General features: G+C 40.8%; 1 long non-coding RNA gene across 2 annotated transcripts; it reads left to right on the top strand.

Annotated features, from left to right (window-relative positions):
* Nucleotides 1-34,902: 34,902 nt before the first annotated feature.
* Nucleotides 34,903-63,570, top strand: LOC310677071. Of its 2 annotated transcripts, XR_014510911.1 has the most exons (5): nucleotides 34,903-35,388; nucleotides 36,541-36,660; nucleotides 59,691-59,860; nucleotides 60,659-60,797; nucleotides 63,378-63,570. It is a non-coding gene; the product is annotated as an uncharacterized lncRNA (long non-coding RNA). The 2 variants fall into 2 exon arrangements; XR_014510910.1 differs by lacking the exon at nucleotides 36,541-36,660.
* The last annotated feature ends 8,519 nt before the right edge of the window (nucleotides 63,571-72,089 follow it).

The following is a 72,089-nucleotide window of genomic DNA, read 5'->3' as shown; positions in this document are numbered from 1 at the left end:
AATGGCTTGGAAAGAAGGCATAGGGTGATGTTCTTTCTTCTCTTGCCAGTCTCTACGGGGCCCTGAAATGTGATGCTTTGGGCAGAACTGGGAGAGCCATGGATCTGCTAGATGCTATGTTAGGGTTACCAGACGTCCCTGTTTCCTGGGGACAGTCCCCAGATTTGTGAATAAGTCCCCAGACAAATTCCATCCCCCGAATGTCCCCGGATTTTATCTAATGTCCCCGGGAAACGCAGCAGTGTCAATCTCAGCAGCCCGGAGCAGCTGGCTCTAGGAGCGGCTCAGAAGTCCCCATATGATGGTGGTGCAGGGGCTCTAAGATGCAGCTTCCGGGCTGCCTTCACCTTCCATGACCCCAGCAACTAAGCTGGGAAGGGAGGCTTCATGCTGCCTATCGGAGCAGCCTCCCAACTCCTAATTGCGTGCAAGCGGGACCAGGGTGGGGATTTCTCAGTTAGCCTCCCTTCCCAGCTGAGGGATCCCCGCCCCCTCCTGCTTGCACACAAGTAGGAGTTGGGATGGGGCTGCTCCAAAAGGCAGTGTGAAGCCTCCCTTTCCCTGCTGAGGGATCCTCGCCCCCTTCTGCTTGCACACAAGTAGGAATGGGATTGGGGCTGCTCCAATGGGAAGGGAGGCATCGTGCTGCCCCTCTCGATCTTCCTTCTCCGCCTTCCATGCCTGATCTACCGCACACCGCTTCCCCACCACCACTGAAGAAGTAACAACTCAGGGGTTGCCCAGGCTCATGGAGAAAGGAGATAGAAGCCTCAGAGGAAGGGGAAATGTGGCGGTTGAGGTCAAGGCAGTGGCTGCCCCTCTGCCACCGCTATCACTGCAGCATCAACGGCTCGAACATGTAGTGTTCAATTAATTAATTAATTAAAGTGTCCCCAGATTCATTGAAAAAAATTCTGGTAACCTTATGGTATGCGGGTCTATTGTCAGCTGAGAGGCCCAGTCTGGGTTCCTCTCTGCTGTTCTATCCCAGCATAGCACAAACTCCAAGAAACCTGCACCTGTTCTGCCTTGACTATCAAAGCTTCAGATGCGGTGATGGCTCTGCTTCTCTGACCATCTCCCAGGCAGGGTTAGCATTGCTGTGTCCCTTCTGGGCTGACTTGTTTAGGACTGGGGAATCTAATCTGAAGTAAGCTAGATGAAAATAGGAACAGGGTAATCTTTGTTCTGAATCAGTTAGTCAAGAACACTTTTGTCTCAGGCCCCACCATTGATTCTTGCTTTGCAGAGAGCTGGCAACAGATTGCACTGGAGGGAGTGTGGCTTTCAACAGAAAAAAGGTTGCCCACCCTAATGTATAGCAGCTGTTAATCAAATCCAACCCATTGATGGAAAATAGGAGCTACAGTACAATTAGCTGCCTGCTTTAAGCTATACTCTGTGCTCTTACAGGCCTGTGATAGTCGGAAAAGAAATATAACTCATTCTCTTAGCTGCTGTCAGTTCCTCAGATCTATCAGGGTCAGAACAACCACCAGCTCTGGGCAGTGGAAGATGAAGATGTGACGCAGAGCCCAGAATCAGATGAGAAAGCAGTTCCTTTATGAGCATAACTGCAGTTCCCAGTGTCAAGTGGGTTAGAGCACATGAAAGTGTTTGGATTTCAGCTCAGAGGGTCAAGCATTTTAATATCAGCTCTGCTATGGAATTTATTGACTCAAGCACATGTTCTTCCTCCTACTCCCTCTTTTTCCAGCATTCAGTTCCTGAAATATGTATGATGATGCATGCAGCCAAATAGCAGGTTGCCATAGGAACTGTCACAATCCCACATCATCCACATCTTTTTAAAAGATGGTCGTTTGCGCTTACATAAAACAGCTTGTTTCCATTGCATTTGCAAATCGTTCTGGAAAGATGATCTCATCGATCACAATTTGACTAAAGTGAGTTTATGCTGATTTGAATAGTCTTATTTTCCGCTAGTTTTTGTACAAATCACACATTACCAACTTGCATCAGCACTTGTGTATTGATTAGCAATGAAGGTTTAGTGTCTAATGCTATTTTCATCTGATACATGAAAAGGTGTTGGGGCTAAAAATGTAACAGTTAGAACTAGAAGGGAATGTTACTAATGAGTTTCTTGGGCATGTAGCTTACAGTGTTTAATGAGCTCCTACTATTAAATAATCGAAGTAACATGCTTATCATACTTTCCAGAAGAACTAGCAGCTTAATTATTTGAGATATCAGTACGTAAGCAGATATGTGAACTATGTATCATACAAGAAAACCTGGAACAAAATGTGTGGAGTTCTCCTGTTCATTGTACAAGTCAGCCAGCCATGTTATTCGACAATATTCTCCAATGCATTTCTTATATCCATGTTTTTCTCAGTCAGAATTCAATCAGTCAATGAGGAAACTCAATCCCCATTGAGCTAATTTGGTGGGTTCCCCCTTTGGTTTTTTCCCCACCTCTTTTTTTTTGTACTTCTGCAACCTTGGGGTTCCTCTAAGCCAGCTGATTCCTCCCTTGTGTGTGGATGGTGCCATTTTGGGCCCATAAGGACTGGAATCTGTCCCTGAATTCTGGAAATAAGAAGGGTTGATTTAAAACATAGAACTGTCATCTTGGAAATAATAGCAGCCATCAAGTAAAATATATGATAGAATCTATTGGCTGTCAGTCCTTTCTAGAGGTTAGCCTATATAAAATCCAGGCAATAGTATGTAATAAGTAAGGTATGGGAATAAAAAGTGACAGACACTGTATCAAGGTGACTGTAGAACAGATAGATCCAGTTGACTCAAGAGGAAAAGCCATGTGCTGCCAAAGATGGCAGAAAAGCAATTTGGGGTACAATTAGCTCCTATCACCAAATATGGCAAGAACATTACAGCTGGTCACAAGTGTATGCACATCATTTGATATATTCAGCAGTTACTCACATGCATCTGGATGTGGAAACATTGTATAGTATAGTCTTGCAATTGATTAACCTGTGATGATTAACCTGTGATGCTTACTCATATCTGAAAATATGCAGCCAATCTAGGCTTAGAGCCTTATATGAAGTAAAAAACAAACCACCCAACAACTTCTTTTGTTAGGGTAAAAAAATAATGTGGTTTAGTTGTTCATAGCCACAAAGGTGGGGAATTATTGTAAAAAAATGGGAGGAGCATACAAATGTGTGGGATTCTGCTATAGTATTACATTGGAAACTGGGTCTCCCTGCCTCTTCCTCACCAAAGCTAGCAAACTACATGGAGAAATAGAGAACACCATTCTTGTTTTAGCAATACTGCGGGACAGATATAGCTTTGTGGTGCTGTGATGTCACCAAGCTTGTTTCTTGATCCCCTATTGGGTCATGGAAATGGTAAGAAGAATCCTAATGATAAAGAGTGCTAGAACTGCTGTCAATAGGAATCATGAGCGGGAAGAGTGAAATGCACACACCCTGAAAATGTTCACCTATGAGAAATTTCAGCCCTGTTTTTTTGGCTCAGCCATTTCAAGTAACATCATTTACAAGGTCAGAAGCATCTGGTTGTTTTAGTGGGCACATTCCCATCCCAGCAAAAGTGAATTTCATTTTCCGTTATTTCTGTCACACCGCTTACTTAATTGAATTGCCAGCCATTTTCACTTCATTATTTTCCCCATTTGACGTATAGATTTAAATTATGGTAACAATTGACACTAATTAGAAGGTAACTTTATAGAGACCAATATAACTTGATGAATTTGCAATTGCAACAGCAGCGAAGGCAGTGGGTAAGTTCATTTGGTGACACAAATGTTATACATTACAGGACTTAATCTGCACATAGGATGTGCTTGGCTATTGTATATCTGGACACACACAAAAGAATATAGTGGTAAACACATCAAGCTTGTATGCTACCACTCATTTAGTTTGAGCGGCATTTGCTGAACCATCTTCAAGCTGACAACATCCTGAAAATGTAATACTGGACTAAATGCAGATATCACTGTTGCCATTCTCTGTGAATTGTGCAATGCACACATGTTGTGAAATAGGGTGTTCAATGCACACCAAGACCAGAAAGAAGAGATGAATGTGGAGGAAGGATGAAATGGGCACAATACTTATTTATGTGTCTCTACAATAGAATACATTGTACATGGAACAATTTTATTGTTTGCCTTCATCACCCACAGGACTGCAGCCTAGACTACAAATAATATAGAAATGGCTTAACCTTTGTTAATAAATGCTGACTGCCTTCCTGAGCCTTCTTCTGTACTAAGTTTATGAAGAAATTAATCAGTACAAAAAGCAGGGAAAATAAAATCATATCACATTTGGATAGTAATAAAATAGATTTTAATACCACAGCTCGAGTCACATTCTTATTGATTTGGTGAATTTTAATAGACACAGTTCTAATGCAGATAAATTAAAAAGGGGTGGCAGAAGAGGAAGGAGAATTGAAAATCTTCCATTGCTAAGGACTTAAATGCCAAGATTTTTCTTGTAAGGAAGCACAGAGTGATAAAAGATATAGAGGGAATAACAAATAAGAGAAGAGTAGATTAGTCATCTGGTCTAACAGAGAGGGAAATAAATCACATTTGTCTCTCCCATCCCATGTGTTTAGCTTCTATATGCATTAGTCACTTCTCTTATGGATCAACTGACAGACTCACAGATTTATTAATTGCCTCTCAGACAGTCAGAGGAGCAATTTGTGTGGCTGCTCAGAGAAAGTAGTATAGGATCCACTTTTAGAGAGTAAGAGGAACCTGTTTAAACAGCCTCCAGGATATCAAAGCGGAGAAAGGGATGATCAGAACACAAAGCCTAAACCAGAATTAAACTGCTCTTGACTACCATACCCACAGAAAGAATTATGTTGGGATCGAGACCACGGTGGGTCAGACTGTCTTTGGTGTGTGTTATTGAAATCCTATTGCTTCAGAAACAGGCGTACTGAACAAACAGAACTAGAACGTTATTTTCTTCTTCATAAGGAAACTATACCACTTCTTCAAAGTTTATGCTATATAGATGTTTCTATAGCAACTATCCTTTTTATTGACTAGGCAAAGATTTATGTAAAGCAAAAAGATATGCATAAATTTTCATTGCATAAATTATTGCTGGATCAGATTTCTAATCCATGTGTCTATATTTTTATTTTTTCAAAAAAAAAAATCAGAAATGAAGTTTGCAGAGTAAATGAAGTAACTTTAACCTATCAGGGGGGAAAGGCAGAAGAATCTAAGGCTCAATATGGCATAGCACTTGCAGTCGATGACAGCTGAAATCTGTATTCCACAATGTTAAGACTATCAAGATTGGGATGCTCACAGCTTTCCTTGCTTCCACCCTCTCCCAGAACAGCCAGCCCAAATGTGCCTACCAAATGCTGTGGCGCTCCAAAGTTTCATTCTAGTCCCATGTAAGCAGGGGGTGATGCATCCCGTTTTGCCACTTGAGTAAAAATGGGACTTGCCCCTTTGCCTTGCTGCTCCTGCCACTCTCACCACCACCTGCTCCTGCAGCACACCCTGCCACACCTGCTGGTGATGGAAAAGAGGCACCATGACTGATGCTGATCTCGCCCAAAATCACGTGAAACATTGTGTGCACCACAAATCTCACACGCCGCCGGTGGCAGTGCTTCTCTGCCACTGGTGGAGGGGGGGCACCAATGGGTGTGCCACCTGGGGAGCTTTTGCTGCCTGAAGCAGCAGCCTCACCTTGCCTAATGCTTGGATGGCTCTGTGTGTATGTTTCACTAAGTCCAACACTTACCTGTGTGTTTCCTTTGAAATTGTTTGCAAAGTTGCTCAAATGCTCATGCCTCACCTATGGCTCACCTTTACGCACCAAGCATGGCCTAGCCAAATTTAGTTTGCATCACTCCTATTTTAGGAGAACTATAATTGGCAGACATTTCTCTCACACCCTTTTTTTTTCTTGCCCAGCATCTATCTTGATGAAGTGTTTTGAACTAAAAAGCTTAACTTAGAAAGCTGTCTCTTTCTCTTTACACTTTAGTTGTCCCTCATGAATATATTATTCAACTATTACTTTGGGATTTTCACCCTTAATTGTCCAAATTGCAATATTTTCCCTAGTACTGTACATGTGGACAAGCCAAGCCTATATTTACTCTTCCTAAAAAAGGCCCCAAAATCCTCACAGAAATTATGATGGAAACAATTGTTCCATTCTAAGCCACAGACTTTTATGAGTTCTGGATGCAAGGAGGTGTTTATTGTGTTGAAGGTGATGTCAAATTGAAGGGCAGGCCATATAATGTGTTCTGCTTGTCTTTGCAGAGAAACTAAACCAGTCAATCTTAAAAAAGAGCTCAGGCACTCTAGTGTTTGCACAAGCCTTGGCAAAACAAAAAGTGATGCTGAGTATTTGATCTCTGATATATTTCTGAAATTATTTGAACTGCACTTTAGACTTCAACATGACATGCTGACAATGAAATATGGCATTGTCATCTTGTCTGTGAATCCAGGAGAAGAAAATGGTGCCTTTGATTCTATATAGCAGCCTTTGCCAACTTGTTCCCCTCCAGATGTTTTGAACTACAACTTTCATCATCCCAGCTAGCATGACCACATGCTGAAGTCTAAAACATTTCAGGGCACCATGTAGGTGAAGGCTGACATACCACAAAGCCAATTCTTGGTTTCTGTCCCTTGCCCATGTTGCACAATTGGTACATCCCTCTTGGGCACAAAGGCACAAATCTGAAGCCTTAGGACTTGAAAGGAAGGGGTAAGTCATGTGCCTCAATGTATCGTCATCAACAACCATGTGTAAGGCACTTCAATAAGAACAGGTATACCTTGTGCCTAGGGCTAGGCAATCTGACATAGTCATAAGGAAGGGAAAGGAAGGAAGTGTATGGAGGCAGGTACAGAATAGGGGATTATTTCTATGACACATACCCTGTCTTAGATATAATAAGGCATAGGTGCTAGGGGGATGAAAAAACAGCAATTCCAGGGGCAACAGGGCAGGGAAGTCACACATGGTTTATAGATGTTTAAAACAACAAGAGCAGTCGGTGCTACTTTCCAGACAAGGGGAATGGCCATAGTACATGGTCACAAACTTCGCATGCAAAAATGTGAAATGCTTTGCAGGAAGCTATGGGACCAACTGAAACAAAGCAGTATGCAGGCACAAACATTAATGAAAGTGGGAACAGGTATATCCAGTGTCTGATGCCTTTATGAGCACTAATAATCATGAATGCCCCCCAAAAAGGGTTTCTGGAGGGACCTTTCATATTTGCCTGCCTGCCTTATGAACACAGGAACATAGGAAGCTGCCCTAATCCAAGTCAGATATTTGGTCTATCTTATTCAGTTCTCCCAGCATAGACTAGCAGAAGCGCTTCAGGGTTCCAGACAGAAGTGCTTTCTGGTCCTACCATGAGATGCCAGGTATTGAACATGGGACATTTTGCATTCAAAGCATGTGCTCCCCTACCGACCTTTTGCTTACAGCATTGCCTTGTTTTGTGTTGTCTCACTGCAACCTTCATTAGCTGCAATGTGGGCCTGTGGTTCAACCAGCTCCTACATTCTGTGTGCCTCTGCATAACTTCATACTTTGTTCTATAGCAGTGTTTCCCAAACTTAAAATAACCGTGTGCCCCTTTTGAGAGTTTAGTCACTGGTATACCCCTTCTCAATCGAAAATAATTTGGTTTTAATAATACTATTTTCTGTGTCTTCAAAAAAAAAAAAAAAACACACCCTATGATAAAATAGAATTTTTAAAAAATCTGCCATGTACCCTTTGAAACCCTTTTGCATACTGCCTGTGGTATGCATGCCACATTTTGGAAAACAGTGTCCTATAGGCTTCAACCTGCCAAGCTAGGACATTGTTTGTTCCTGCTGGCAGTGTATATGTGTCTGGTGGCACGCTTGCCTACAGATCGAGTGGAACTTAAGCACAAGTGCTTCCTTTTGAAGAAGGTGCTACAATGGGCAATCAGATAAATTGCCTTCTCTGAAATATGCACTACTTTTGAAGCAAAGCAGTCCTTAATGATAACATTTTCTTACTGTCACATTTCAACTTCCATGTGCATAAGCAATTAGTTTTTTTAAAAATTATTTCTTAAAAAAAAATATGTTTAGCTGCCTCCAAGGCACTTGAAAGGAATTCGAGTATTTTGAGCTATTTCATTAAGTTTGACATATTTTACTGACTATATTAAAAATTAGTTCCAACCACATTTCCTCCAACGTTTTGAATCATTTTGCTCTTTTGCTAATTGTGTGACACCATCCCCAATTCTCCAGATGGAATTGTGAATTGTAAACTCCAACTTAGTTATTTAAAGTGTATTCACACTCAAATCAAAATGGCATGCGTTGTCAAATCATCACATGTAGCAGACTTTGCCACCACCTGTCTTTCATTGTGAAAGACAGCTTGACATTTTGCATCTAAATTCCTCTCTGTTTTCAATCTGTATATTGCCAACACCAAAGATCTTACATTGTTTCTGCTCCTATAATCTCAGTTAAGACTATAGATTACAACTAATAATATATTATAATACAATAATCTAATCTTTAGAATGTTTATTTGTTTAGCGGTGGCATTGTATATTTGTGTAAAAGCAGTTCTCTGAGTTCAAGTTCCAGTCTTCATAGATGCCATTTAATTCTTTAGCCACTGAATCTGATAGGAACTTAGTGAGCTCAAACCTATCACTATCTTGATGTACCTTTAAAGCATCACCAACTTCAGTCACTTTGCTAGTATGTATCATCTGTGGGGCTACAGTCAGAATCCCTGTCTTAGTGAAGACAAGCAATGTACCAGTGATGACATTCAGACCAGAAACTTCCTTTTATAATGTGTCAGTTCTGCTAGAGATTCCTTCTACTGTTTGTTTTGTCAAGAGACATTAGTTGCTTAAAAGTTCCCACAGTGAGGGAGTTTCAGTCTGTTGTGGCCAAGTCTATTATGGCAAAATTGTTATTATGATTGTTGAAGTTTTGTTATATGGGTGAAGCCGAAGTTGCCTGGCAGCATATGTATCATCTCCATCAAGTCCAGATAAACTGATGAGTTAGCTAAACTTTCATCAGAGGAATATGTAGCAAAATAACTTACTTGTGATAAGGCATCTCTAGTCCTATTTCATGTACACTCGCCATGTAAGGAACCAGGGCTGAACATAAATTAATTGTTGGTCTCTGCCTCCCTTGTTCCAGCTGCTGATTCACAATAGTCCGCCACAGATTTCTGGACTAAATTTGGCAATGGTGTTCCAGATAATTTATCTGAAGTACTGCAGATCTGTGCTCGTGTGGTAACCATATTAAGACTGTTATAAATGGCAAAGTCTTCCTCGTTGGAGAGGAGCTTCTAATATTTCCTTATCAGCTAAACTCTCCCAGTACCTCTGCTTCAAATTAAAATAAATGGCTTTTAAGCCCACGTGAAAGTAAAAGCCCACTTCCTCCTAGGGATGTTAGAGAATTCTGACAAAAAGGAAATGGGAGCAGAAATTGCTGGTGTTTTCTTATTCATCCCAGAAGTCAACCCAGGTAGTACAATCAGTATTTGTTGCTGTTGTTGCTTTCAGTCTGCAAAAGATGCATAATTATGTCCTGCCTCCATTTGCACTGCTTTTCCTTTGCATTAAAATGAATGCGGAAAATGGAGAAGATGCTAAAAATGGAGACGAGGAAGAGCAAACCCCAAGCCAAATGACTATGCCAATAGACTCATTCCATCCCCTCAGGAAATCCCAGGAGGCTTCCTCATTCATTGTGTGGAGTAAGCTCACCCCCAACAAGAGGCTGGGAAAGGTATCCTTCAATACAAAATAGCATAAAACTTTGCACAAACACATCGCATGCATTTCCTTATATGTCTCAATATTTTGTGCCACAGAATAGGCAAAGGTAGTTGAGGCACCAGAGAGGCAGCTATACAACAGATTCCTGAGAAGCCGCTGGATTGAGGAATAGTCCTGATTTGTGGAAGAGACAGCTTTCAAAAAGAGAAAAATATGTTATCCTAATTAGCAATGCACAAACTTAGGTCAGCTCAGTTTTGAATCATTTCTATCTTTGAGAATTCTCAGGAAAAGCTAGCCTTTGAGACTTCTCAATCAGCTCACAAGACCAGCATACTGCCTGGCCTTAGCATTTTCAACTGCCTATCAAAATTTAATCACTAATCATTTATCACAGCTCAGACAGAGATCTGCAAACTTCCCAATCTAGCTTTGCCCTCAGCTTTCAGTATAGTCACTGGCAGCAGTACAGCCCCAGCAGCAATGCTGCTCTGATTTCTCATAGATCATCAACCCACATCACTTGTTCTTGTTTTGTATTTGTTTGCCTTTGTGTCGTCCAGCTGCCTGTCACATGCAATGTCCCTGCTGAAGGAGGGCCTTCAGAAAGGATCTCAAAGGAAGCTGCCGAAGCTTCAGTTTATTTAGGTCAGGGAGCTGTGCCAATATCCATCAGATAAGCAAAGAGATTGCAGAGTTCCCTTGATCCCAGAGCTCAGGATCTTTGCAGAGCTAAGTTCTGTGGGCAACAGCTCAGGGACCCCTCTGTTCCCCAGAGCCTCAAAAATCAGCCTTTGGGGGTGTTTGCACAGCTGCATTACAGCTGTGATTATTAGTGTCCTGAGCTTGAAAATAAGAATAGACTAAAAGCAAAGGAAGTCTGTCTGTTTTATTGACTGTTCAATAATAATAATAATAAATTCAAGTAATTTTTTGTGCATGTATGTACATGGCAAGTAGGCCCATCAGCTTGGATACTGACCATGTGCATGCAGAGCCTATAGAATCCTTTTTATATTCCAAATTTGAGAATAATTTTTTTTGAGGGGAGGGAGATATATGTGTTACCAATTAAGTGCCATGTTAAGCATTCCAAGCTCGATAAACTAATATTCTGAATCAGGCAATGGTGCTGTGGTCTAAACCACTGAGCCTAGGTCTTGCCAATCCGAAGGTCGGCGGTTCAAATCCCTGCGACAGGGTGAGTTCCCGTTGTTCAGTCCCAGCTCCTGCCCACCTAGCAGTTCGAAAGCACATCAAAGTGCAAGTAGATAAATAGCTACTTATCCGGTGGGAAGGTAAACGGCGTTTCCATGTGCTGCTCTGGTTCGCCAGAAGTGGCTTAGTCATGCTGGCCACATGACCCGGAAAAACTGTCTGCGGACAAACGCCAGCTCCCTCAGCCAGTAAAGCGAGATGAGCGCCACAACCCCAGAATCATCCACGACTGGACCTAATGGTCAGGGGTCCCTTTACCTTTACCTTTATGACATCAATAACCTGTATGACTCTGCAACTGATCCCTAAATTATGTAGTCTGGGGGGGGGGGGGAATTCACATTAATTTTTATGCACGTGGAACTGCGAAACTAGTTCTTCCTCAGCATTATCTATTTGGAATTTCAGCAGAAGAGATGAGCCATTTTGAACAGGGGCTCCCTCTCATATCTTATACCCCATCGTGTGAATTTGCTTCAGCACCAAAGAACAGAACTTCCTTCACACCATTTAAGAAAAAACAAATCTGCTGAAAACAATGGAGTGAACACAGATTGTGTAGGATATAGATTGCATAGATTCAAGAAGAGAGGGAAGGGCTTGATGTCTGCACTGGAGAGTCTTCTCTACTATTATAGCACCCCTCTATCATCCATGTGAAAGAGAATCCCAATCTTCCAGGTTTCTAAATCACTCTGATTTCTAAATCAGCCTAGATGAGCATAGGCACCCCACTGCAAACAACACATGGAAAACTTAGGGGATGAGATTATGAGGCCAAGAATCACGTCCATGTTGTCTGTCCTCATGAAGGTAATTGTGCTGGCGGATGAATGCCTCTCAAAGCTACAAACATGAGTCTGACCAAACTGTGGGAGGCAGTGGAAGACAGGAGTGCCTGGCGTGCTCTGGTCCATGGGGTCACGAAGAGTCAGACACGACTAAACGACTAAACAACAAGAACATGAATGCCTGAGCAGAGTTTAGTTCATTGGGTGAAGGAGCAATCCTCATGAAGATCCCCAGATCTGCCAGGGCAACACGAAGAAGTAATTTGTGCAATACTTTCAGGCACTTGTTCAGTCATGACCATTGTCATCTTCATCATCATCAGGATCGTTGTCACCCTATTGCATTTATTAAAATGGCTAGCTATGCTGTACAGCAAGACTTTAAGACGATTCCCTGCCTGCTTGCAGTGCAAAATTCTGAAATGTCGAGTTATGAGTCATGCAATTAATTTTACCATTCTGGTTGGAGGATGAGCTCTAATTTGCGAGTTTGTGTTATGATCTAGACAGTGAAGGCTGCTTTTTTACCGATCTCTTTTAGGTTTTAGTACCACCTTCCCCCACCTAGTGCCCTCCAGATGCTTTAGATGCTAACTCCCATCTGTGATCACTGGCAGTGCCGGCTGAGGTTGATGGGAGTTGCAGTCCCAAACATCTGGGCGACACCAGATTGAAGGTTGGTTTAGCACATTACACATTCTAATTATTAATAGACAGCTAGCTGCAAAGACAAATTGTAAAGGTTAGGATTACTCTAGCCTCGTAATGAAAAACCCCTCAAGGCAAATACATTGATTCAAATATTTTCTCCTCCTAATAGAACAGTCTTTCCTCTTATAGAACGTGAAAGAGCTTTTTTATTTTTCAATTAGACTAAAAGCATGTGAAATATTTTTGCCTTTCAACAATGCATTTCAGGTATTGTGTTAGTAGTAATCTTTAGAATGCAGTTGGTTTTCTTCAGCATGCTTGGACTTTCAATGTCCTATCTTGAAATATTCCCTTGAAGTGTGATAATCAGTGAGAATTTCAACAACTCAATTATCTTTTTTAAAAAAGAGGTGACAGGTAAGTGTACTTGGTTCATGGGCTTGAGTAAATGACACTCTGTTGTGTCCCAATCCTGCATTTTAATTATCTATTAATCTGTTATGTACTCATATTAATTCATTCTGTTTTAATATATTGTCTTCCTGATATCTTCTAGCAAGCTTGTGTGTTTTTGCATTTTAAAACAAAGGCCTACATGTTTAAACCAAAAAAAGTCTAATGTTACATCTAAAACAAATCTGAGTTACATTTCCTTTCAGCATGGCTCTGTCTTCCCCACATAGGCTCACTTCAGTTCATGCATCTCTCAGACCATAAAACATTTATCAGGTACAATGTGATGCTTTCTGAGCAGTGCCCTTCAGTCTAATCTTCAAGTCATTTCAGCTGAATCAGGCATTAGGGAGAGGGTCTTATGCCACTGATGTGAAGCTTCTTACTCTTTTGTCAGTGGGATCAAACCTCAAGTCCTATAGGCAGCCCCCCTCTTTGTTGTCAGAAAATTCAAAGTTACGTCAAGGCATCACTTAGCTTATTTCCACGTGGAGAAAAAGTTCTGCTGCTACTCCCTTCTATTCCAAAATCAAAAGAGATGCTAATAAGTCTGCACTTCAGCACTCAATATAACTGAGATCAATTTAGTAAGCACCAACATGGAAACAAATAGGCTCTTTATAGCCATTAATAAAGGACGGTAATTGCTGGCATTAGTCACGGCATTTAATTTCACCAAAGCAGTAGTTGGACATTTTGCTTTCCTCAGGTGATGATTTTCTGCAAGTCATTTTCAAGCTCCACAGCTTATGTTTTACAAATAGGCATCCTTTAGATTGCAACAAAACAGCAGCTGAATATATTGAAAATGCTACTTCTTTTAACAATGAAGAATGTACATCAATTGAACAGCAATAACCTACATAGCATCCTCCAAATAATGTTGGACTACTACTCCCATTAGCTCCAGCCAGGATAACCCATTGTTAGGAATGATGGGAGCTGTAGTTCAACAATATCTGGAGGATACCATGTAGGTAGGTCTGATTTAGAAGATACAGATTGGTGTTGAACACAAATAAAACCCCAAGAGCCCCAAGTGCAGATAGCACTGTTGTACTCAGGTCCTGCTCGTGGCCTTCCTACAGGCATCTGGTTGGCCAATGTGAGAACAAGATGTTGGACTAGATGGGTCTTCCTGCATTCTCATAATCTTAAGAGTGCACAAAACAAATATTTTTTGGCTCAATGAGTTTAAGATCCCCCCCCCCCCAGGACTATAAAAAGTAACAATGAACATCCTATGTAGTAAAGAAGGTAAAAGCTAAAGGACCCGTGGGCAGTTAATTCCAGTGAAAAGTGACCATGGGGTGTGGCGTTCATCTTGCTTCAGGCCAAAGGAATGGTCATTTGTCCACAGACAGCTTTCCAGGTCAAGTGGCCACCATGACTAAAATGCTTCTGGCACAATGGGAAACCAGAGCGCCCGGAAATGCCGTTTACCTTCCTGCCACAGCGGTACCTATTTATCTACTTGCACTAGTGTGCTTTCAAACTGCTAGGTTGGCAGGAGCTGGGGCAGAGCAACGGGAGATCACCCCACCATGGGGATACGAACAGCCAACCTTCTGATTGGCAAGCCCAAGAGGCTAAATTAATGTTAGTTGTTAAAATGAAGTAATACTGAAGATGTACTCAACTGTACCCTTTAAAAAATTCCCCTTCAGTGGAACACCCACATGTGTAACCAATAAATCCAAATGATCTCAGCAAAGTAGATATTAAACCAAACTCAATTACATCCAAACTGTTACACATAGCAGATTATTATTTCCAAACTGTTACCCTTCCCAGATTTATGCTGGAGACAGTTTGTTGCTTTTCATTTTTTAAATCAATTTAGATAGAGTGATTGGCTTTAATTGACATACACAGGACTGATGATAGATACGCACATTTGGCTACAAAGCCTTTAGACAAGAAATCCTCCTGAACAGATAATTCTGAAGAATTGTTTCTTCTGAATGCAATTGCACAGTGCAGAAAGTGGAACAAACTGTTTATCTGGACCAGAGAATGAAGAAAAATCGCAGGTAATTTAAAAATCTGTTGATTTAATTAAATGAGGCCACCTTGCCTCATATTTAATTGAGGAAGTGCAAGATCAAGGTTTTCTTTTCTGCTTCATTTCCTTCTCATTTTTCCCCCTGCATCGGGAAAAGCAAGAGAGCAAGCGTACTTCACAGATCTTGCTTCCTTCATCCTAAAGCCACTGAAAGGAAACTCTCAAGGGCGAGCAGTTTGCCAAACAGCACCCTTATGCTCAGCTAACAGCGTTTCATCTCTTCTGAAATGGCAATGTTAACCTGACCCTGGCCACCCCTCACAGATCCGTTCAAACAAGGAGACACTCCCTTGCAAGTATAGTCACAGTATAGTCACAAAGCTGAAGGTGCTGTGACAGAATATTCAGGTGGGTAATGAGGAGTGCCAAATGAATTAATTTGAAGACTGGGGCAATTAATATTCACAGTAGAAAGAACTCTCCCATTCTTTCAGAGGCAAAGACAATTAGAGTCCCTGGCATTTACTTCTGCATTTCAATTTAATAACAGTGTAGTTGGTTTAATCCTTTCTTGAGGACATACATTATGAGTAACTGGTGCCCCGAGCCCATGGAATTAAATTTAGTTCACTACTCAAGGTCTTAGAAAATATCCATTGCTAATTAAAGTCCTGTATTACACTAGCCAGCATGTTTAAAGGGTGGCTGCACACAAAGGGAAATATGACCCCCATATTTTACCGGGAGGGGGGGACAGGCTTAGAAGACACAGACCAGGAACCAAAGAACCATGAAACTAGTTTCCTAAGCCCAAGGGGGCACTAGACTTGTTATTTCTCTCAAATTATAACTTCCTCCCATGCTACATGGTAAACTGCTTGATAAAAGGCGCTTGTGTAATAGATATGGTACTCATCTTCACAATAGCCTTAGGTTGACTGTTCTGTGAGATTACTGGCCCAAGGTCACTCAGTGAGATTTGTGGCTAAGATGTCAAAACCCTGGTTCCTTCAGCTCAGTATTGTTTACTCCTGAATATTCAGAGTCTCCAGCAGTTTGCTGTATGCCTGACCATATAAATGGAATACCAAGAATTGAATTTAGCTCCTTTGATAAGAAGAGCCATAGTTCAGTGCTGGAACATATATCTTGCATTCGACTGATCCCAGGTAGAGCCTGGAAATCTATTGTGGTGCAGTCATTTCTTCTCTGGTGCAAGAAAAAGCTGTAGCTCAGGGGTAGAATGTGGTTTGATAATTGGTATCCCCAGATAGAGCTAGAAAAGCCTGGAGAACTGGTGTCCAGTAAGCCTAAAGCCAGGGATCAGCAAACTTATCCAGCAGGGGGCCGGTCCACTGTCCCTCAGACCTTGTGGGGGGCTGGACTATATTTTGAAGTGAAAAAATGAATGAATTCCTATGCCCCACAAATAACCCAGAGATGCATTTTAAATAAAAGGACACATTCTACTCATGTAAAAACACACTGATTCCCGGACTGTCTGCAGGCAGGATTTAGAAGGCGATTGGACCGGATCCGGCCCTCAGGCCATAGTTTGCCTACCCATGGCCTAGACTGTACTGAGCAAGATGGAGCAATGGGATAAGGCAGCTTCCTATGTGAGGGCTTGATTCTGCAATAAAGTAAGTTAAAAGTAAGTTCTGGGTTGGTGTTTGAATGAACCAAAGCAGCTCTTTGAATCCTGACAACAGCAAATAACCTAAATCTTAACATGGTTACATACCAAGGGCTGAATCATTGTGATATGATTTGCATATGAATTTATGCAATGCCAAAAAGAAAATTCAGTATTTTTTTAAAATGACAATAATATTCTCCCTTATAAAGTAACAGCTTCCAATGAAACCTATGGAGATTCCAGAAATGCATAATTTGTGTGGTAAACCCTCTGTGGAACACACACAACACAAGTACAGTGGTACCTCAGGTTACATATGCTTCAAATTACATACGCTTCAGGTTACCGACTCCACTAACCCAGAAATATTACCTTGGGTTAAGAACTTTGCTTCAGGATGAGAACAGAAATCGTGCAGCGGCGGAGCAGCGGCACCAGGAGGTCCCATTAGCTAAAGTGGTGCTTCAGGTTAAGAACAGTTTCAGGTTAAGAAGAGACCTCCAGAACGAATTAAGTACTTAACCTGAGGTACCACTGTATACTACTTTCTCCAGGACTGCACTCAAGGTAGGCCAATTCAGATTTCTTACCCAGAGCACAAGGCTGACTGGCTTCTTTCTGTGGGGGCATGAGGTCACTCCACCCTCCCTAAATTGTGCAATTTCAAACTTTTTAAAAAAAATATGTCGTGATAGAAGACGACAATGATAATGACAAAGAGGAACAATTTAATTGAATGAATGTACATATTGCCTTCTTGTTATTAAAGGCAGGTGGGCTGTCTGAATATATTCATTTATATTTATATCCCACCTTTCATTCAAGTGATCAGGGAAGTTTAAAGACACTGTAAAGAACTGCCTTGAACACAGCACTCCTTACAACCCCCTGGTTCTTTTTCCTTATCTTTCTTGTCCAGCACCATCCTGCTTTCAGCCAAGAGACTCTGGCCTTTATGCATGCGGTTGAGGGTCCCACCTTGTTTGGCCCCACCCCTGGGCTGCCTGTTCCCTCTTCTCCTAATTCGTTGCCCTTTCCCTTTTGCATCCTCTTTTCACCAAGTCCTTTGACCTGCAGGGCTTGCTCTGGCATCTGCTGGCACCATCTAACTCCTATTTGAAATAAGCTAAAAAAGAGCAACTTCATAAATAAAGCACTACACATAATATAAATAAAACACTACACATAATATATGAGTTAGAAAAGAATGGATAAAAGGAGTTAAAAGAATGGGAGGAGGGACAAGATAATTGTCCCACTGATTTCAGTGGGACTTCAATTAACTTAAGTCTGAATTCAACCCAATGAATCTGATCTATATGATATTTTGGTGCAATGTGATATTTCAGTGGCAACAAATGCTATTTTGTTGCACATGGGTTAATTAAGAAATGACTTCAGAAGCTTTTTTGAGGTTTTTAAAAAAATGACACTTGGTTTGGTCTTCTTTCTCTTGAAGCCAGAAATAAATAGCTAGCTAACTAAGTAGAAGTCAAGAAGTGCACATAAAATCCGGGGTAAATGCATAATGAAGGATCCTCCTGAGAAGTTTCCTTGCCATTATGCATTTATTCAGGTCTGTTGTTGCATGGCTGATTGTGATGTGTGTGAAGAAAAACAGGCAGCAAGGAATTGTATTCCGGGTCACCGAGTAACACCAGCAAGTCACATTTGCATGAAGGCCAAATTGTTTCACTGGTTCTTTTAATACAAGTTTGGAGTGGCAGTTGTAGACAATAAATGTGAACTATGAATATTAAGTGACAGAGCACACTTGGCACACATAGAGATATCCAGATTCAATCCCTGGGAATATGTTCATTGGATGGTTGCACAACAGCTGTGGCCATGGCATGGGAGCAAGAAGGGAAGAACACCGAGAGGGGGAAAGTGGTGCTTTGAAACAAAGGCTGAAGTTTGAGGAAAGTACTTCCATACAGTGGAATATCTGAGGTCGCCTAATCCTTTATCTCTCTCATATGAAGCAGCTGAGGAAGGGAGGTTTGTTTAGAAATACCTACACTGAGATAATTTACATATTATGTTGTAGTACAATAGTTTTTAAAATACATATTGAAATGAAAATTTGATACAGGTTTGTGGTGTTCTTTGTATTTAAAAAAATAAATATCACCAGATTAATGTGCACTCAGGACAGAGGAGACTTATGAGTTACCACATGCAGAAACTGGCATGGAGCAGAAATAGACTAATCCATCCATCCAACAGGGAACCAGGGGCCCTCCAGATGTTCTTGGACTGCAGCTCTTGGAAGTCCCAGCCAGAATTCCCAATGGTTGGAGCTGATGGGAGATAAAGTCCAACAATATCCAGAGGACCACTGGTTCTCCCTCCCTAGGGCTGGATGATCTGCCCTCAGTATAATGAAGCTTCAAAGTTTCTGCTGTCTCACTAAGATACAGTATATCCAGACTTCACTTAATACTTACTTTGCCTCATTTCATGAATGTTATGTTGGTCAGTGCAATTATGCGTATGAGAGTAAGGGGAGGTGGGGAAGAGAAAAATGCAAATACACCTCACAGTCACAAGATACTTGTTTGTGTGACAGGGTGCGCTGTGGAAAAGGTGAGGAATCCCAATTACATAGTAAGATCTGCCAAAACATGGAAGTTAAAAGGAAGCAATTCCCAGATGGCTGATTTTCCCTTTAACATCTAATGTATTTTTGGGAATAGAGACATTTTCGTAAATTATTTCAAATCATTTTAAAGCCATCAAGTTTGAGATAGCAAGTAGCATTGCACTGTCAATTTGAGAGTCATATAAATATACAGAGATGAAATGCATTTGCTATTGGAAATGTAATGACTTTCTCAGTATAATGATTCAAAACTTTATTGTCATAGATCATAAAAGTTAGCAAGTGAAAAATCAGATATGGAAGAACTTGCTACCAGTTTCTAGCATTGTGGGTTGTTGTCTGGCATTCCAAGGTAAGTTTCGTTTCGTTTCATTTCATTATGTATTCTGTTTTATTATGGTCCATTTAGTTTGGTCCTTTGACCAAGGGAAGACCAGCTATAAGTTCCTACTGGCACAGATAAAGTGGTACCAGCAGAGAGTCAGGGAACCAGCCATTCCTTAGCCCTGGGTGGAATGCAGAACTATCATCTAAAGTGGGGACTTTGTTTATGCCTACACTCGGATTCCTGTTCTTACAATCTTAAATCCAATTTCTGCGGCAATTTGTAATTTTTTTTTTAGTTTTTAAAAAACCCCATGAAGAGTCATCAGCATTTCAGTGTGAATTTCTCTGAATAAACATATTGTTGCCAGCCATTTACCCAAATATAAAGCATTGTTATAAGTTATTTTCACAATGCGTTCATTTTTATGCACACTTTCCACCAATAGATGCATTTTTGTAACATTGTTTAGGTTGAGAATTGCATTGTGATATTCAGGTAAGTGTGAATTTTGAAGGATGGCTGTGTTTCGATTCTCATCTTTTTTGGAAAGTGAAAATTTGATAGATTTGACTTTAAATGAGTTTTAAGTCAACCCCCTCCCCCCAATTCCTACGCAGAACTAATGCCAGTAATCTAAATGTCTAAGTCCAAATTAGAATCTATTTTTCCAAGACTATTCTCCACTTTTTCAGATTCCAATCTTTCAATGAAGTGTATATGTCCTGTTATTCAATTAACATTGCACGGTAAGAAAGCAGGAGAGCATATATGGTGTGATTTGCACTTGTTTAATTGCTCATTTTGTTCTGTTCACCACTATGATATTTCCCCCTTAATGTTGGCAGAATCTTGCAAACAAATAAACACATTTTGCCGCCGCCACTATCACATGCTTTTGAGGTCCTGACTCCCAAGCTCCTCACATATTAGGGACATTTTTTGTAGAAGGGGAACCTGCTGAATATGCTTAAATTCAGTAGGCTTGTTCTCTGCAGATATACTCCTGATGTATGGACAGCATGGGGTAGGGCCAGTAGTGGATACATTAACAGGGGCAAGACCAGCACACCTGGGTACAATGCCCCCTCCCCCAGTATGTTGACTGCATGGAGTAAATAATGCCTGGACAGACCCACAATGCCTTCAAGAGAACAGCTGGTGTCCCTACCTCTCTTGTTCCCTTTCCAGGCCAGTAACAGGCCAATTGGGATTGGCAGTCCCTCAATGACTCAGGTAGAGTGTTGTGGACGCATAGGGCCGATTTGTCAATGCTCACCTTTTTTGCTTGCTTGCTGGCACTGCAAGTTCAGCCGGACATCCTACATTAGGTTAGCCCCATCACAATCTCATTAGCAGGGTGTTCCTCAAATGTTTTAGTCAAAAATCCACAGTCTGTCCCCCTCTCACTCTGTTGCCCTTATTTATTGCATGTTAAAAGCATATGCAGTAGTAAGTAAAATAAAAGAGCATATTCCCTGTTATAACTGTCACTCATGTCAAATAGCAGCAAGAAGCAGTTTATATGAGCAAGCTTGTATGGCTACTTAATTGTACAAATAAACAGTCTAAGGCCCTACCTTCACTGCATAGTTATTTCAAGGTTCTCAGATTAACCGGGGGGGGCAGGAAGCATTTCTGAATTCAGTCATGTATTCCATTGACATATTTTCATTAAAAAATTAAAAAATTGTCCAGTAGCACCTTAGAGACCAACTACATTTGTTCTTGGTTTAAGCTTTCGTGTCCATGCACATGAAAGCTTATACCCGGAACAAACGTAGTTGGTCTCTAAGGTGCTACTGGACAATTTTTAATTTTTTTATTTATTTTGACTGTGTCAGACCAACATGGCTACCTACCTGAATATATTTTCATATTAAATGCTAGATTAGGCCTGACCTTAACAAAGTAGTTAACTGAATCACAGCTAAATTTACATCAGATAATTCTACTATTACCAAGCTTCTAATGCTCCTCAGATAATAGTTGCTCATTATCAAACTTTCTCTAGTTACCGTTATCAAGCCATTTTCTTCCTCAAACAATAACCCCTTCCCTCAACTCATCACTGTTGCTCTTGCAGGAATTCCTTTTACAGTAGTGTATTATAGGAACAAAATGACTTGCCTTATACCAAGTCAGACCATTAGTCTGTATAGTTCAGTACTTTCTGCACAGATTGGCAGGGGCTGTTCAGAATTTTGTATAGCGGTCTTTCCTACCTCTATCTAGAGGTGTCAGTTGACTTTTTCCAAACTGACAACATTCTGATGCTAGCATCAAAGCTATATACAGTTTATTATCTACCCAATTTGGCGTCTGCACGCAAAAAAATAAAAATAAAAATTCTAAGAAGAACTGTTTGCTAAAAAGGGGGCAGAGAGCAAGAGAGCATAATATTTAGGTCTTGTTTACACACCCTGGCTTTACAGGTGCAAATAACCTTGAGCATCCAAAGTGAAAGGAATTCAAAGCTTATTATAATTAATCAGTCCTAGAAAAGTGTCATGGGGATACGCAGCATTAAAATATGAATCAATTAACAAAATTGCTGATTGTTTAGTCACACAATTGCTTTCTCTCTTTTTTAAGCCACTTAGATGGGGTACTATTGACTCTCTCTCCGCACCACAATAGTTGCTGAATAAGCACCGTAATTTATGAGTGTTGCATCTGCCTGCACAGTTTGTACACAGGGTGTACATTAAGGATGCAGTAAATAATTGTGATCTGCAGATTCCGATATTTTGTTCTCAGCAAAAGAGCAGGGAGAGAGAGAGCGCACACATAAAGAAAGCAAATGAGTGCACAAGCTAATATGGAAGTGCAGAAACTTGGTCCCTAACCTCCTTCAAAGCACAACACACATGCTTTCCATTGGGAAATAGTATGCAAAATAATCAGATCCATCTATAACCCAGAATGGAAGCTTTTGCTGATTAGTGAGAGTTTCAGATAGGGACCATGATTCAACTTTAAGCCAAATTGTAAAACCTATTAATTTTATTTATTTTTTACTGCTTAGGGATGCCCTTTGATTGGTATGCAAAGCTACTAAAGACTACTTGCATAAGTTAAGAATTTTGCTAGATCAGGCCATCCTCTTCTCAGAGGGGTCAACCAGGTGCCTACGGAAAGCCCTCAGAACAGGACCTAAGCACAAGAGTGTTCTTCTCCACTTGTGACTTCCAGTACTTGAGAAGCATTCAGAGGCGGCTGCCCCCAGGGTGGTAAAATCTACCCATTGCAGCTAGTAGCCATTTGCCACGAACCCCTGGCCTACCTGGCAGCAAGTCAGTATGCTAAGCCCAAGGGTCAAGCCACACAGGCAAAGTCCAAAATCCAAAGTCCAAGATCAGAAAATGCAGTCCAGGGTTAATCCAAGTAGCCGTCTGAAGTCCAGCAGTCAGAATACAATCCAGAATCAAGCCTGAAGCTCCCCAGAGGTCCAGGAGCATTCAAGTCAAGATCCATTAACATAGGCAAGTGAGCAGACACCTCTGCTTCCCTTTTGTACTTTGCCTGCTGATTGCAGCTTCTGGGCTTGACGAGGCATGTCACCTTCACCTGTTCCAAGCCTACTCCAGGTAAAGAATCACACCCCTCCTCCCTGAGCTAGTGAGCCTCACCTGGCCAGCTAGGGAGCTGGGCTGTGGACCCTTGCCTGCCTCAGCCTCCGGGAGCGCCCTGCATGCTGCTCCCTATACCTCAGAGCTCTCCTATACCCCAGAGCTCTCTGGCTCTGGTGATGGGCCCTGCTGCTGTGTTTCCTGTGCACTGACCCCCATCCCTTTACCAGCCCCTGTCACCCTGTGAGTGCTTCCTTTCCCCTCCCCTGCTTGCTCCGGTGTGTCTCAGTCCCCACTATATCCCTCGTCCAGGCCCTCTTCCTCCTCCTCCCCATCGTCCTGCCAGTTCATGACACCATTTATAGCAATACCCTCCATGAATTTATTTAATCCTCTTTTAAAGCCAACCAAGCTGGTGGCCATCACTGCGTCCGGTGGAGGTGAATTCCACAGTTTAACTATGTACTGCTGTGTGAAAAAGAACTGATTTTTGTCTGTGGTGAACCTTCCAAACTCCTGCTTCAATTTATGACTTTGAGTTCTTGCTCATCCAGTTGACTTTTAAAAAGGAAAAAGAAATGTCAACATGGAGTGGATCCATACAGTGCTGGGCTGATGAATGTGTTTCCTTTGCTGAAAGTGGTAGTGAAGCAGTGGTACCTCAGGTTACATACGCTTCAGGTTACAGACTCCGCTAACCCAGAAATAGTGCTTCAGGTTAAGAACTTTGCTTCAGGATGAGAACAGAAATCGTGCTCTGGTGGCACGGCGGCAGCAGGAGGCCCCATTAGCTAAAGTGGTGCTTCAGGTTAAGAACAGTTTCAGGTTAAGCACGGACCTCCGGAACAAATTAAGTACTTAACCCAAGGTACCACTGTAGTTGAAATTTCCATAGGAAGCTGCTGTATACCAGTTCAGATCATGAGTGCATCTATCTCAGTATTGTCTACATTGACTGGAAGTGGGTTCATCAAATTGCAGGGTGGAATTTCTCCAAGAGGTGCCAAGGATTCATTAAAGGATCATCTGCATGGAAAGAACATGCTCTACCATTCAGCTATGGTCTTTCTGTCCTTAGAAATTGCTTTGTGGATAGGGACAGGGAACGCCATGGAGTTTAGTGAGTCTTATTACATCTCCTTTTACATTTACAAAAGAAATACATTTTTCTGCAGATTTTTCTAGTTACAATTGCTCAGGATTTATAAGGAGATGCAGTCTTTTATTGGCTATATAATCTTATTTATGTGCATTTTAGCAATGCACCTTTATAAACCCTAACTGTCCAATTAAAAGAGAAGCTTAGTATAAAAAGTTAGATTATTATGGCTATGGGACAATAATAACAGAAAAAGAAATAAGGGGATGGAAATGTTCATTCATCTTTTCATGATCCAAGGAGGGGTCTTCAGTAGCTGGGATATTATGCTTCAAAACCAAAAGCTCTGCTAACTTAGAACTCATTGAATAGCTATTACACCTGAGGCTCTGTGGCTAAATGTCATGAAGGAGGACATAAGAAAGGTCAAAGGGGGGGGGTTATGCTCTCCTTTCCTCACTGTCATCTGAGCAGAAGAGTGTCTGGATCATCATTTTGCTTAATGCGTACCATGTCGAGCACTGGGTGGTTGGCAAAACAGCATCCATTATGGACTTACTTTGCAGCCTAAGTTGCTGCAGCTGAAACAAGGATGTGGTGTGGGCCTTCCCCTCAAGAGGGTAATACTTTGGTGTTGAGCCAGCAGGGGCAGTACACACAATGATGTATCCACCATCAGTCTTAAGTTGCTAAGGGTTTTGCCTTTCAGGCCAAGTTTTGAAACCCATATGCAACAATGCCTGTTTGTTGTTGTTAACCACCTTGAATGGCTCACTGGACCAATTTCATAATGAGAGCCTCAAAGTATTAAAACATCCAATGAGGTTAAGCACCATGTGGATACAGAAATTTTAACCACCAAGCTGCTAAAAAATATGGCACAATACATTGGATCCATTTGGTCAACACAGTAGTTGCACAACTACCCGAGTCAATGCACACTGGAAAAATGTGGGTTCTCTAAATCCATTCTGCCTTGCCTTCGGTTACCACCAAACCCTTTCCATCTGAACTACTCGATGCCCTTTTATTGCCCTTAATATCTGCAGTCCTAGCATTCTGTAGAGCTTATTGCTGTACAGAAAAAGCAGTAGTTTTATTATGAATTTCATTTCATTTTGCAGACTTACATCTGTTTTTAAGATTTGCTTTACCTATATAAAAGACCATGCACTATTGCTTAGAATATAATTGCTGATTAATGAATAAATAACAGTATTTTTATTGCAGAGTCATTTTCACCTGCTTCCATTTGGATTCTAAACCCATTTCTACAAAAGGCAATCTCTCTAGTTGTTGAAATTTCCTCTACAGCTCTGTGCAATGTATAGTATAGAAATGAAAGCCCTGAGAAAGGGAACTTCCATGGTTCATGGGCCTGTTTATATGGGGTCTATTAATGGTCAACCAGGACCTTTTGAGTAAACATACCCTTAATTTTTTTCAGGTTACATGTCACACATAAACCCTATGCAGGCATTTTGCTTGCATGTGAAAGCTACTACTTGAACAAGGAAAGATGCCACAGTCCTTTAATGTGGGTCTTAAATGCTGCAAACAGCCCCCACTACAATACACTGTGCACTTCAGACTTTTGCCCTCCAAGAGTTGAAGGTGATGGGGGTAGCAAGACTGGGTGCACTTATCTCACTCTTTTTGCTCACATTTAGTTTCTGTACACCAGCAGAACACCTGTATAGGGCTATAGATTCCAAGTGCAAGTGTGTAGGCCATGGCATAAGCAGGGAGCAATTATCAGGAGGTTTGGGGCAGGCTGTCATCAGTAGACTCAGGTCTACTACAGTGGTACCTCGGGTTGCGTATGCTTCAGGTTACAGACTCCGCTAACCCATAAAGAATACCTTGGGTTAAGAACTTTGCTTCAGGATGAGAACAGAAATCGTGCAGTGGCGGCGCAAAGGCAGCAGGAGGCCCCATTAGCTAAAGTGGTGCTTCAGGTTAAGAACAGTTTCAGGTTAAGAACGGACCTCCGGAACGAATTAAGTACGTAACCAGAGGTACCACTGTATTTCATTAAATCTGAGTCATACCCATGACCATTTTGGTTGCCCTTTTCTGAACCTTTTCCAGCTTTTCACTCTGGTTTCACTAAGCTATCCAATATGGCCTCAATATTTCTTTCTTAGCCAATCACAGCATAAATGTGAAGTTCGGATTTTTTGCTGCATCACTTCGTCCTTCCTTACATTGAACTGCATTTGCCATTTTAACCAGAGATCCTTTGGGGGCTTCTCACAATCTCTTTTTATTCTTACCTACCTGAATTGCTGGGTGTCATCGCCAAGCTTTGCTATCTCACTGCTCATCCCGAACTCCAAATCAATTACAAACAAGTTAAAATGTACCAGTGAGAGTACTGATCATTAGGATACAGTAACTAGATAGATACAATCCAGATACAGGAACAGTTAAGAAACCAACACTGGGAGATTGTTGTTTGTATTGCTGTCAAAACAAGCAGTGATCATTGTAATCTTGGCTAAATTGCGCATGGCATATAAGAATTTTGTTTTTGTGCTGGACTTGATTGTTTATATGCCGCTAATTAGAAGGTGAGTGATCTCAGTCAGCTACAGCCTCCAATTTGTTCTTCTCAAACAAATCTGGAATAGAGAGCTAATGCTTTACTGCAGTGAAGTAATAACCAGATAATATTACACTCTCCTTATCATGTAGTTTCTGTGAGATAGTGGCTCGCTGTGCAACCTAGGAATTGCATAAATGGGCTGATTCATCAATGCATGATATGCGGATAACATAGTGTCTGATAGAACTTTATAAATTCCAATTTGCTTATCGTTTGGATTATAAAGAGGTACAATGTAGACTGAGTTTCATGTATATTGGACCTTTAGCAGAAATTCTTAAGAATATTAACACAGCTGGGGGTTTTTGCTTATAAATTCAGATTAACAAAGGGTGACTACAAACAGCCATTTGCCAAGTGATGCATCTAACAACTTGGTAAACTGGTCTTCTGGATAATCCCGTCAAATGGTGGTGGTGGTGGGGAGACCACAATCCTGAGTTTGATCTGAAATCCAGCGATGCTGTGAAAAACTAAGACTTTCCTCACCACTGAGTAGGGCAATACAAATGGTCAGCTTATAAAAAAATATACAGACTTGGCAATGGTAATCTTTATTCACCCCAAATTTCAACTATATGGCCTCATTCAAGTCCCAGATATAGAGTGATTATCAATTATTCGGGAATGCAATTATCTAAACTAATTATAACAATCATTTTCTTTCTTTTATATAGCCTTATAAAATAGGTCTAAAACTCAACACCCACACATAAAGAAACAAATGTTTTCCAGTTGTTTTTGGAAAAAAACCAATGTCCTCTTTCTATCAGTGATAATCTATATGTGCTTTTTCAATATCACAGATGTGACTATAATTTTTAAAACAGATTATATCGTCCACTGTGTATGTATCACCCAGCTGCAAAGAGAGGCCGTTACAGGTAATGGGAAGTTTCTGTACCTCCATTTAACTAGCCTGTATGCTCGCTCTATCAAGGGATACAAGTTGTAAGATAATGCTCAGGGCTCCCATTATCTCTAACAATCTGGTGCAAAGTCTGCACATTAAAACCTCATCTGGTCTCATCCACATGTGCCAAGAGGGAAAACAGGACTGAAATGGCCCACACAGATCCCTCTGCAGATGAGTACATTGGTAGACTGGCTTAATTCATTTTAATTAAATTAATGCCTATTATCCAACTACAACAATATCTTTATATTGATTCTGCCTGACATTTTGGTCAAAGTTTCAATGATAGGGTAAAAATAGGAGCAGATTTCCCCCTTTTATTTCTAAAAATGCTAAGAAATAAGCTTGGATAAGTGGGCAGAATTCAGTGACAACAAAGCACCTTCGAACCTCATTGGGCTTATATTAGTAGCAGCAGCCAACAGCAGTGTTTAATCACTATCTACATGTATTCTGTTAAAAACAGCACAAAAAATAAAAGCAAATGAATTGAAAAACAATAAAAAGAGACATTATGATCCGGCAAGGAAAGCTTGTCAGAACAAAAATGTCTCCACTTGTCTCTCTCACTTCCTCCCCTTGTGCTTTATCATTTGCTAAAATAATATGCATAATATTAGCATGTTAAATGATCCAGAGCTACGACTACTAACCTAATATAAAAACTCTATTTCACCTGAAAACATGCAGTGAAAAAAGAGCAAATTCATCCTTTTACCTGTTCAGTAGTCATATGATTGTGCTATCCTATGACTACAACAATGATGCATAATACTGAAATCTACAGAAAGCTACAGCTATCAGTACAATGTGGTAGCAATACTCCAATAGAGGCAATTTTTCATGTATAGTTGGGGGATTCTGAGAACTTGTCATGATTTTGGATGCATTTGCTTACAAGTGCTTATTAATTGCTTATCTTGCTACAGCTAGTTTCCTCACTCACACCCTTTCCACTTCGCTATTGCTGATATACTGAGATATATTGATTTATTCCATTTAAGTAATGGAATAGTATGAGGGGCTCTGTATACGATTGAACCTACAAATTTAGATCAGGGTGATGATGAATGTTTCTCATTTTCTCCACACCCTAGTAACCAACCACAGTGTGCTGTTTATCCTTTAGCAAATAAACACTCCTCAAATGAGATTTTTTCCCTAAAAGTGCATTATCTTCTTTTTTTTTTCCCCAGAGGAACATACCCGGAATTTACCGCATGATGAAACATTTGGTCAGTTATTTATTCAGTTTGTGTGCTTTGGATGGTGTATGCTGTCCTCTAAAATGTTCCATTAAACAGTCGGTTATATTATTGAGCTGATATTCTGATATCACAGCATTCTGTTGCCTGTGCTGGTTCCAGTAGTGAATGACTCAATGCAAGCAAGTAAACAAAACCAACTAGAAGATGAGATGGTAGCTAAGGTCACAGTTCACTACATTTCTGCACCACTTTATGATTTGTTTTTATTTTGTAAAAGTCCTCCTGAAAAATTGCCAGCATGTTAGCATCCATTTCTCTCAATGTACACATTTTTGCAACCAGTTTTCCCCAACAGAATGCATTTTCGTTTGTTACTTTTATTCATGGGTAGGCAAACTAAGGCCCGTGGGCCGGATCGGGCCCAATTGCCTTCTGGATCCGGCCCACTGACAGTCCAGGAATCTCTGCGTGGATTGCCAGTGTGCACGTTCTTTCCCTCTTCCTCACACGGCGGCAGTGGCAGCGGCGCCTCCTCCCTGGAGAAGCTCCTCCTGGCTTCTCCCCACCCTGCCTAGAGGAGGAAGGGGGCTGGGCTTTGTTGGTGCCAGCAGCAGCAGCGCTCAAGCAGCCGCCATTTTAAGCAGCCCCTCTCCGGAGACCTTTCGCGCTCCACTCATTGTCCCTCCACCACCATCAGCCCCTGCCGCTTGCGAGACACAGGTAAGCAGCCACTGGGGTTCTTGGTACTCTTGCATCATCCCCTCCCCCCCCAAATATAGTCCGGCCCCCCCACCAGGTCTGAGGAACAGTGGACTGGCCCCCTGCTGAAAACATTTGCTGACCCCTGCTTTTATTCATAGGTAAAGGGACCCCTGACCATTAGGTCCAGTTGTGACTGACTCTGAGGTTGCGGCGCTCATCTCGCTTTACTGGCCGAGGGAGCCGGTGTACAGCTTCCGGGTCATGTGGCCAGCATGACTATGCCACTTCTGGCGAACCAGAGCAGCACACGGAAACGCCGTTTACCTTACTGCCAGAGCAGTACCTATTTATCTACTTGCACTTTGAGGTGCTTTTGAACTGCTAGGTTGGCAAGAGCAGGGACCGAGCAACGGGAGCTCACCCTGTTGTGGGGATTCGAACCGCTGACCTTCTGATCAGCAAGTCCTAGGCTCTGTGGTTTAACTCACAGCGCACCCGCTTTTATTCATACTTCCCCTTAACATAAGCCCTTCTGTACATACTTGGTTGGGGTGTGTGTGTTGGACAACAGACTCAAAATGTGGCATAGTGCAACTTTTGAAGGAGAGTTTCATGCATTGTTTGGGGAAGTGCTGATTAGATAGACAGGAAAAGAAAAGGTGAACTAATCTTATCCCCCACTACAACTTCTGAGTAGCATGCATAAAATTGCATTTTAAGACCCCTCTCTCATTCTTCATCACCAGCTTATCAGAGTTCATATTGTTTCCAGAATTTTTATTTGAAACCTCACTTGCTCACTAACTTTGGAGCCAGCAGTAGTTTGGTAAGCCTATTTTAAAAAAATCTTTAACATCTGTATTTTAGAGGAAACTGCAGAATATTTGATGAAACACACTGTACATTCATTATTCCCCTCCTTGCAGTACAACAATTCTCTCAGGTTTTAATGGCTTTTGATAATAAGGTACAAAATTTAACAGTTAGCCAAATTGCTTTTTCTGTTTTATAGAAAAAACAAATGAAATATACCAGACTTTGCTGGAGAGAATAAATGCTGCCTGAATGTTGCCAAAAGAAAGGTGTTTTCAATTAGTTACTGCAGTGAAAAATAAAATTACTATATTTTACTTATTCTTGCCTTTGTTTGAAAAGCTACATTTCTAAGAAAAAATGAATGTGAAAATATGTGCATCTCCATAGTTTGCTAGAAATCCAGTACACATGGAAAAGGTAAAGATGGATATCAATCCATTGTAGACCAAACAGTTGCATGAGCACTATGATAACTGAGATTTCTTCCTTTTTTGGCAAAATAGGCATGGCAAGTATGCACACATCTGTAGTCAATATGATGTTATTATCTGCTATCAGGCCCAGTTACCATGGCTGGTGGTCAGGGAAGATGGAACAATAGAGGGAGACATACCTCAAAGTGCTAAGATAGAGCTTATTTGGAAATAATAACTCTAATAATTGTTTAGATGTCTGATGTATTTTGAACAATTGTTTTTCAGAGACAACTGCACAATTGAATATACAAACACCACAAACACCCATGGCTGTCTCCTCCCCCATCTTAACTTTTAGCAGCTCCTGTAGTGGAGGAAAGCAAATAGTGGATAGTACCAAAGCAAATGGTAAATCAAGCCTGACAAAAGCATAATTATTACCAACACATATTGATTTTTTTTCAATTAAAATTGATCCACAGTTATTCTCATTAGCTTAATTTGACTGTAATTGACATCATTAACCAAAAAACACAAGGACATGTCCAGACTTAAGAAGGAATTAATGGATCTTCATTATTTACTGGCAATTTACTGGGGTTTTCATTGTGTATTCCCTTTATATTACTGAAAACATTTCCTAGTTATCAACTCAAGGTTTTCTGTTTGAAAAATTAATCACAATGATTTTTATAAAGTTTTAAAAAAACCCAAAAACCCACACACAACAAAACCGTATGAGCAAGCCAGATTTTCCCACCAGTGATTGAAGAAAAGATTCTATTTATATGAAGTAGTACTTTGTATAAGCATAAACATTAATTTTATTAAATTTGACATACCTAATAAATACGAAAACCTGGCTGAGTTTACTTTCTTAACAAGAAATGATGAAATGTTAATAAAATAAGTGTTTCATTGCTGTTCTCATGTTCTCTATTTTTGTTTCTCAACAGAACACTTAAACCTATGAAAATTCACTAGAAAGAGCTGCATATTTCATTGTTAAATATACACCTTGAAAAATGAGAGTGTTCTGATGAAATGTATACAGAATTCTTTTCTACACATTACAAATGACTTCTATTGACAGTGGTTACTTTAAAATCGACTTTCTTCCTTTTACAATGTGAACTCCTGAAGTATAGCTCAGAGATTGTGTCTTTCACATGGGGAAATGTTCCTGCAGGCTCTGAAGGATATAGAATCAATTAATCCATTGCAGCACGGTGCAAGGCAATTTGAAATCCTGGCATATGAATTGCTGGAACCCAGAATATGAAGAGGAGCAGGGAAAACAAAGCAGTTGGGAACAAAGGAAACTACCTTACACCAGGTCAGACAATGTGTCCATCTAACCCTGTACTGCATGGGCAGATGTTTTCACTGAGGGCCTCTTTCTCATCACATGCTACCATAACTAGAGATGATGGGAGATTAGATGTGGGACCTTCTGCAATGGAATGTACATATCACATCAATGTGCTATTGTCCCTCTGCATAGACATAGATTATGTAGATAAGTAAATATGGACTTCATGACAGCTAAAATAGTAAGTGCCTGGTGGCATCTGCATAGGTTCACAGTCTGGCATCAACTATTGAGCTTCCACCACCAGTATTTGGGGGGGGGGGGCTGGAGGCTGGTGTGCCTCTCTTAGGGAAGGAGTGCAACAGTTTTCTGGCAGATCTACAACATGCCATATGTCAGGGACAGCCAACACGGTGCCTCCCAGATGTTGTTGAACTACAACTCCCAGTGAGGGGAGTTGTAGTTCAACAATACCATCCACCTGAAAAGTAAGGTAACCACAACAGAAACCCTAGGCCTCACCCAAAAGAATTCTACAAAAGAGTTGTCTTCCTTTTTGTAATTTTTGAATGAAATTTCTTTTCTTTTTAATTTATGGGGAATTGTTGGGAAAAAATGCAGGGTAATTTTGAGCAGAGCACTAATACTTATGTTGGCTCATGATGAGCCAACTGTATCCTCTGTGGGGGTGTGGGTGGAGGGGTCTATATTCTCTTAAAGTCAGAATTCCACAACTTCTCAGCCAAAAGATGCTACAGTAGAAGCAGCACAATATCTGCAAGTAATTTATTTTTCTCTGTTATCGTGCCAACTTTTAGTTATTTAATAGGTAGGCATATGATTAACCTCACTACCAATCCTTTAAATCCAAAGCCCAGTCCACAAGAACATAAAATTGCCCCTTTAGCTTTCTTTATGAAGTTTGTGAGACCTGACATTATTTCAAAAGGATTACTAAGGCACAAATCCCAGGATATGTGTTGCTGCCCATTCTTTATCAATTTTGCAAAACACTCCTGGGTAATTGTTTAAAAGGAATTCTGAGTTTAATGGAGCTTTGCATACCCAAGATAATGGCCATGCCTTTGTTTATATTGTTCACATATCCCAAGATGGTACAGAATTGAGTCAAGTGCCCCTAATTATCTTAAGGGCCTTCCTTCTTTACTTTCAATTCATTTCGACCTCTAATTAGCCAATTTACTATGTAAACAAATCAAAGAAGAGAAGTTTGGGTAGTGGGCTTAGGATAAGCGATTAATCAAAACCTCTTGCAGCAATCTAAAACTCATACAGAATTATGCTTGCTCGGTCGGGTTGTTTGGCCTTTTTCAGTTTCATGGCATGCTCTACTGAGGAATTGTTCTTTTATGTACACTCTTCTGCTCAAATATTCTGACCCATCACACTGCCTTTTTAGCAGTGGTTTGCCCTCTTCAGGTATTCAAATGAACAAATGTAAGAGTAAGTCTGCCCCTTATTGGGCCAGTGGCTCTGCAGGTGGGCCCCAGACCTTCCTGGTAAACCAGCCTATCACAGGCCGGATCATCTTCCTATCCCCAAATGGTCCAATGGCAGCAGGAGTTAGGGGCCTTCCCCTGAGCACAGGACCAACCAACCAATTACAGCCCTTGGCACCACATCCAGGGGAAGTTTAAATACCAGGCCTACAGGGCCTTTTGGCATCTCTCACTGCCACCCTCAGATTAGGGTTTTTTCACAGGTGCTACGACCTTGCTATGGACAATGTGAATTGCCTAATTTTCAGGGGCTGGGCAGGAATTTTTGCCACTTGGCTAATTGGCACCACCATTTGGGTTTTTGCCTTCCTCACAGCAATCGTCACAACTTTATAAGGCGGATAGGCACAAAATTAAGAGACGCCTGCTTCTTGGGAGAAAAGCAATGACAAACCTAGACAGCATCTTAAAAAGCAGAGACATCACCTTGCCAACAAAGGTCCGTATAGTTAAAGCTATGCTTTTCCCAGTAGTAATGTATGGAAGTGAGAGCTGGACCATAAAGAAGGCTGATCACCAAATAATTGATGCTTTTGAATTAAGGTGCTGGAGGAGACTCTTGAGAGGACTACATGGACTACAAGAAGATCAAACCCATTCATTCTTAAGGAAATCAGCCCTGAGTCCTCACTGGAAGGAGACATCATGAAGCTGAGGCTCCAGTACTTTGGCCACCTCATGAGAAGAGAAGACTCCCTGGAAAAGACCCTGATGTTGGGAGAAGGGGACGACAAGGAGAAGGGGACAACAGAGGATGAGATGGTTGGATAGTGTTCCCAATGCTACCATCATGAGTTTGACCAAACTGCGGGAGGCAGTGGAAGACAGGAGTGCCTGGCGTGCTGTGGTCCATGGGGTCACAAAGAGTCAAACACGGCTAAACGACTAAACAACAAGTCTTGGTTGGAGGGGAGGTTGTAGTCTCTGCCTGCACCTTCCACAGGTAAGGGTATCCTGCTAAAAGGATCTGGGAGGAGTGGCTCTTGTCCAATGCCCAGACGGGGGCTAGGATCATACCACTCCTCCAATAGGGACCGCTGGGGGGGGACGGGACGCATCTATAACCAATAAAGTTGTGGCCTTATTTGATCCCCAAACCAATATGCTCCACTTCTGACCTTCGTGCATTCATTGTGGAAGTCTTGGGAAGGGGGATTCTAGACAGGTTCAGATGAAGACCATTAGAATCCTCTCTGCATTCAGAGTGAAAGGAGGATTCTAAACACATTCAGCTGAACAACTGGAATCTCCTTGCAGACATCAGGAGCTGAGGGGACAGGGCAGTGCACACAGAAACATTGGAGTTGGGGAATTGTGCATGTCCCAGGTTCAACCCTCATGCTTTCTTCTGAATGTCTGAAGACAGCTAAACTTAGAGGGAAAAATAGCACCTGGCAGAGTCAGGACCTGCCAAGGCTAAAACAATGAAGAAACCCATGACCCTGGCTACCTTCTGCTCCTCAATGGGACCTCATAGAGAGAAGACTAACTAAGAGATGTTGTAGGCACATTTTAAGAAACAACTAACCTTGAGCCAGCAACAACAGCTTAAAAAATCATTGAAATAGTGAGAAATCCCAGGACTCTTGACAGTAGTCTGGGAAAGAGGGAAGAGTTCCACTACTGGAGGAAGTGATTCACAAGAGTTAGTGGAGAACTTACTGTACAGATCTTAATCAAAACATGAAGGAGAGGAAAGGAGAATGAGGTATAAAACAGAAAGACATAGATAAGGTAAATGTTTGGATTATTTAAGGCATTTGTGATTCCTCTGGCATTTTGAAGGGAACAGAACTTAGAATTCTAAAACCTCTCCAGTGAAAATTTATAATACTCTGTGTGGCCATATGGCATGTGTAAATATTTCCAGAATGCTGTGGGCTTTGAGATGGGATGAAGAGAGCAAACAGTTTTATTACCATTTTAATGAACACTGATGCTAAAGCTTTAGCTGAAGTTCAGCTACATTTGTGAGTAGACTGCGGGGTCATCCATAAAACATGTCATACTTAAAACCACAGTAGCAGCTCTTTTTACTCCTCCCTTGACCTTCTTGTCACAATTGGTCTCCAACAGATTCTTTTCCAAAAGTATTAAATACTTATTGGGACAACCTTGGTATTTTATTGCCTCTGAACTATCACTCTATTTTTGAGTTGTAAGGAAGCTTCATTAATAGGGAATAATGAACTTGCTCACTAGAAGCCTCAGCACTGCATGGGGAACAGAAATTTCCAGCTTACCTTTGGGTGCCATGAGACAGTAGAAGAAGTGGGGGTGCTGATAGCTAGGGGTGTACAGGGCACCCAAGATTTACTTTGTCTGCATTTGTGCCTTTAAAAAATTGGTTCTGAGTTGCCCTGTACTTTTTCCACTTCAGTCTGTAGTTATGGGTCCAAACGGCTCTGTATAAAGTTAGGATTTGTTTTCTCCATTCACTATATAATGGGGAATCAAAAAATGTCTATAGAATTTCCCCACTTTGGGCCAAAATTTACAGGCACAAGGGCAGCTCCATGTGGATTAAGCCTACCGAATATGTCCAGAGGCTTTATGTGGAAGAAGTTGAAAGGGGTTTCTTTCCTCCATAAGAGATTTGCTTCTTGTTCTTTCTTAAAAAGGTAAAGGACCCCTGACAGTTAAGTCCAGTCTCAGATGACTCTGGGGGTGTGATGCTCATCTCGCTTTACAGGCCGAGGGAGCCTTTCTTATCTTGTAACAATTAAGAGGTTGGCAAATGATGTAAATTATCGCTTGCATATTTTTAAAAAGACATTTCAAGCTTCACACCAGTTCTCTTTGCATCCTCCACAAAGTTAGGTTGTCCAGAATACTTTCTGTAGAGCTCTTGATGTTTTTATTCTCTGTCTGTTCTTTTTAATGCAGATCAATATAGGGTTTCTGTTTGTTTTGTACATGAAACTTTTGAGTTAAAAAACCCCACGACAACTCTCTGCTGCTGTACTTTATCAATCTATCTATCAAGAACTCTTCAGTGCTCCACAGGTAATATTTTGGACAACCTCAAATAAATATATATATATATATATATATATATATATATATATATATATATATATATATATATGGCAATACTGCACAAGAATGTGTATTTAGGAGAAATGCACATTAAAATGTGTATGTGGGGGGAACTGTAATTTAAGATAGGAAAAATGAGAAACTGAGAGAAACCTACATTGACAGATCCCTCTGTTCCTACACAAAATATCCCTCAGGCTCACATGAACCACTGAATGGAAGAAGGTGACTATCCCAGGGGCAAAGACCTCAAGCCAGTTTTAACATCTTTTAATACTATTTAAATATTAGTCACTGCCACATAATGCTGAATGGGTGGTTTTAGCTCGAGTGAGGTGGTTTTAGTTCCGAGTGCCTCTGTGTGTATTAAGTCTCTTGTTTACTGTGTCCAACATTTACTTTTTATTATTCTTTGATCTTGGTATTGGATTAAATGTTGAATCAACTGTAATTTATTGCATTTTTAACCTTGATTTACATGTGGTTTTCTGTACATCACCTGTAGAAATTATTTTATGAGGTGACTTACAAATGTAAATAAATACAAGCAACGCCCTCGTCTTCTGCTGCAGAGCTGCAGCTTTCCTCATGACACTGCATTCAGCCCCATCCTACGCCTGCTCCTTCCTTGTCATGAAGCTTCACCTTCATATGAAGGCTTTGGCACCATCAGCATTTCTCCTCAGTCTCTCTCACAGTGATGTAAGAGCTTTCTTATTTGGGCTGCATTGGGGCTTAGCAATTTAGTTATTCATCTGATTCTAATAGGATTGTAATGGTAACTTTGGCATCTGTTTTACACATTGTTTCCTCCTCTAGGACTTAAAAATGAACACCCCCAAAACTGGGGACGCAGATAATCTTCTATGGACCTGCTACAGGTCTTCTCTATTCAGAAAGAGACATTTACCACCTGTAAGGGATATGGACTTATCAGAGGTTGCTTTCATTTTTACGAGGCAACTACACAAGAGCTGGGTTCACATTCTCCCTCCTGAACATACAGGGACCTATCTCAAGCCCATTTGTTTTTAGGTTGATTGTATTCTTGCACTTGTATGTGTTATTACTTTATACTTGTTTTGTATATATGCTTTCAAATAATGTGAGCAATCATGGGAAGGTGGACTAAAACATTTTTCTAAAAAGGAAACAGATAAAAATAGGTGAGTGGATGATTCAATGAAAACAGATGGAACATATATCCTATAGCAAGGGTCTGTGGAACAAAAAAAAATGTAGATGTTAAGAAGGGGACAGAAGTTCAAAGAACTGGAAGAGAGCGCAACCTCATTCTTGCTAATTACAAACTATGCAGGACTTGCATAGTTACTGCAGAAGGCCTGAGGTCGTGTGCTTTTATATTGACAAATTGAATTCAGCGCTTTAATATATTGTACAGATGTGAAATATTGTTCAAAAGAGCCATGCCAGAATACAATTTTGCAATCACTTAATGTGCACGTCAATATTTTATAGGCAATTTTATTTAACATCTTGTACATTTATTTAACATCACTGTAGATTTTTAACAGTGAAACTGGAGGTCCTTAAGAGTAATTGTTCTCAAACAATAAGTGGGTCCCCCCCCCATTTTTGTCTGATGGAGAAACAGCCATCATTTATATTTTTGAAAAGCGGTGCTTTAAAACGTTTCATTGTATCAATCAAGGTCAACTTAATCCTAGGCAATCTTAGGGCAGTCAAGTGCACAGAAGATGCAGGTAAAGTTGCAAGAAGAATTCCACTAAAATATGATTAGATAAAATGACTAGGTGAAGTGTGCATCTCTCCCTCTGAGGCTGCATAGTGTGCATTATCATGCCTACCATGTGGCACTGCAAGCAGTGAAGAAAGCGCATGTTGCAGCCTGCATTGCATCTTCAAACAACTTACTGGTGGAGTTTATACAAGTTCTCCAGAGGCTGCTGATTCCCACTATGGGGTGGGACTGTTGGAGCCCTTGAAGACTGACTGTGACCAGTTGACTGCACATTTTGGGTGGCCACTTATGTCTCTGAGATTCAGTCAACCTTCACCAGGGACCATGCCGTTAGGGCAGGCAGAGGCAAACTCAGCCTTCCAGATGTTTTGGGACTACAGTTCCCATTATCCCTGACCACTGGTCCTGCTAGCTAGGGATCATGGGAGTTGCAGGCCAAAAACATCTGGAGGGCCGAGTTTGCCTATGCCTGATTTAGGGAACTCTTTGCGAACTGAAGTTCAGCAGGAGTCATCCCTGTTTTCTTTTAAATATCTTTTTAAAACTGTACATTGGAACCCAGTTTTCCTTTTTTACTATTTTATTCATGTTTTTACTCTGTTTTGATGTTTCTCTGTTCTGCACCTTCATTATATTTTCTACCAAATGGTGTTTTATAAATATTTAAATAACCACCAAATCAAAGTTGCTCGACTTTGGAGAGGTCTTGATTCTGCAATTCCAGTCCTGACTGAAGTGTCCAAAGCATGTGAAATGGTGTAGGATTACGCTTGAGTTTATACAGTCTGATAAAATGCTTGCCATTCTATGGCCAACCATGTGCTCTCTTGACTTCTGTCCCTATTGGCTTATTAAATGAAGCAGAGAAAGTTTGACTGGTTAGGTCCAGAATCTGGTTAAGATTTCATTGCATGAGGCGGTGGTCCCTGCCACCTTGAAAATGGCAGTGGTACAACCATTCCTATAAAAGCTGAGCTTGGATCAATTACCTTGGACTAACTAGTTACAAGCACTGGTAGTGGAGAGGATCATTGCAGGGTGGGGATGCTGGCATTCTTAGATGATACTGATTATTTAGCCCCAATCCAAACTGAATTTAGGCCTGGTCATGGAACAAGTTCAAATGCAGTGACTTTTTATGGAACCTGTAATTCATGTGTTTCCACACTGTCAACCCCAGTGTCTTTAAAACAATAAAAAAATAAAAACTTAATAGAATGGTTGTGATGCCACAAACCATCAAGAATAGAGTTGGGGTTCCTCAAGCTATGTGCCTGTGTGTGTTAGCTCAATGGGAAAAACTTTTCAGGACTGCATCCCTACTAACAATTATTGACTGCATCCTTATTGATTATTATTATTTTATTTTATCACTAGCAATTATGGCTGTAATCTTTTATGAAAAGAAGGGGCTATTTGATATTCTTATTCTAAGAGCATGGTGAAAAAATCTACATATTTTCTCACCATTATGGAGTTCTGGAAAAATAGTAGGATTTCTCCTTTTTATCACAATGGATATACTATTCATAAATAAATGAATTTATGAAGGACCTGTTGTGTGCAGAAGAACATTATCACCATTATAGGCAAGACCATCTAGCTACGTTATGCTGACTCATTCAAGTTTATTTTAATATAAACTTTTAAATGTATTTTTTCCCCAGAATGTGTCATCAAAAATCCGTAGGTAAGTGGTGATTGAAGGCTGTCTTTGTATTACATTGATAAAGGTGACAATTTGTTTAACTTCGCTAAAATACTCACTAATTTCCTTGCTCAATTCTCCATGTATAAAAAGTATTGTATTGTTTGAATGACAAAGTGATACTTTAAACAAAGGATGAATTGTGTAGATGAACAGAAATCACTTAAGTGCTTTTTAGGATCCAGATCCCAGCTTTGGGGCGGGGGGAAATCCCTTCGTTTATTATCAGCAAGGTATTTGCTTTCTTGAAGTTCAGATGCTGAAAGTTGCACTGTGGAAGTTATCCTACACATCCTTCTCTTTGTCTGCTTCAGTGTGTTACTTACTTAATGAGCCACAATGGGATTCAAAAAAGCCTCACAGGTGCACTTACTTGCTCGGGATAGCTGTGTCTTCTTCTTGCCTTGTCCTTTCCAGATTCCCCTGCCTGCATTTTGACTGATCTTTAGAGCAGCTTTTGAATGCCTTGCCTTCAGAGGTTTTGACCTCCTGTAGCAGTAAACATCAGCCCCATTGAGCTTTTCTACCTTTGTTTCTTCTTCACCTTTGCTTTGCCCTAAGTCATCTATATAAATCCTGATCCTGCATTTTTGTAGTGTTCGTGCAAGCCAGTTCTGCAAAGATAGACCTACACCAAATTGTTTTTCTTTCACTGCTGTTTTTTTTATTTATTATTTCTTGATAAACTGCAACCCCAGTGAAACCAAGCTAAGGTACATTTAGCATTACATATGATGATAGCAATTCTTATGACTATTCGTTATGGCTTCTTTAAGGCTTACTCAAACCAAGTCAGACCATCGTTCAACCTATTTCATCACTGTCTTTGCTAGTCCTCCAATTTCTCAAAAGTCATCTTCTCCCACCCAATTGCCTCCTGTTTTTCTGTTTTATTTGCAGGGAACTTCAGAATTTGTTTAGAATTTTGGTGGGTGCAAGGTGAAGTTCATCTTATCACTGTGAGATGTGTGGTTTGTGTTTTCCTTTCTATAAAATAATTCACCAACACCTGCCTGCCCTACTGGGTGTGCAAAAGAGCCCATGGAAGGAGTTACCTCATAATGTCTTCCACTGAGCTTTAATTGAAACAGCTTTCCATGTTTCAATTAAAGCTCAGTGGAAGACATTATGAAGTAGCTCTTCCATAGCATGTTTTGCAGACCAGGAAGTTCCAGTAGTTCAGGAGACTCATCCAACATTGTATTCTGCTGTAAATGCTCCAATGCCAAAATTAGATTGAGAAATTCTCCTATTTAAACCAGACTTTGAGGCACAGCAAAACCAAAGAACGATAAACAAATGGAAGTGGGAAATTGTCTCATTCCTCAGAAGGCCCCTATGTAGGTGGGGGGGGGGGGTTAGGACAAAGTTGTATAATAAACTTTCACTGGCAGGTTTCAACGGACATTTGGACAATAGATCTAATAATGTGGGAACATGACAAATTATAGTTCTCATTCAGCACAAGACAATAGTTTATTGATTTCCTACACCATTTTCATAGATTTATCTTGTAATAGAAAATGTTCACATTCTTTCTAAATACTTATTGATTATGTGAATTCCCAAATAATTGCCTCATCAGTAGATTAATCTTTCTGGTACTCTAGTTTAATGTACAGTTAATTTCTTCACCATTATCAATTACACAGCTGATTTTGTTTTGCCCAATTAACAAAAATACTCCAGGAAACACATGTGCAGATATTTACCAAGGTCATTTTAACTGTAAGAAGACCAAGCGGACATTTGTAGAAGCACTTAATAGTAAAAAAACTGACAAATATTGACACATATAAGCATACTAGCAAGGGATGAATTCATTCTTAATGCATGCTTGTAAATGTCACTGCAGGCAGATAACATTGTATCATGAAATCAATTATGATTTTTTATAGAAGATTGATTTATACCAGCAGATGAGGCATCAGATCTCTTTTAATGTTGCTTAAATCTTAAATGCTTAGTTTCTTAGTTTCTAATTACAGTGCTACAGCATATTTTCTGCACTGTTTTCTAAAGTAAATTATGGCTTGGATGATTATTCAGTTTACAACCACATAGGAAGAGCTCAGCTACTATGCATATTAATTAAGATCACAAATATATGGAATTCTGCCATTAAACCTTCTCCAGGGGTATAGATTTCTGCAGAATATCTGCAAGCGCCATTAGATTTCAGCTGCTTCCATTTATGCTGCCACAGTTGCTATTTTTGATGTTATGAAGGCCCTGAATATTTCCATGTAGATGTACTTTGATCACCGTAACACTAAATCATGGATTTTGTAGTCCACAGTAGTCTCAAAATGCATAATGAATACTGCGCAGAGACTGAAGCATGAATGTGAATAAAAATATTGGAGGTTTGCATAGTATAGCTAGCCTTTGTTTAATGCATTAAACAAATCATGAAACTTGTTTATTTTTATTATTATTTATGTCAATCAAAGTCTGTACTGGTCTGGTCACAACAGATGCCTACAAATCAAGCCACTCTTTTGAAATCAGTCTGCAAAAGTCTATGTTCACAAAATATAGCACTTTGAGAGGATTTTAGGGCGCAGTTTTATGGTCCTTGGGAAAGGGTACCAGAAGCCATTGGACATGTAAGCAACCTCCATCAATGAATATGGGAGTTACATCATCCTAGAGGTAGCTTTGACACCAGGGCCGCAATCTTTAACTGCACCAAAGCCCAATGTGAGCTGGGCTAAAAAGGGGACATTGCAGAAGTATAGGAAGTGGCCGTGATTTAAATGATCCTAAGGTCTCCTTTCCTCTGTCCTACCCCACACTAGGACAGAATTTAGAAATATATTTATGAGGATGGAAAATATAATAGTAAATCTAAAATTATCAACCTGCTTCTGTCCCTCTTGCCAGTTCCGAATCTCTCTCTTTGGCGATCACTCGTAGCTGAGTAAGATTGTCTTCCATGCACGTGGTCTTAGCAGTGAGTCTGTAAGTGACTGTGGAAGCCAATTCTGGATCCACATGTCCACAGTAGGGACATAGGTTTCTGGGCAGGAGTTGATCATGGTGAGGGTTTGCTAGGTGTGCCTTCCTCTTAGGTTTTAAAAGTATGTCAGATCTGAATTTCATGCTTTCTTCATAACTTGATTTGACTGCAAATTGTGGTATATGCTTCTTATATATTTGAACTAAGGTGTTTGTCTCTTTTAGTTAGTGGACTGTAAAAATAAAATAAAGCTGGGTGGTATTCAGCTACTCAGAGAACACCCACTGAAATTAATAGACCTAACTTAGAAATGTTGATTAATTTAAATGTGTCTACTCTGCGTAAAATTTAGTTGATACCATCCATTTAATTTACAATCCTTTGATTGCAAAAAATAGAAAGAAAAAGGAAATGAAAAACTACTTTTATGAAACACCAGCACCACTGATCTGCACTTTAGCCGTCAAGTAAATGGCTCTCTACATAGTGCTTTCAGCTGTATGGCCATGCAAAATGCAGATATGTTCCAATCCTTATTTTCAAAAAAACAGAAATAATCATTCCAAGATAGCTGCAGAAACAATATTCTATGGCCATGTTTCCATATCATATCAAAACAAAACTTTTAGGAAAATTAAAACAAAATGTCAGGTCCAAATCACCATAACCAGTAAATGTCTTACATGCTAATAAGACATCAGGATTACCCTCTCATTAATACCAACCTTTGTCACAATGGCCTGATGGAACCCCAATACAGATTTGGATCAGCTCTAATATCTCAGTCACAGACTAGTTGTTGTGATATGGTCTCCATCAGAGTGCCATAAGGCACTTGGCACTCAATGCAATCCAGCCCTGATCCCTCAGCTGCAGAGTTCTATACAGCAAATGGGGGGACCACTATGAAGTCTGTGCAGGAAGGAAGGCCAGTTCAGCTGAAGACATTGATATTATAAGTACCTATTTTCAGGAAAGAGGGATTTCTCCTAGACTCCTGATTTGGCGGTAGAATGTCAAACCTGGAGCATGAGAAATGAAGCAGACCTTAATAAAGTAATGCAACATACTGAATTAAGCCAATAAATATTGACTTTCCATCAGATTTGCTTAATACAGGGAATGCCTACCAAATGTCTAGCGCCATGTTGTACCACAAATAGCCTTTGACACACCATTTAGAGGAAACATCAGCTGTCTCTTCCAAAGCCCCATGAGTGATATTTCTCCATTGACTTTTTTCCAAAAAGACAATTTGGTCTATAGCCCCATCACTTTTATGACAGAATATGCCGTGCTATGGCATGAACGATGGAACCAACCTTCCTCTCCTGTGTTATTACTCTAGCATTATTATTTAGCTGGCTTTGAGCCTGTCTGTTTTTAAGCTACTACATCGTCGATCATGTGGGTCAAGCTGTTACAGAAATGGCAGGAGAGATCTGCAGTAAATGATCATCCTAGAGGTTATACACAGTCTTTTACATGACTGCAGGGGATGCTGAGAATTATTAAAAGGCTACAGCTGTCACATTAGCCCACCAAATGCACTCCTATCCTAGAAGCCACAGCCAACCCAAGGACTAATGACTGGTTGTACGATTTGACTGAGGCCTTTTCTATTATATTGACATCATACGTCCTGTATCATAAAAGCCAATCTCATGGACTTTATCATATTTTAGTGTCACATTCTAGAATGTACAAGAAATGAGAATTATGCAGCTAGAAAAAGGCTGGACTGAAAATGAAAGAAAATATGGGATGGGTGAATGACATCCAGCAAGGTTGTTAAAGGATGGCTAAAGTCTGCTTCGTCAAAGAAACTAGAGTCATGAAGGATGGTGGGCAAGTTTATTCTCTACTCAAGCAGTAACTCTGAAAAAATCCCTTTATTTTTACATATTAGATGTAAAATGCTATTATTCATTGCTATTGGGAAAGCTAAAGAACTACACTTCCTGGCACTACCACAATATTGGGTAAACTTTCCCCTGAAATTGGGTGGACAAGCGTATCCCTTACCTCATACAATGTTTCATCCAAATCGGTCATAGTGTATGAGGTATGGCACCACCACTGAAGTGCCCTCCCAACTCCTGTACATACTCTGTGCCTATTGCCACTGCCAATTCCAATGCTTCCCTTGCCCTCGTTGCTGCCCTGCCCCATTCCAGTCCCAGAAAGAAGCAGTGTTGCTGCAGCCGGGAAAGTGACAAGTCAGTAGTGGTGTCCCACTTTGGGTAGAACTACTGATTCAACTGATTCAAATACCTTTTAATTTTTCTGTGGTTTTATTTAAGAACCACTATCCCATTTAAAAGGGACGCGGGTGGCACTGTGGGTAAAAGGTTGGCGGTTCGAATCCCCGCAGCGGGGTGCGCTCCCGTTGTCCAGAAGTGTCTCCGGACAGCGCTGGCCCCCGGCCTCTTGAGTGAGATGGGCGCACAACCCTAGAGTCTGTCAAGACTGGCCCGTACGGGCAGGGGTACCTTTACCTTTACCTTTATCCCATTTAAAGAGGTAGGTTTCATAATCCGATCTCTCCTCAGTCCTCTCCACAATTAAATCTCCATCTCCTTGCAAAGCCCAATCAGGTCTGGGTGGTGTTCAACACCAACACAAGCAGCCAGGTTTATTATTATTATTATTGGCGCTGCTGCTACTCTTACTACTTATTACTAAAATGGTTTCTAAGTGGTTTACAGATATAACACCTGTTACAAAAATACGACCACACCTAATTGAAATACAGTATTAGGCCACTTCAACAAAACATTAAAACAAAAACCAATAATTCGAGCGTACAATAAACAAGCCCATTAAAACAACATAACAAGTAAAACAGTTAAAACAGGAAGCTAATAGAAGGCAGACACAGGTACCAATGCACATGCATAGCTGTACCAATGCTATGGGATTTGAGTGTTTACCATATTCTATTTATGACCCATTCCATAAACACTTATTACACCAAAATCAGATCAGGGCCCATGGATTCTATTAATTTATCTATTTTGTGATATTTTTCGGAGTCCAGAAATTCCAGGTGTTTGCATTTTTCCTTAGAATTTATTTGCAGTGTTTGCCCTCCATACTAATACCATCCATACTAATAATTATGCCTATAATTTGTTTTGTTTGAATATTATTGTAGGGATCAATCTGAGGAGCTAATAGAGACATAATAACACTCTCTCTCTCTCTCTCTAACTTTAAAATCTCCTAAAATAATCTTCCTGCTTTCAGGACCAACCCATTTTTTTTAATACACAGACATCAAACCTCAAGTTGACTATTTGCTAATCAACAGGTTCCAACATTGCACAACTGTATTGTTAAAAGTTCATTATTATTAGACTTTGTTTTCACAGTCTCCTTATTATGTTCCTGAAAGACCTATAGTTTGGACATGGTTTAATGGTTTATAAAATGGTACATCAAACAGATGACTCAACCTTTTGAAGATAATATTTTTCAGGACAGGTTTGCCTCATAGAGTTTGTTTCATCCATGAGAACAGAACAGTGTGGTCAGATCAAGGTGGTAATAAAGAGAAAGCAAAGACAGGTGCCCTTATGAAGTTGGCTTGCATGAAACAAAATAAAAAGTTACAACAGCTTTAAAAGAAAAATACTCTGCTCAAATAAAAAAGTCCCGCTAAGTTTTCATCAAGTTTCATGCTACAGCTACATATGCTTTAACTGTCTCAATTGTTTAAGCTTAGAATTAAAACAAAAAGCAAAACCCTAATATAGTTATAAAGTTAGATATAATTCATGTTTGGAGTTGTTTTATACTTTTCACATCATGCTCATTCCTCATAAATAGGTTTGGGCTTGAAAACGGGGGGGGGGGGGGGGGGAGAGAGACAGAAGCAGTGGTTGAGGTGGCTCACAGAATGGAGCCCTGCAATAAACTTTTGCTTGTCAGAATATCCCTAGCTTGGGGTGGGGTGGGGGTTCTCATTTCTGAGTTAGTATGGGTTGACAGAATGGGAAAATACACTGTTTAATAAATTTCGTCTATCAATTTATGCACATTTTTAGCCTTTCACCATGCGGTCCCAGTGTGCGTTTCATATAGTTAGAGATATTGGAGAATTCCAATGAAAACAGGAAACAAAACCTGGACTGAAAAAGCTTGAGTATACCTGCCACCGCCATCTTGAGCATCTTGCCTAAGAAGGGAGAGGAACTAGCTAATATATATTTTAAAACTACAGAGTGCAGGGAGACACTGCACAGCCACCTCTTTAAGGGTCAATGGTACCAGTTCCCTCCCACAACAAGACATTTACAACTCACTAGACTCAACCAGTTGACCCCTTCCGGCTCACTCTTGAGACCCACTGTGAGCAAGGTTCAAGAGGACAAGTGGTTAGCTGGATCCCTTCAAGCGGTTTGTCCACATCAAGTAGGCCTTAACAATTAGAATCCCCATTATATATTTTAATTTGTTTCCCGCACGTTATGTAGACACTAAAACCACTGGCCAAAGCACAGGGCCCACAAAGCCCTTTAGTTGCATGTGCTGAATCCCTCACACATGGAAAAATCTCCTTTCCTTATATGAGGGAGGTAAACATTTTGTACATGCACAGGCATTTCCCAGTAGATATATTATGTGTTTCCCTTGTGTAGAAGATAATTGGAAATTCTTTTGTGTATAAGATTCATTGGCTGTGATCCAGGGGCTTTAATGCATGCAACGATTCTGGCGCCCACAATAATTTCCTATTATCTTCTACACAAGGGAAACACATAGTGTATACAAAGGGAAATGACTGTGCAAGTGTACAATATTTCCCATTGGTGCTCACCTTGCCCTCCCTAAATGGTGCCTCTGGGTGTTTTTGGAAAAGGTTGCTAAGACTCCTATTATCAACAGGCATGCACAATTGAATTGATTAGCTAAAGATGGAATAAATTATTTAAGGGCTCTGTGATCCAGTGGCCCCTATGAACAGAAAGTCCTTAACTAAATTACTCTACATTTACTATATTAATTCAATTTCCTATGTCTGTTAGTGGTTGATAACAGGAATCTGATCACTCTCCTTCAAAGATGCCCAGAGGCACCATTTAGGGAGGGCAAGGTGGGTAACAATGTTATTATTCCTAAATAGCACTTACATTTCTTTCCAAATTACTGGTATTCTACACTTAGTAAATATAAAACAATACAGTGGTATTTGTACTGGCTTTGTTCAGAAACAAGGCACAATTCCATTTACTTCAAAGAGGGGTGACTGATTATCTCATATAGTTATAATTAGACATTAAAAAATACCCAGCTAATGATTTTAAAATGAATCACACTTTCAAAACTAAATATTGAATATATTCAGGACTGGATTTCTAAACCTTTCTATAAATCTTCTCACAAATTTCCATTATTGGTATCTGCTAGAATTGGGAGGGAAGTCATTTTTGCTCAAATTTTAATGAGAAACCACCTAATTTGCATGCTGTGACCAATACGTGCACCTATATACAGCTATCCTTCAAAATCCATACTTCTTTGATTCTTGCGATGCTGTCCTTTAGCCAATGCTGACATAAATGTGCCATGTACACACACATGCGCACATGCGAAAATAACACAAGAAAATGCATATGAATGCTGACAAATATATGTAATTATCCATGTATTTCAAATTGCTGTAGAAATGTGAAGAACTGATTTTAAGATTGGAAAGATGAGAAAGAGAAACTGCAATCAGAGGTGGTGCCCAGCCGAGGGGGCACTGCAAGGCATCGCAACTATGACATAGTATACTGACTTGAGCAGAATTGAAGATGAGGTGGAGCAAGGCACCAAATTTGGGCCTCTCACAAGGTGTTGCTAAAATTAGAAAATCTAAAGTCTGCCCTTGCTGCAACTGGGAGTTGTGTCCTTAGTTATAGTAACCTAAATATGTGGTAACTGTATCTATCCTGCTAGGTAAGTATGTCTGTGCAAGAATCACATGAAAAAAATTTTGGATGCAAGACGTGAGTGGCGCTGTGGGTTAAACCACAGAGCCTAGGACTTGCTGATCAGAAGGTTGGCAGTTTGAATCCCCGCAACAGGGTGAGCTCCCGTTGCTCGATCCCTGCTCCTGCTAACCTAGCAGTTCAAAAGCACGTCAAAGTGCAAGTAGATAAATAGGTACCGCTCTGGTGGGAAGGTAAACGGCGTTTCCATGCGCTGCTCTGGTTCGCCAGAAGCAGCTTAGTCATGCTGGCCACATGACCCGGAAGCTGTACGCCGGCTCCCTCAGCCAATAAAGCGAGATGAGCGCCACAACCCCAGAATCATCCACGACTGGACTTAATGGTCAGGGGTCCCTTTACCTTTACTCTGGAGTTTGATCACAAAGCTACATATAAAAATATTCAAGATTGGTGTGAAAAAATAAAAGTGATTGTAAAAAAGAAAAAGTCTCAAAAACACATTCCTTGAAAAGGGATAACACTTTCAAGCATCTAAAAAAAGAAGTACAAGGCGGTCTCCTAACATCTGTTTCTATATAGTTAATGGGGGGGGGGGGACAGAGATCAACTCAATACTGGTTTTAAAACTTCATTCTCAAGGACACAGATGCCAGATTTCACTGAGCTAGATACTTCTCATACATAAAATAAATCCACATGCACAGTTCCCCGATACACCAAAAAAAGCAACAACCAAACATGCTGATACTAAATTTTGAGTTCTGGTATTATATAGTACTACAGTTACCAATATTTCTTCTAAACCTGGATGAGTCAGTTGTACATCACTAATGTAGTAACAGAGCAGCATATATCCCAAACCACTTTTATGGGTCTTATATTCAAACAAAAACCTTTAAGACTGAAATGCATCAGTGCTGCCAGAATATCACAATATGTGAAACCATTTCTTTGCTTATACACAATGCTAGGTTTTCTGCTAACACTTATTAGATATTGGGTATTGTGGACAGAAATGCATCAAGGTAATTCCATCTGGCGTCATGCCTAAGTCTTGCAAATTTAGTGATGCAAATAAAGTGAAAATACCACTGGCAAAAGTTTCCTCTCACCTTACACCACTTCAAGTGCATGAACATATGAAACTGTTTTATAACAAGCTGGACTGTTGGACTGTGTAACCTGTCTGAAAGGAACTCTCCAAGGATCAAACATGGGACTTTCTAACCCCACAAGCTGAGATGCTTTCATGGGGAGCAACAGAAAACTGAGGCTTGGGACCTCTTAGATGCAAAGTATGTACTGAGCTATGGTCCTTCCCCCAATGGCAATGGTTTTTGGTAGTCATATTCAGATGCAGGTATTAATTTGGGTTGTGATCTAGCTAAAGTTAGTTGTAACTGAGTCCTAATGAAATCGGAAGATGTCTATCTTGTCCAACAGCTTCAGTACATCACCTGACTTTTGCTGGGTTAGGCCAAGATCATAATTCCTCCCAGTAGCTTTGTACCATCTGCTGTTGGTAGCTGATCCCAGTATAATGGCTGACTCAACCTGTTTCAGTAGAATGGCTTCCAAGGTCATAATCCCAGCATAATGCTACAGGTCATAGCTTTTGATTAGCATTCAGTACACCCCACTGCACATGTCTTAGGGTAGATATTTAACTTTATAATTGTGTATCCACAGCATTGTTTAATGCTAATGTGACATTTTGCCATGAAATATTGAGCAACTATATAGATCTATTAAATAGGATACTTGGAGAACATATATTGACATTCACAAAATCTACATTTTGGGAGAAATAGTAAGACTAGGAAAGTATATAGGAGCGGAAAGACTAAGAAATCATTCAGGCTAAACAAAATATATTAGGAGCAAATATGTTCTGTCCATATGTTCCAGCAATTTGTCTACTGTGAATTTTGCCATCAAATGACGGTGCAGTGTATTCTATATGGCATGTGTCTGCATTAAGGAAATCTTATTCCTTTTTGAGTTAGGAATCACATGTGCCTTCTTTCCTAGAGTCCCAGTCCCCAAAACATTTTGTTGCCAGCCAGTTAAGGGACATTCTATTTCTATTGGATGGACATGAATTATGTTTAGGGTCTCCAGTTTGCTCACCTCCTATGAAGGCAGAGGCAAACAGATGGACTCAGTTATGTGACTGGCAAAGGTACATCTTCTTGAGAGTACAAGAAGGTCAGATAATAAATAATCATTGAACTAGACTATTGACATTTGATTTGTGTAGATCAGATTGGAACTGGATTTTTGAAGAATGATACAGAAGCAATATTGTGTGTACTGCATACATTTTAAAATCTTGTTGTCAAGCAGTATCTTACCAGGCAATTAGACAGGTTGTTAAATCCAACTGCTTCAAGGTTTGTTTTGTATGTGCAGCTTTGCTTTCCATTAGAGGCTGAAGGAGGAGAAAAGGAAGAGAAAAGTGAGCTGTTAATAACGGTAATGGCAATAACACCAGCCATTTTATATTGCTTCACACCAGGCTTATGAGGTACATTAAGAGCAGCTGTACCAGAAAAATACTTACAAACCACAAATGTGGAGAGAACATGCTGTTACCATATTCATTAGACATAATTCTATTCTACAAGAGTACACACAGGCAATAGGGCAACAGAAGCTGTGGAAGGCTTTGAATGCATTGTTTCAACTGAGAAGCCAATATGGCCCCACATTACTTATGAACCAGGAGAACCAGCACAACGTAAAAGATTTCAGACTATCCAAAATGCTGAAGTAAATCATGATTTGTTCTGAAAAACAGAACGTAAATATAAATTGAACATTAGAATAACCTGAGACAGGCAAGGCTGGAGGAGATGCCTAACATCATCAGTGAAACCTTGTCAGTAAAACAGGGGGGAAATTGGCAGATTGCGTGATGTGCTCTGTTTCCACAATTTGCTGCCCTGCTTTGCTGGAGGAGGGCTTGTAAACCAGTCCAAACCCTCAGCTTGGTTAAGGTTGTTGGGTTTCTTCCGACTCATTGTCTTTAATTGTTTTAATTGGTGGAGGAGGGGGGAGGGTGAAGAGCACTAACACACAAATTGGGTCCAAGATTTTCAGTGAGGCAGGAATGTTCAGTTTCTGTTAATTGATTCTCATGGAAACTTACAGATTCTGGCTTCACACAATTAACTCAAGGCAGTGTCAATTTACTCTTGGCAGAAAGCCAAGGTCTGCTTGACCTAGAAACTACTTACTCTGATTGGTTAACGACCAGCACTCAACTCTGTTATCTAGGAATGCTAGCACAGTTTGGTGTGTTAGGTGTGTTAGGAGTAGGAGTGCTGTGTATGGTTGAGAGAGAGAGAGAGAGAAAGAAAGGATTTATTTTGCTTTGTTTTTGTATGCAGAAACTCTGCTGGTTTCTTTTCCCTTTTTAATAAATCCTGTAAATAGTTATTCTGAGTCTAGCTGACTAGTCATTTCCACCTCAACTAGCTTCTTCGCTGTGCAGGAAAACTCTGCTACGTTTGGGCTAAAGCCATTAGAGCTATGCCTGACACTTCAAAGTTCCATGAGGTTATGGGTATTGTGCTGCCAGCCTGAGTTGTGGTGGTGTCAGCATCAACGGTGTTGGTTCCAGTAGTTCCAGAAGTTGTTCCTGTTGGTGACACTGGCTGGTTCCTGACTGTTGTGAGCTGGTGACGCAGTGGACACAAGGACAACAGATGCAGCGTGTGAATGCTGGTTGCTGTGGTTCCTGTTTTCTCTCTCGGTGGTCGTGAGTAGCTGGTTCCGGGTTCCAGGGACATCGCTCTCAAGATGGCCTCACAACCAGTTCAGATGGCTTTTGAGCGTCTGAATGACTCCAATTACTTGCTGTGGTCGGAACGCATGCAGGCAGTGCTGCAGAGGGATCGTCTCTGGCAAGTGGTGAGTAAGTTCCCTGCGAAGCCTGATGATGAAGACCTCGATAAAGACCAAAGAGCAAGGGCCACAATTGTCTTGGGGCTGGAAGATTCCCAGTTGCCGTATGTGAGGGGAATCAAGACAGCTAGAGGTGTGTGGCAAGCACTTAAAGAACTCCATGTGCTTGAGACAGCGGTTTCCAAGCTGTTCATTCGCAAGGCATTGTACAAGGCAATGTTACAGCCTGGGGTTACAATGCAGGAACACCTACACAGTTTACAGTTAAAGTTTGCTGCGCTACAGGAAAGAGACTGTGCGTTAGACCAGCAGGAGAAGGTGGCTATTATTTTGAGTTCTCTCCCGGAAAGCTGGGATAATTTAGTTTTGTCTCTAGAAGGTTTACAGGAGCGTGATTTATCAGTCAGTTATGTCACTGGGCGTCTGATTGAAGAATGGCAGAAGAGGCAAGAAAGGTCGTTTGCTGCAGAGGCTTCTACAGGCGGGCGGTGCGGAAGGAGTTCTCATGCCGTGCCAGAGGTGACGCAAAAGCAGCGTACCGGTGAGGAGTCAGCGTTTGCTGTTAGGCGTTGTTTCCGATGTGGGTCTTCAGCGCATCTAAAACGACAATGTCCGGAGTTGGTCAAGTCTCAGTGGCCGGTGCAGGAGCAGAGACGAGATCAGCAGCAGCAGCGTAAAAAGAAATTCTTCAAACGAAAACAGTCGGCTCAGCTGGTGACCGCAGAGGTCAAGATTGCTGATGAGAAACAAGCTGTCTGGGTGGTCGATTCGGGAGCGTCTCGTCACATCGTAAATTCAGATGAATTGTTTGTTTCCAAGAACTCAGCACAGCGCAGCCAGGTGGCTCTAGCAGACGGAAGTACTTCCGAAGTGATTTCGGGGGGTGCAGTTTTTGTTCCTTGTCTTCGTGAATGCCTGCAAAATGTACTTTGTGTACCTTCATTAAGGAGCAATCTGATGTCTGTAGATTGTTTGCTAAAAGCTGGGTTTAAAGTGTATTTTGAAGGAGACAGTTGCATTATTAAGAAGGCTGGTGAGATTTTAGGCACTGCTAAGTCAGAGGGAGGCTTGTTTTGGCTTAAAGCAGGATCTCAAGTTGCAGCAGTAGTCAGTAAATCTCAGCCTGCAGTGAATAACAAAGCTATACATGACAACTGTGTGCACTTATTGCATAGGAAATTGGGGCATGCTGGCTGGAAAAGTGTACTAAAAATGTCTGAATTGGCTGATGGGGGTGATTTAAAGAGCTGTAACAAGTACCTTGATTGTAATGTTTGTAAAAAGGTTAAAACCCACAGAGTCTCTTACCCCAGAAGTGACAGAGTTAGTGAGTCACCACTACAGCTGGTTCACATGGACGTAATTGGTCCATTTGCTGTAAGCAGGGGTGGATCGCGTTTTTCATTAACAATTGTGGATGACGCCACGCGTTACTCTTGGGTTTTTCCCATGAAGAATAAGGGTGATGTGTTCACTAAGTTTAAAGGCTGGGTGGCATCTGTGGAAAGATTTCTGTCCACTAAACTCAAAAGGATTCAGACGGACAGAGGTGGCGAATTTATGTCAAATGCTTTTAGAAATTGGTTACAAAAGCGTGGCATTGGGCATAGAAAAACGAACGCTTTTTCCCCAGAGGAGAATGGCGTTGCAGAGCGAAAACATAGATCTTTACAAGATATGATGTTTGCCATGCTTGATGATGCTGATTTGCCCATGTCTTATTGGGGGGAGAGCATGCTCACCGCGTGTTATCTCCAAAATAGGCTCTTCCATCAAACAATAGGTACAACTCCGTACTTTAAATTGTTTCACAAAAAACCCAAAATTGACCATTTGCATGTGTTTGGATCAAAAGCCTGGGTATTAATTCCAAAACAAATGAGAAAGAAGGGAGATCCTAAGACCAAACAGTTAGTGTTTGTGGGTTACCAGGAGCTGGGAAAAGGTTTCCGCTTTGCTGAAGGGACAAATGGCATTGTGATCTCCAGGAATGCCAGTTTTTGTGAACATAGTGGCTGGGAGAGACTACATGCCAATACTGAGGTTTGGTTTGAACCTTCTCAGGAGCTTCATGACTCTGAAGGTAAACATAGAGAATCAGAGTCTGAGGGGGAGGAAAGTTCAGATAAGAGCTCTCAAGAAAGTGGAATTAGCCAGAGACCAGTTGCTAAGCAACAAAAGAGAGGTCGTAGTTCTGAGGAGGAAAGTGGGTCAGAAGAAAAAATTTCTCCCAGAAGATTAAAAAAGACAAAACAAAGGAGTGCCTCCAGTGCGTTTTTTTCCGGATACTGCAAATGTGTTTAGTGTAATTGCAGAGCCCAAGAGTTTCCAGGAGGTGTTAAAATTACCAAAAGAGGAGGCAGAGCTCTGGAAACAGGCAATGGAGGAAGAGATGTCCTCTCTGAATGAGCACAAGGTCTTTACACCAGTAGCAGCGCCTGAGGGGGCAAAGATTGTAGGCTGCAGGTGGGTGTACAAACTTAAACCTCTGGTGACAGGAAAGTACAAATACAAAGCTCGTTTAGTGGCTCAAGGATACTCTCAGAGGCCTGGAAAAGATTATGACGAGATTTTTTCCCCTACGGCTAAGGCGGAAAGTGTAAGGCTGATTCTAACGCTTGGAGCAAAGAGAAAACTCCTGTTAAACCATTTTGATATCCAGACTGCATATTTACATGCATCAATATCAGAAGACCTGTATCTAGCCGAACCGCCTGGTTATGAAACAGGTTCCAATAGAGTGTTGAAATTAAACAAAGCTCTATATGGTCTCAAACAGGCTGCAAGATCTTGGAACAAATGTTTCCATGAGGCCTTAGTGTCATTTGGTTTCAAGCAGAGTACAGCTGACAATTGTGTTTATGTACGTGGTACAGGCAGTGATCAAGAGTTTTGTCTGATTTATGTAGATGATGTATTGTATGCTTGCAAAACTGATAAACAAACTAAAAGGTTTGCCAAGCAATTGTCCAGTAAGTTCAAAATGAAAGACTTAGGCCCGGTTAGGACATATCTAGGGTTGGAAGTGTGCTGGGCCCAAGATGGCAGCTGCCTAATTAGTCAGCAGAACAAAGTTAAACAACTACTGACTACATACAGGATGCAGGATTGCAAAGGGGCAGTGGTGCCTATGGATCCAGGTTTCATAAAAACACTTCATGTAGATGAGAGTCCTGAATTTGAACATCCTGATGTATATCATTCTGTAATTGGAAGTTTATTGTATCTAGCACAGTGGTCCAGACCTGATATTAGCTATGCAGTAGGCATATTAAGTAGATTGGTCTCAAAACCCACACTAAATGCTTGGAAAGGGGTAAAACAAGTTCTGAGATACCTCAAACAGACAATTGGCTATATGTTACAATTAAATTCTTCAGAGGATGAAATGTTGGTGTGCTACTGTGATAGTGACTGGGGAAATTTGCCAGATAGAAAATCTGTCACAGGACTAGTCATAATGGTCGGTGGAGCTTTAATCAGCTGGCGGTCACGCAAGCAAGACATTGTAAGTGTGTCATCAACGGAATCCGAGTACGCCGCATTGAGTGAATTGTGCAACGAGGTGGTTTATTTCAAGCATTTGTTAGCAGATTTAAATGTAAATTGTGGAGAACCAGTACAAGTTTACATTGATAATCAGGCTTGTATAACCTTAAGTAAAACAGAGGGTTTCAAATCACGTTCCAAACATATCTCTGTAAAATACCAAAATGTACGTTGCTGTGTAAAAGACAATATAATCACATGTACTTATGTATCAAGTGAAGAAAATGTAGCAGATGTATTAACTAAACCATTGGCAAAGATAAAGAACAAGCAAATGTGCAAGAGTTTAGGTTTGCTGGAAAAATAATCTCCTACATAGGTGTTATTTGATGTTAATTGTCCAGCAGAATCTGTGAGGGGGTGTTCAGTTTCTGTTAATTGATTCTCATGGAAACTTACAGATTCTGGCTTCACACAATTAACTCAAGGCAGTGTCAATTTACTCTTGGCAGAAAGCCAAGGTCTGCTTGACCTAGAAACTACTTACTCTGATTGGTTAACGACCAGCACTCAACTCTGTTATCTAGGAATGCTAGCACAGTTTGGTGTGTTAGGTGTGTTAGGAGTAGGAGTGCTGTGTATGGTTGAGAGAGAGAGAGAGAGAAAGAAAGGATTTATTTTGCTTTGTTTTTGTATGCAGAAACTCTGCTGGTTTCTTTTCCCTTTTTAATAAATCCTGTAAATAGTTATTCTGAGTCTAGCTGACTAGTCATTTCCACCTCAACTAGCTTCTTCGCTGTGCAGGAAAACTCTGCTACGTTTGGGCTAAAGCCATTAGAGCTATGCCTGACACTTCAAAGTTCCATGAAGGAATGCTCACCCCACCCCTGGGGCAGGTAAATAAAAGCTGTATTCCCAAGCCATTCAAAACAACCTCCTCATTAGCCCCTCAGTCACCAAACAAACTCCCCCTTTACTTACTGATCCAGTAGTAATGGGGCTAGAAGCAGTGTGAAATTAGAGAAGAAAGGGGTGCGTCTTGCTCCTGAACAGCAAACCAGGAGAAAAGAACTAATGGTTCTTAGGACTTGTAGCCCTTGGTAAGTCTATCAGTCCCAAGGGCCACAACATTTCTCCCCCTTTAGAATGTCCAAACAAACAAGAGATGGCCATTATTTTCCCCTTCCCTGCTCCATCCTGGTAAGTAAACAGAAGAAGGCAAGGCATTTTAGGAGAAATGGTGGCAGGGATAAAGTACTAGTTTTAATTTACAGAAGATCAGCACAAGTAGCTCTGTTGTGGTTTAAGTGAAGCATTGGTGGAACTTTGGCAGCAGTGTTATTTTGTACCTACAGGTGTAGGCACAAGCCAAGAAGTGAGCCTAGGGACTGATCTACATGTAACAGCCACCACATGATGGCTTTAAGGGTAGGTTTTCATGCAGAAGTTGGATGGCCATCTGTTATGGATGCTTTAGTTGAGTTCCTGCATTTGGACTAGATGACTCTTGGGTCCCTTTCAACTCTGCGATTCCATGCTTCTACTTCATAGGATTGCTGTGACTGTGTAGTTAGAAGTCACCACAGGCAATGTCTTATTGTGTGCATAGAAGAAATTCCTCAACCACATTTCTTTCAAGTGGGGAAAATTGTCAAACGAGGCTCCGGGAGTTCTGAATGAGCTTTTTGTCCATGCTCATTTGTGCCTGACCAGTCCCAGATTAAAATGTGCATCTGTAGACATTTAATTTTGGCTGTATTTCTTACATGTGCGTATATACTAATTGTGTTTCAACACTCTCCAGGTGGCATACCTTTTCATGCATACTGAAGAGATGGGGTTTACAAAATTCAGATAAAGGGAAGTGGATTATACTCTAACAGATGAATAAATAATGAGCTTAATGCATAGGAGCCATTTGCTTCAAAGTTTTCCATCTTCTTTCATTAAGTGGAAACATAGTTTTAGTTCATGCATACTAAAGTAGAGGCAGAAACATTTCTCTGCAGGACAAAGGCACATAACAATCAAAGCTAACCAAAGGGCTAAACACTAATTATGCCACAGAGCTAGCAGCTGAGTGTTAGGAATTGTTTAAACAAATAGTATTTTAAATAACAAATGGAAGCAATTTTTAAAAAGTTGTTTTGGGGGGGAAATGCAGAAGTGATTGCTTTGCTAGGAAATAAGTGTCAGATAATCAGGAGCTTATCATCTCCAGGGAAACGAATATACTGTGAAGAATCTGACTTGAATTTACCCTTTATTGGTTGTTTGATAGGAATTGAAAATTGGAAATAAATAAACTCAGTCCATCCCTAGTTAAAGTTAATTATATTTAGTACAAATCACAGCAGAAATAAAAGAAATGCTCATTGCCCCAGAAAACAGCCAGTCAGGCTACACCACATTTTATACTTACTGTTTTGATAGTTTAGGGACGCGGGTGGCGCTGTGGGTTAAACCACAGAGCCTAGGACATGCCGATCAGAAGGTCGGCGGTTTGAATCCCCAAGGTGGGGTGAGCTCCGATTGTTCAGTCCCTGCTCCTGCCAACCTAGCAGTTCGAAAGCACGTTAAAGTGCAAGTAGATAAATAGGTACCTCTCAGGCGGGAAGGTAAATGGCATTTCTGTGTGCTGCTCTGGTTCACCAGAAGCAGATTAGTCATGCTGGCCACATGACCTGGAAGCTGTCTGCGGACAAACGCCGGCACCCTCGGCAACCCCAGAGTTGGTCATGACTGGACCTAATGCTCAGGGGTCCCCTTTACCCCTTTTTTATCCTTCAAGGGCTGGTACACCTTGAAAGATAGTGCTTTTTTTAAATAAATAAAAAATCCCACACAAATAAATCAAATCACAGGATAAAAGAATAGAATTGTAGAAAGGGACCCCAAGGATCATCTAGTTCAAATCCCTGCAATAGAGGGATGGCACTGCTTCAGTGCTGAACAGCTCTTACAGTCAGAAAGTTCTTCCTAACGTTTAACCAGAATCACCTTTCTTGTAAATTGAATCCATTCTGGGTAGCACAGTTGGTTAGGGCATGATGCTGGCAACACCAAGATTGCAGGTTTGATCCCCATATGGAAGAGCTGCATATTCCTGCATTGCAGGGGGTTGGACTGAAGATGATCCTCAGGGTCCCTTCCAACTCTGCAATTCTATGATTCTATGAATCCGACCCTCAGAGAACTCATAGAATGAATAACAGAATGATGCAATGCCAGTGTTCCTAGAGATAGCATCTTTTTTTACCTAAACAGGTTTAACAATGCCAGGACTGATGCCAGGTTTTAGGGAGGCCTGGCAAAGTACCGTCTGTGAGGCCCCCAAGTTGCTGTGACCTTAGTGGATTTACTGGGAGATGGATGACAAAAAAAAAACAGGAGCAGCGCAGAGCACACAGAAAGGAGCACTGTATCACTGTAGTGAGGTAGGCATTTTTGCCATCCCATTGATATCCCTGATTCAACCAGGGCAAGCTTTCTTCCAGATGCTGTTGAACTACAAAAGGCATAGGCAAACTCGACCCTCCAGATGTTTTGAGACTACAATTCCCATCATCCCTGACCACTAGTCCTGTTAGCTAGGGGTGATGGGAGTTGTAGTCCCAAAACAGCTGGAGGGCCGAGTTTGCCTATGCTTGAACAATAACATTCATAATCTCTTACCACTGACCATACTGGCAGGGGCTGATGGAAATTGCCGCCCATCATCTGGAGGGTACCACATTAGTTATCCCTGGATAACTAGATTCTTTGCTTTGTAGTCTTTGCTTTGTAGTCATTTGGCACTGGGTAAAAAGCAATCTTAAAAGGTCCTATCTAGCTGAGTACAATTGTCTTTTTTGGGTCAGACGGGCTCCTTTAAATAGGTTCAGGTAGGTAGAGTTGATGGACTTCCATTTCATGCGGCTCAGTGTGGTACCTTCCATGGTTCTAGATTCAGGTATGCTAATCATATGCATACTATCCCTTGCTTTTTCCTGTAGGACTAATTGCAGTCGTTAACAGTTGTCAACAGGTTTACCATGCCCATTGAATCAATCACCCATCTCCTACTACTCTACTGAGAAAAACCTCACCCCACCCTCCCATTTTATATAAGGGTCTAGTGACTTCTGTTTCAGTGTATCTGAAGAAGTGTGCATGCACACGAAAGCTTACACCAAGAACAAACTTAGTTGGTCTCTAAGGTGCTATTGGACAATTTTTTCATTCCCTTTAAATAGGGTTTCCCTTTCTACATCAGCCTTATGAAGACCTCTGAAAGGACACAGCAAACAGGAGAGCCATCTTCTTATTCCCTCTTTTGCTACAGAGCAAAAGACTGCATTAAAGAGTGAGCTTGGTTTCCACATCATTGCCAGGGTAAGGAGATACAATATAGAAGAGAAAGTGATGTCAGGTGTTTCTTACAAAGCCACAAGATCAAGTGAAGGCCAAGTGCTAGGAGAGGCTGAGATGGGTCAATACGAGGTTGCAAATGAGGTGAGAGGTCACTTGCCACTTGTTCGTGAAAAGATACTAACCTGTTATCATAGTCTTATTTTGATAACAGAACGAAGTAGCACTTACTGTCAAGCACGGGACTTGCAAGTTTCAACAATAAATTTGCTTATGCTCAGAGTTGGTGTGAAACATTTCAAAGAGTGATTTTGAACAGGGCATTGGGGAAACTATTTTAGATACGTAGAATGGAAGTGGATGTCTCAGCAGACATTTGGGCTGGCATGCCAGGATATGAATATTGGGGAAGTTAACTCAATTTCATACCCTCTGCAGAAGCCAGGCTATGTAATCTGAGATGAGTTTGTGAGATAGTTTCTAAATGATATTATAGATATGGATTATTCAGTTGAAACCCCCACAAGTTTGGGATAATAGATAGCACTTTGAGAGTAGGTCTAAGTCAATTTTTCAAGTATAAAAGCAGGTGTTTGATACCTCACATTTTAAAAATAATTGCTGAATATCCCTTGATCATCCAATGACTAAAATACATTGAATTAACTTTATAAAGATGCTTAAACTGTTTTTCCAGAATGTCTCAATTAAGGAAAATTAGCATATATTTCAATATTTCATGAAGACTGCTGTTACATTCCAATGGAATAATAATGTAAGATATGAAGCAGCCTTCAAATTTTGGTCTCTTTCTCGTTTGTATTTCTTATATAAACAACCCCAAACAGCATCATTATCGTCATCATCATCATATCTTCCAGGTTAAGCATAACAATGGCTCTCAGAGTGAACCATTCACAGTGCAACCAGGCGTTAAACAGGGATGTGTTATTGCCCCAACTCTATTATCTTCATAGTCACAATCCTATACATTGTCAAGGGGAAACTCCCCACCGGTGTAGAAATCATATATTGAACAGACGGAAAGCTCTTTAATCTAAGTAGGCTGAAAGCAAAGAGTAAGGTCATCATAACTTCCGTCATAGAGCTTCAGTATGCCGATTACAATGTAGTGTGTGCACACTCAGAGGATGACCGCCAAACATCCTAAATATCTTCGCAGAAGCTTACAGAAAGCTTGGCTTATTGCTCAATATCCAAAAAATCATGGAAGACAACTTACTTGGCTATGAGTGATTGCCAAAGATTATATAGACAACCCCCAGACATCAGCCTCAGCTTCTGGGTTTGCCATGTTTGCAACCCGAAATTATGTTACCCAAAGGTAACGTAACCCGAGGTACCACTGTGTAATGTTCCTGAATATAACATATTATTAATATTTTTAAATAGCAATGCAACTTTTACAAAATGAATAAATAGGTAACCCAAATCTTTGGCATGATATGAAAGACTTGATACTTTCAAGAAATCAATACAGAAAATCTTTCATGAAATTTAAAGTTTTTGTTTCCTCTGTGAAGTTGTGAAGCAGCATTAATACCCATGGAGAAAAGAGGCTCTGTAAAAGCCATGTGAAGATTTAAGATATTGGAGATTAGTTTACCCAATTCAATTCAGTTAATATGGGACCTTTTACTCTAACATCTTTTCAAGCTTGGGATAAGCTGAGGGCTACTGATAGGTTTTATAAATATTTCTTTTCAGAGGTACAGCTGAAAGGCAAATTAAACATTTGTCTGTGGTGCCTGAATGAAAAAAAGTCAAACAGAATGATTTGATTTCTATATTACTAATGCTTTTTGAACCAATCGATTGGAATTGTAGCATGAACAAAATGTAGTAGAAAGCTTGAAATATGATGCAGGGGTTTGCTTTAAATCTTGCATATTTTCATGTAGGAGTAGCAACTGAAAGCTTATATAAGGTCCAAGATTTATATAAAATTTTGGCTTTGAAATAAACCATTTGCTTCCAATCTTTGTACCTTAAAACGTGAATATATCAGAGTTTGCTAAACTGGGCCTACACAAGATGGAAAGAAAATGCTAAACTCTTCACATCTCTTCTTCTCATGCACCAAAGTGAGGTGCTTTGGGGTATAGGGGCTGGCAGGGCAAAAATTATTCTCCTAAGCAGAATAATTTGGGGGCTTATGGAATCAAGGTTTTTACATAAGAGCCTAAAGTTTGATTCTGTTTCTGAGGAAGAGATGTCTTTGATAGAATCATAGAATTGTAGAGTTGGAAAGGACCATAAGGACCATCTCTCCAACTCCTCGCAAGACAGGAGTCTTTTGCCCAATGTGGGGCTCAAACTCAGGACCCACAGATAAGAGTCTCATGCTCTACTGACTGAGCAATCTCATATGACTTTGCTTCTATTCCTGCTGAAACAGTATGGGAAATGTAAACATTTTTCTCCCCACCCAACTTACTAAAAATACTTCAGACTAATTTACAGTTTCTTAACCAGAGTACCAATATAGCTTTTTATATATATAAAAAGAAAGGAAGGAATGCGTATGGATATTGGAGACTGTCGTTTTCAACCATCTCTTGTCTTTCCATTGCAATTCAACAGATGTACTCTGGAGGCAAGGAGGGAACAGGAGAAGGAAGTCTTCTGTTTAATTACTGCTCTCAAACACAGATGGTGCCTGAAGCTTTCTATATGAATCCAAACAAGAGTATATATCAATTGTACTGTCCGCTCAGCTTCCACCAAAGCAAGCCCTCAGAGGATCCTGTTTGTAAACTGTGGCTGAATGCACGTAACAGAGACAAGAGGTTTAACTCTTAAAAACCGAGTTCCTCGTTTCTCTTTAATCCCCTTGGGAAGCCCAGTTAATTAAAGCTGTTTATTACAACTTGATCAAAAAGTCTGAATTCTATGTGTCCTACATCTAGCTACTACAATATTCTCTGTCATTGAGCCTCACGAGGCCCCGAAGACTCTGACTTGGTAATGCAGCCATCAAAGAGAGAGGCTAACTAACTCTTTAGTTGAAGCTGTTTGTTCCAAGGTGCAGTGCAAAATACGCTCCAGGCTTTCCAAAGCTGCAGTCTGTGTGTGTCTCCCCCCGCCCCCCGCCCCTCGCCTCCTGTCTTTACTTTAATCTAAAACCTCCTTGCCATACTTAATTTAACATTGGAATCAAATTAATTATTTTGTAACTAAATTGGTGTGAAGGATGTAAATTTCATATTTATCATGGCACATTAATTGATGCAGCGGAGTGTCCTCTGTGAGCAGCTGCAGTTAGTTTTCATATGAATAACGAACACATCTTACACACAAGGCATACTTGGAAGGAGGGGGGGGGGCGTCCATAAGAAGGGCCTTTTGCAACTCACCCATTTACCATTTCCTTCATTTTATAACATTTCCCCACAATTTAAACAATAACCTGTCCTTCACTTGTTCTTGCTGTCATGACCTTAATGTACAAAAATGTGACTTTTTACAGGAAAAAACTGCACCACAAGTGTACACTAGTGTACACTGCTCCCAACACTTACCCCAACACCTAAATATCCTCTAACATTTCCCCGATGAATTTAGGTAAAAAGGTAAAGGATCCTTAACAATTAAGTCCAGTTGTGAATAGCTCTGGAGTTGCGGCACTCATCTCGCTTTACTGGCTGAGGGAGCCGATGTTTGTCTGCAGACAGTTTTTCTGGCCAGCATGACTAAGCCGCTTCTGGTGAAACCAGAGCAGCGCACGGAAACTCCATTTACCTTCCCGCTGGAGCGGTACCTATTTATCTACTTGCATTTTGACGTGCTTTCTAACTGCTAGGTTGGCAGGAGCTGGGACCGAACAATGGGAGCTCACCCCATTGCGGAGATTTGAACTGCCGACCTTCTGATCGGCAAGCCCTAGGCTCAGTGGTTTAGTGCCACCCACTTCCCCTGATGAATTTAGGGATGTCCTATTCCATAATGACAACAACTATAATAATTTTACTATTTATACTCCGCCCATCTGACTGGGTTGCTCCCAAAAAAATTAAAAACAAAATAAAACATTATACATTTATGCCAATAAACTTTTATTTTTTTATTTTAAAAAACCCTTATACGGGGCTGCCTTCAGACAGTTCAGGGGTCGGAAAACTCCATACCCTCCAATATTTCTCAGAAGAAAATAGGGATGTCCTAAGGAAAAGTGGGACATTCCAGGATCAAATCAGAAACTGGGACAGCGTCTGTAAATCTGGGACAGTCCCTGGAGAATAGGGACAGTTGGAGGGTCTGCAACTACCCTCTAGAAGGTAAGATCAGGTGGGCCATCTATTTTGTAAACAAGAACTAATTGTTGGGTGGTGACAGATGAAAGATGTCGACTATTCATTCAGCATTAGCACTTCCTGGATTTCGCCTGTATAATGCAAGGCATTCTACCAGACAATTCTTAAATGTCAATTGCTGCCATTTTACATTAAAGATAAAGCTTGCAAATGAAGTCTTAATGTCTTTGTTGTTGACAGCTACTGAAAAAAGCTGCATGATTTAAGCCACCTTAAATATCTCTCATAACCATTTTCCCTCTGCAAAGGTAAATGGATTTAATTTCCCCATCATCAGAATAGCCTGACACTGCCTTGCTTACATGGGCCACTTCTTGATCATTATGCTTAATTATTTTTCAGAAACACAGGCAACAGTGTATTTGAATGCAGGTGAGCTGGGCCACATATCCTTAATATGGGGAAGGGCCATTGGTCAGCAGCAGAACATCTGTGTTGCCCACAGAAGATTGAATCTCTGGCATTTCTAGGTAGGACTTGGAATGTTCCCTGAGCTGGAGAAGAACTGGACCATATTCTTGTCTCCTCTACTACATCACTTACCAGTTGGCTATAGCCATCCATCATCACTGGACAAAGTATACAGTAACTGCAAATGAGGTGCCACATGGAAAGGAAGCATCAGACTAGGGTGGAGGTGGGGACATATTAATGGGGAAGCAAAACCGTATGGTCAAAAGAAGAGACATAAATGAAGTACTAGGCCCAGAACAAGGGGCCATGAACAGTAGAAGAGAGGCTTCAGCGTGCAAAAAAATGACAAGCCATCAGGAGGGCTTAAGAGAGAAGAAGGGGGCAGGATAGAGACTTGATATGTAGTGGAGGTTTCAACATAAGGTCCCTTTAATGTTAATATATACTTAAATAAAGAGGGACGTGGGTGGCGCTGTGGGTTAAACCACAGAGCCTAGGACTTGCCGATCAGAAGGTCAGCGGTTTCAATCCCCGCGACGGGGTGAGCTCCCGTTGCTCGGTCCCTGCTCCTGCCAACCTAGCAGTTTGAAAGCACATCAAAGTGCAAGTAGATAAATAGGTACCACTCTGGCGGGAAGATAAACAGCGTTTCCATGTGCTGCTCTGGTTCACCAGAAGTGGCTTAATCATGCTGGCCACATGACCCAGAAACTGTACACCAGCTCCCTCGGCCAATAAAGCGAGATGAGCACCGCAACCCCAGAGTCAGTCACAACTGAACCTAATGGTCCGGGGTCCCTTTACCTTTATACTTAAATAAAAAGGATTTGTCTGCATTTAACTGGAGACTCCTAATTTATGAAGCTTGTGGAGTCCTTTGTTTTACTTTCTCAGTCTTCACAAATCGATATAACATCCTCATCCTGAAGCTGAGCAATACAGTGGTACCTCGGGTTACAAATGCTTTGGGTTACGTGTTTTCAGGTTGTGGACTGCGGGAAACCTGGAAGTACCGGAAAGGGTTACTTCTGGGTTTCGCCGCTCGCACATGCGCAGAAGCGCCAAATCGCAACAGACATGGCACTGCAGGTTACAAATGCTGCAGGTTGTGGACGTACCTCTGTCATGGATTATGTCTGCAACCCGAGGTTCTACTGTACAAAGCAAAGCCTAGAAGTTACAAACGTCAGTGGTTTAGGGCTGTGCTTGCAGCGGTAGATTTAGGGCAGCATGACCAATTCGCTCACACTGTGCCCTGAGCCAAGGGGGACACTGCAGAAATGTCACAGCTATGAAGTAGTGCATGTACAAAATAGAAGGCAAGTGGTGGGGTGCCGAATTTTGGGCTCACGCAGGCATTGCTAAAATTGGAAATACCAAAGTCCACCCCTGGTGCACTAACTCCTTCATTCAATTTGGGCCCCAGTCCCATTAGAGATAATCCAGGGCTGACCTGACCTGGATCTGGGTTCTAAAATCAATTAGGGGTACACAGTTTAATTGGGAGTTAAAAACCTAATTGAGCCTATGGTCAGTGGGGAAAGGAGACTGCAGGCATCTCCTTCTCTCCACCCCACCCCGCCCATGCTCAGTCAGGGGTTAACACATGTGACTGGAAATGGGCAAGAAGCAGTTGTGGTCAGCATGGTGGCACTGATGAGGAAACATGGATTGGGGGTGGAGAGGAAAACAGAGAGAAACCAGAACTGACAAATTTGCTCATCCCTAGCTGTGAGTGGAAAATATAGACACAGTACCCGGACTTACATATTTTTGCCTCTGTGGTTAATAGTGAGGTAAATTATATCAGGAAATCAGCTCGGGGAAAAAGCTAAAGCTCTCTCCTTTACCATCAAAATTTCAATCCAAATTATAATGACTCACTGGATGACGTCTGCAAAATAAATTATCCTCCTCTGCACATTAATTACATGAAAGGTGCTCAGCCCAAAGACTGGGGAGAAGTTTCATATCATTGGCCCTGTGTTTGGGTTTTTACATATTGATCTATGCATGTGAGAAGTTGCTTGCGTGCAAGTTCCATTCCTGTGGACATTTGTGCCAATTCATGGAGAGTTCCCTTTCTGCAATCAACACAAGAGGGCTAAAGACATTGGGCAATTCAATTACTAATCTCCCATGTCACATGCAATTGGGCCCTTATCATCATCATTCGAAAGATTTGCTGGCAAAGCTAAAACAATAGGCAGGAGGCTGTTAGGATGATTTTGAAAAGACAACATCACCCGATTAATCTCAGTGGCATGCAAAGCTAATTGAAAGTCAAACCTCTGGAGTAAATTATTTTGCTTGGTTTTGTCAATTGCAAGAGGCTTTGCACTTCAAATGATGGTCCAAGTCAGCTTCTAAAACTCAAACCATCCAACCCAGTGGACCACACTAAGTTATGCATAGGAGGATATAGGACAACAATTTGATGGTGAAGAATATATCTTTAGTCAGGCAGGCAACCCATTTTCTCCATCCTGTTTTCTTGTATAAGTATTGGAGGCTGGACATAGAAACAAATCTGCTACCTCAGCATTTGGCTCAGAGCTCCATAATTCGGCTGTCTAGAATTATGGACTTCACTTGCTAAGGCACACTAAGTTTCCCACAGATCTCTTTCCTCGAGACAGCTACTGTGATTTGTGTCCAATGTGACTTTCCCACCACTTTCTCAATTTATTATGTTTCCCAGCAGGGCCCTCCTGGCATGTTTCACCTGAGTTGATGTGGCATCATTCTGTACAAGTGCATAAAAATAACCCTTCAGACCTATGAGAGAGATTGGAAGGGGGGAGCAGTGGCTGGGATGATGATAACAAAGGCACTTTAATTTATGGAGGTCCCTAGATGAGCTCAAACCTATGCTGGGAAAGTCTAGCATTTGTGTCAGGTAAAGCATAGTATTTATTCCAAAATAATATAAGAATACACTTATTACATAAGTAGCTAAATGTTTTAATTGTGGTACTTCTTTTGTTTGTTTTTTAGGAATGGTACCAGTCTGATGCCTCAAAATCTCTAAATATCCAGCACAAAAAGCCTAAAGCAAAACTACAGAAATGAAGGGATGCTTTTTCTCCGGCAAAGTTCAGGCTGTTCTGACATTTGACACCTGTCTGGCTACATCTCCAAGTTAGAGCTATGCCTTCCAGCATTTTACTGGACATGTTGTATCCAGTCTGGGGTCTGTTCCGTTAGACCTGGCTCTAACATTCTCCACATCAGTAAATATATAAGTGATGTGCTGTTACTCCCTAAAGCTTTTCTTTTCTTTTTTGATGAAAGAAATGAGGATTTCCCTACCCAATTCTAGCTGTGTAGACTTTATTGAAAGAAAGAAGTATTTTCTATTATTCTTCATGCCATGCAGTACGACTACCTAGCAGCAAAGAGGAAAGCCCAAAACTCTCCCATCCTCTGCAAATATAAACAAACAAACACAGTGTTTACCTCTGGCATTTGTGGACAATGCGTAGAAGGCAAGGAGTAAATATGAATATCATCCATGCAAATTACAAGGCAAAGGACTAAGAGAGAATGCAGTGTTATGACTTAGATGTCAAAAATTGGGGTGGCTGGCCCTTTTCAGTCTGAAGGCTACATTAACGCAAATTCAACTGTCCAGGGTCCACATTTCAAAATGGCTATGGCTGAAATGCTAAAGTCAGTTTGGGACCCAGATGTGATAAAAAGCAGGGTATAATTTTGTCTAACAAGCAAGCAAGCAAGCAAGCAAGCAAGCAAGCAAAGTGTAAAACATCACACCAGAGGATCCAGATTTTACTTTAAAAAATTTATGCCTTTGAGAGGCTTTACACAAAGAAAGATTTTGGGGCATTACAGTACCATAGCTGGGTACCTATGGGTGTAAGTAGCATTTTAAATAGATAGATAGATGGTGATAGATAGATAGATACATAGATACATAGATAGATAGATTAGATTAGATAGATATAGATAGATAGATGATAGATAGATAGATAGATAGATAGATAGATGATAGATAGATAGATGATAGATAGATAGATAGATATAGATAGTAGATAGAAGATAAATAGATAGATGATAGATGATAGATAGATAGATAGATAGATAGATAGATGACAGATAGATAGATAGATAGATAGATAGATAGATGATGATAGATAGATAGATCAGAGCAGCAACCATCGGAGCAGCTACATAGGCAAAACTTCCTGTTCACATACTGAGGGTCTTATGATGACATAAGCATTGTCCTGCCAGCATATGTTGATTTTCATTGGCAGAGCAGCTCTTGCACTGCCAATGCCTTTCAGCCACCTTAATTTAATGTAGGACTGCACCCTTAATCATTTAAAGATGATTAAATCATTTAAAGATATACTTATATGGGTGCTTTTTGGGGGGAGAAATTTAATTAAATGTGAGATGGCATTATTTAATAAATGAACATTATTGCTGGTTCAGTTTTGTTTATCAATTCAAATATCACATGCGTCATGGCTTGTGATGGCCAAACCATGATTTAGAGCTACTAGTACCCTTGTGTTCAGTCTGCCCAGCACTTCTTCTGGCTGCATCAAGGAGACATTGCACCAAACCATCTATCTGCATGATGTCTGAATTAAGTCATAAGAACATAAGTCTGCTGGATCAGAACAATGACCCATCTAGTCCAGCAGCCAGTTCTCATAGCGGCCAACCAGATGCCTGTGAAACAAGCAGGACCTTTCATGTTTCCCTACTGCAGTCTCCAGCAACTGGTATTCAGAAACATTACTGCCTCCATTTATGGGGGCAGAGTATAGCCGTCAGGGCTAGCAGCCTCTTCAAAAGTCTCTTGCAGCAGCATCCACAGGTAAAGGCTTTATCCTTTCAGCAGCAGCAGGAAAAAAAAAAAATATTTATTTTAAACCATCCATCTGTTTTACCAATTAAAGACAAGGTACCCTTAAATAAATGTGTTCTTTTAACTCTCTGTCTCACCAATTGATCAAGTGGAGCTACCAGCTAAACTGCGGCCTTAGAAGGAATGAGCTATCTTGGAAATTCATCAAAAAAGAAACCGATCTCTCTCACCTCCAGCCACCTACCAACTGATAGGGCTACATCAAGAACTAAGCCTTTTTGGAAATTCTGGCATTTGCAATATTTAAACATTCCCCACCCCATCATGCTCTCTTTTTAAGGGAGAAAACGCAATGTATTTTTCAGCATCCCTGCTTTGAAAACTCATAGTGCCTTATTGGAATCACAACAGGTAGTAACGCTAGTTTTGAAGGAACCCCATTTGTTGCTAGGTATACCTTGACCCATCTCTGGATTACAAAGGAACAGTTATTTTAGTTAAAATTCAGAAACTTATTTCTTTTTGGCTCAGTATGTTTGAAGAATAAAACATGAGATGATGTTGCTAGCTACAAAAACTGCTATCTGTGGTAAATAATTGACAAGATACAAGGAGGACACTGTTCAGATGCCTTCTGGACCCTCCACTCCTATGCAAGTGCTGCTGACCCCATTTTCCTGTCCATGGTCCTCCTTCAAGGAGAGAACTAATTGGCTCCTTCTGTGACATTTTGATTTCACAATGGCTTTAGGCTAAGCTAAGTTTTATCTCCCCCACCTCCAGGCTCCCATCTCTGTTATATATCATATTGCGGATAATATAAATAAATTTTATTTATAGTTTATAAATACTATAAATATTTGAAGGTTGAATATAAATATAAAGATAATAAATAAAGTCGTACCTTGGTTCTTGAACAGAATGCATTCTGGAAGCCCGTTCGACTCCCGGAACTGTTCAAAAACCAAGGCGTGGCTTCTGATTGGCTGCAGGAGTGTCCTGCAGCCAATTGGAAGTCATGGAAGCCACGCTGGACATTCAGCTTCCGAAAATAGTTTGAAAACTGGAACACTCACTTCTGGGTTTCAATCATTCGGGAGCCGATTTGTTCGGGAGCCAAGGTGTTTGAGATCCAATGTACGACTATATAAGTGGATGCTTTATACTGGGCCAGATCATTGGTCCATCTAGCTCAGGACTGTCTACCCTCACTGGGAGCAGTGCTCTGAGATTTCAGGAAATGATTTCTTTTGCCACACTACCTGGAGATGCCAGGGGTTGAACCCAAAACCTTCTACATGCAAAGCAGATGCTCCTCCACTGAGCTATGGTCCTTCCCTGTAGCTTTTCATTTTTATGTTGTGGTGTTTTGATAGGATATTTTTAATGTTATATCAATGTAATGGCTGCTACCTCTCTTGGAGCCTAATTTTGGCCTAAATGTGGGGTGTGAATTCTTAGGTACATAAATAAACTGAGTCTGCATGGGGCTAAGGCCCAAAGGAATCGGGCCCTTAGTGTTACGGTCATCAATAAGCAAAATGAAGGCAAAGCATAAAATGACATTCAAGACACAATCATGTAGTGCAATAGTGTTTAGGTAGCAGTGCTATGCTGGGTGCTTCAAAATATGTCTAAAAATAATTAGACATGCATATGTTAGTTCAGAAAATAAACAGTAATAATAAACTCCTTTCATTTCCTTTAGGCTTTGTATTTTGGGAATAC

The sequence above is a fragment of the Podarcis tiliguerta genome, assembly GCF_965153285.1.
Source record: "Podarcis tiliguerta genome assembly, chromosome: 4".
Lineage (NCBI taxonomy): Eukaryota > Metazoa > Chordata > Lepidosauria > Squamata > Lacertidae > Podarcis > Podarcis tiliguerta.
This window is presented reverse-complemented; position numbering and strand designations above follow the sequence as displayed.